Here is a 72,089-nt window from a genome sequence, read left to right on the forward strand (position 1 = left end):
ACTGATAGAACACTCCAATATAAAATACTCATTTTACTAATAAAAATATGGAGAGCTTAGATTTTCAAAGTATTACATTTCCTCAAAAACTCAATTATTATTATTATTATTATTACATACCATATGAATTTTATGGTTTCTCGTAGCATCACTACACTTCATCTTATAAGGTTCACTGTGTATTTTATGAGCATCTCAGTGATGTGATATTACTTCAGACAAAATCACCTGGTACTGAACAAGCTGCTACAAGAGTGCATTTACACTTTCTCTGTTTGAGAGAGAGAGGATGTCTCAGGAGAATAAGTGAAGTTCACATCAGAGCCATCAATCTTGCAGTAGATTTACACACAGAAATGTGTCACTTAATCCATATCCAGAGTTATAGTTTTATACATATATAATTATATGTCAAACCTATATATATAGTGGTATGCAGCATATTGTCGGAAGCATTCTTTTAATATGGAGAATTTATTAAAAGCAGAAGAACAAACATAGTAACATCTGCAATGCATATATTTGTGCCTATAACAATATAATTCATGCTTTATATAAATTCAAATGGCTCCCATCCCATACACTGGCAGAGTTAACTCATCTCTAGATAGTGATAAGTAACAACAAAGTTATGATAAAAAACAATAATAATGTGGCCAAAGGCTGTTTTATGTTGCTTTAAACACATTTACATAGGTATTTTAGACATGAAATTGACTGATTTAATTACATTTAATTCATTACTCTGTCTGACTCCTCACAGTCAGTCACCCGGGCGGGAATCGAACCCACAACCTCCAGGTCCCTGGAGCTGTGTGACTGCGACACTAACCTGCTGCATCACCGTGCTGCCCTCTGATAAAAAATAAAAGCACTGATATAAAAATATCAGTAAAAATTATTCTCCTCAATTAAAAGCGCGGATCCTCTCCATGGGATCAGTGTCCCACATATGTTCATCCCAGGCCTGGAACCAGCCGGTGAAAGTAGGGGGCTCGCTCCCCTGTTTGATGGTAGTGACCGGGATCCCACATCTCCCAGAGGGGTCTGTGTCCACATACTCTTTTGCTGTGTAAAGAAAACAAGACACCATATTGTTATGATGAACCTTCTTTTCTACATAATCTCAGAGCCTGTAAAATGTTCTACAAATATCATGAGACAGTCTCACTCAGTTCTCTCAATTCTTAGTGCTGTGAAATCACCAAGGCTTAATTATTGGACACTGCAGCCCTGCACCTATCTCACCTATTTTTGGGGCTCTAGTCTTTTTCACCTCATTGGCATCATTGCCGACCCAAATGAAGATCTGAAAAACAGGTGAAGCATCATTATTGTATTGTGCATCATTTTTACAGAAAATTAAAAAATCTTTTTATTGGCGATGGAAGAGTAGCACTCACCTGTTCCCAAGTGTCAAGCAACATGACATCATCAGTGGCCAGATCTGACTGAGTAAAGTCTCCAGGCACCTCCTCAACCTGAGAGAGAGAGAGAGAGAGGTGAGAAAGAAATAAAGGTCAAGAAGAAGAGAGATGGATATCAATCTTGTGATGTTGTAATGACATCATTATTTATCCCTTCCTGGGTAAATAGTCAGTACTTCTAAAACACTGGAATGGACAATTCTCTATTACCACTAGCCGTCCGGTCTTGTTGGAGCAGCCAAAGAGTCGTGGGGGCTTGACTGTTTTCTGCAGAGATTTAGATATTTGATAGTCTATCTTTCCTCCCAGAGCCGCCCAGAACGACGCTACAGAGAGAAATCAGGGTTAATTTCAGATAATATATTACTAAATTTAACAGCTGGATTCTTTTGCTTTGACAACAACTCTAGCACGTGTTTCCTCCAAGACACATACTGTCCACCACTGTTTCTTTTTGCTTTAGCTGGCACCGTGCCATATGAGGAGAGAGAGGCAAGGTTTATTGGCAAATTAAGATAAACAAGGCAGTAATACACACACACACACATACGCACACACACGCAAACACATAATATGCTATGTTAATTGCTATTACCTGGTTCTTTGCCTTCGTCCACGTTGGTGGACTTCCCTCCTAGGACAGAGACCACATGTTTGGCACTGTCCACTTCATCTGAGCTCGCCCCAACACCCTTCCACACAAACAGAGAGTCAGGGGTCTTCAGCACGAAAACATCGTTAGTGTTCAGACTGGAAGCACTGGGATTTACCTACACACACACACACAGAGAGAGAGAGAGAGAGAGAGAGAGAGAGAGAGAGAGAGAGAGAGAGAGAGAGAGAACATAACGAGGGCTTAAAAGGAGACATTATGAAAGACCTTGTTTACACTTAAACCTCAGAATTGGAGGGAAATTGATAAACTGGTCGACTTCCCCTTTTTGTAAGTGTATTGATTCTTGTGTCTGGTATTATCTGGTATCAGATCAAATTGAAATCCAGTCTTATTGTCCATATCTACTGTTCAGTTACTGGTCAGTCGTTATTCATATGACCTCTGTCCTCACCTCCACCGCTCTGGTGGACTTGGCAGAGCTGGTGCGAATGTGAAACAAGCGAATGCTCCCAGACTGGCTCTGTCCATCTTTGCGAGACGTGCCTCCACTGTGGATGATCATGGGCTTGCCCTTAAAAATACTCATCAGGTGGGGGGGCTCCTGACCCTGGGTCACTCGAACCTGAACAGAGACAGATTTAGACACAAACACCAGACAGAGTTTATTTAAAAATATAAAATAGAGACAATTCAACGTGGAGATCTGCCAGTTGATTCCAGCATTGAGCAGCAGATACATTCTACTTAGTTGGAGGTCTAGGGATGACTAGTTGCCCACCCACTTTATATATTTAATATCTCATTGTATACGATTTTAATGTTTCTGATTCAAATACTCATAGTTTTGTTATTATTGTTGATGGCATGAAACAGAAACATTTCTCTGATAAATACTGCCTCCTGGAGTTTGGAGCTGTGTGTTATGGGCATTATGTGCTACCACGCACATAACAACTTATAATTATATATTTTTTCACAAATAAGAAGAGCATTGCTCTTGATAATGTGGTCTATCAAAGGTAAACACCATATATTAACAATGTATGGCATCTGTTTATCTTATAACTATGATATAGCTAATATCTGTTAAGTATTTTCACAGAGACTGTTGTATTGTTTTTAACATCCAATCATATTTGGGGTCCACCAGACCCACAAACACTGGGTGAAAAACAAAACCATGAACACCACACAAGGGTTAATAGTCTCTAAAGCCAAACTTCTGCCAATCTATTATAAAAGAATCAATAGCCCCTCAGAGAAAAGTGCACAATTTCCATCCTCCTTTCATTCATGACACGTGGCAAACATCTTTTTTTTCTAACATTTATCAAGAAATTATATGCAGATTACAGTCAATAGAAAACAAAAATATTACACACATTCATTCATTATCTGTAACCGCTTATCCAGTTCAGGGTTGCGGTGGGTCCAGAGCCTACCTGGAAACGTTGGGCGCAAGGCGGGAATACACCCTGGAGGGGGCGCCAGTCCTTCACAGTGCAACACACACACACACACACACAACCCTACATTGTGAGTCGCCAATCCACCTACCAATGTGTGTTTTTGGACTGTGGGAGGAAACCGGAGCTCCCGGAGGAAACCCACGCGGACACGGGAAGAATACACCAACTCCTCACAGACAGTCACCCGGAGCCGGAATCGAACCCACAACCTCCAGGTCCCTGGAGCTGTGTAACTGCAACACTACCTGCTATGCCACCGTGCCGCCCAAAATTACACACAATATTCCCTAAATATTCTGCAGGTATTTAAACTACAGTTTTGAAAAGAGGTCCGACCTGGACGGGAGCTCCTCCCATGGAGTCATCCAGATGTGTGGAAAGGAACGCAGAAGCAGTCAGTTCATCCTCGGTACACTTTAATCCCTGCCTGAAAACACACACACACACAAAAAAGCAGGATTTACACATAAACATTTGAATAAATTTATAAGTATTCCGGGCGGCACTGTGTCGCAGCAGGTAGTGTCGCAGTTACACAGCTCCAGGGACCAAGTCAGCACTCCAGGACTGTCTATGAGGAGTTTGGTGTGTTCTCCCCGTGACTGCGTGGGTTTCCTCCGTGTGCTCCAGTTTCCTCTCACCGTGCAAAAACACACGTTGGTACATGGCCTGGTGACTCAAAAGTGTCCATAGGTGTGAGTGTGTGTGTGTGCGAGTGTGTCTGTGTGTGTGTGTGTGTGTACTGACCAGGTGTAGATGATGTGCTGCTCTTTGCTGCCCTGTTTGTAGCTGTAGAGAATGATGTAACAGTCTCCTCCATAAAACTGACCGTAAGTGCTGGGTTCAACCGGGACACGCTCTCCTTTCCCCACTCTCCAGATCTGATGAAAAAAAAATGGTGTTTGAGGTAAGAAAATATTAGTCACCATGAGAACCGTTTTTCAGACAGTTGTTATAACTTTTTGAAATTATTCTGTGACTGTAATTATTTAATAATTTGTACTTTTAATATTTAAAGCAGTTCTTATGAGATGAAGAGTCATATCGCTGTACTTACCAGTTAATGTTCCATAAAGTGGGTCCCCCACAAGGGGGCGGCATTGTTTAACATAAGTTTATTACAGAATTTCTGACACATAGCAGCTGTTTCACAGCTTAAAGAAGAATTATTAGTGATGTTAGTGAACTGCCTTGACCACGAGTATCACTAAAAGCAGAAATTCTTTACTCAGAATAAACTGGCTGACAATTTACCTGGACTTTTCCAGAGCCGTCATCCACCATGTTGTGCTGGGCAGCCATGGCCTTGTTGGAGTGGAGAGTGGAGGCGTCAAAGGGGACCTGCTTCACCTGAGCGATACGCCCAATGGTGTAGGCTTTAGTTGGACCTGTGGTCTGGTACTTATCTTTCCAATCGCTGAAGAACTGCTTAAAGAGTGTGGTTTCGCCCCCTGCTGGCAGCACCTGGATCTAAAGACACAAAGTGGACACACTGTAAATATCTACACATTAGCTTCTTTTTTCATTTAACCTGATGGATTAAAAAGCAGGCTAATCACCATTGGATTTGCAAAGAGAATCAGAATTAGAGACATATTATTAGGTACATTTTCTTTATTTACAAAGACTTTGTTCTGGCAAGTGGTCATAGAAAAAAAAAAAAAAATACTATAAATAACTATTAACATACATTTTAAGTAAAATTTTTGCATATAGTAATTAAGCAATGCAAAATCATTGTGTGTATTCTGTTTTAGATGTATTTAAGGCCGTGTACCTGTGTTTTGTTGGAGTAATTTTTCTCTTTGATGAAATTCTGTGCTGCCGTCATGGCTGCTTTACTCTCACTTGGATTCGCATTGGGGCCTGGGAAACAGAACCAGAAGACATTCTGAATAACCCCTTAATATAAGTTTGTTGACACTGCACAGCTTATGCAGTTCTCCAGTATTGCTAGAGAGTTGCTAGATGGTCACTATAGTGTTCCAGGTGTTTGCTAGGGGGTTTATTCATTCATCTGTAACCGTTTATCCAGTTCAGGGTCGCGGTGGGTCCAGAGCCTACCTGGAATACAACCTGGAGGGGGCTCGAGTCCTTGACAGGGCAAAACACACACTCACACATTCACTCACACACGGATACTTTTTTTGAGTCGCCAATCCACCTACCAACGTGTGTTTTTGGACTGTGGGAGGAAACCGGAGCACCCGGAAGAAACCCACGTGGACAGGGGAGAACACAACAGACAGTCACCCGGAGCGGGAATCGAACCCACTACCTGCTGCGCCACCGTGCAGCCCTTGCTAGGGTGTTAGTTGGTTAGTTGGTTGTCCAAGTGGTTTCTAATAATACTACACTACTTTATTATAAAAAGATTTATAGCAGTACACTAATTCTGTGGTTACATAAAAATGATCATTTAATAGAATAAATATAAACTGTGTTATAAACAATAATCATTGTAATAATATAATTAGAAGTTGTGTCTTTAAAACCTTAACAGAACCAAAAGACAAAATAAAATTTTGACTCAAGATGAAGATGCCCTTAATCATCCTCAACCAATTATAAGAATCTAAAGCAGCAGGTTGCCTTCTGTTATTTACTCCACCCACAGAGAGGCACCAGGTGTCTCCACCATAAATATCTCGAAAGCCTCAGAGCCACACCTTTCCACACAAAGACGTTGTTATCCACGCCATTGTCCAGGATGTAGCAGTCATCAGGAGAGAGCATGGCCTGTTTAAACGGACTCGTCTCAGCCACCGCAGACGTCTTCATGGAGCCAGTGGCATCAGAGATCTAAATCAAGGACCCAAAAAATAACAATCAATCCATAAATGATGTAAGCAGCTAGTAATCTATTATTAATCTATTCTGTTTGAGTAAAATGAGTGCCATGTTAAATGCTTATATCTGTATTAATTTGATAAGCAATCACAAATAGACTAGTTTCTGGCACAGTTTAATGCCTTAAAACAATAGTTAGAATAGAAGCCGTGTGCTTCACATCTTTAAATAAAATACTGCTATATTTAAATATAATATTTAATGGAGCCTTCATCCATTTCCTCCAGTGATTGTTCATCATGTTGTGAAATATCTGTGATACTGACACCTAGCAGTCTGGATGCATCAGGCATCCTGTAATAAACCTATTAATGTGTTTATGGAGCATTAACAGGTTCCTTCTGGGCCTACAAATCTAATTCATTATTAAATTTGGAGCTGCCTTTGACAGACACATGATAAAAAAATAATGAAGAATCTAATTCAAAAATATTGTCTGCTAATTTTGTGGTGGTAAAAACAATGGACTCAATCTTCAACTGAAGTATGCGCAGGATTGCATTACCAGGTAGAGAGCCCCCTTCTTCTTGTTGCCTGTCTCCACCTGATCATCGTCTGGAGTGGCTGGAGCGATGCTTGGTACTGGGCCCAGAACCTGAAAATGATTGTTTTAGATCGTGTTAAAAGTTCATTCACACACAAGAGCTTCAACTTCGGTCCCAAAAATGTGTACATAAGGCACGCAAGACCTTGCTAGAGAACAATAAAAAAATTAAAATGTTCTGATCCACTTTAATCTGGATAAATTGAGTTATCAGAGAGTTCACTCAAGTGGAAAAGTTACAGTAGTGTGTGGACAGCACAGTAATAACTAAACTATTAAAAGGATTCTTTCTCACTTCAATAAGCTCCTGAGGGTCCAACCCCTCTTCCACCATGGACAGATTGGCTCGACCATTCCTCTCGTTGTCTTGAATATCTATGGCAACCTGAGAGGCCTTTAACTTCTCAAAGCGGTTACACTTGTCCTGCAAAAGAGAAGAGCCACGAATAATATATTATTAAATGTAATAATAATAATCATTATTTACAGAGCACCTGACAATGTTTTCTGTGTTTTATTTTTATGGAATTTGGCAGGTGCACATATCCACAGAAACTTACAATGTTTACTCAATTAACAGATTTGAGCAAATGCAGAGTTAGGAGTCTTGCTCAAGGACTGGTATAACGTGATCTTCCAACCAGAGCAGGGAACTGAACCCTGGCCTTTTTGTAGGTAGTGGTGTTATCCACTAAAGAATATGTTACAGGCGACATCTGAAGTTCAGAACCTACAGAGCTACGTATGGTCAGTAGATAAAGGGTAGGCCTGAAATACGTGTATGTAATCATGACTTATGATTTGTAAGTTAAATCCCTGCTGCAAATACTTAATTACTAGGAAACCGTACCTTTCCCAAATCAATGAAGAAGCAGTCTCCCTTGTTGAAGCCGCCCCATTTAAAATCCACCTCGGTGGCTCTGATGGTTCTCCGCCCTTTAACATGCAGCAAACGCTTCACATTCGCATCATCAATAATTACAAGAAATGTTACAAACACAGAATGAAACACTGTATTATTTCTTATTTTGTTAAAATATCTCCTAAAAATTAACAACTTGCACTTAATAGACGTTTCAATTGGAAATTAAATAAAATAAAGATTGTTTGTGTTCGGCTCGAAAACTGCTTCAACAACGGCTAATTCCAGGTAGCTGTGAATTTGGAAACAAACCTGTGGCCATGAAAGGGTTGTTTGTGTTTGTGTGTGTGTGTGTGTGTGTGTGTTTGTGGTGAGCATCGCATGACTGAAGTAATGAAGGCCTTGTTACTCTTTTTCTGCACAGAAGAAAACACAACACTCCTGAAACACACTAGAGAACTAAAAGCAAACAAACTGAACTAAATATACTTTAGAATCAGAATTAGAATCAGAATGTTCCCCAGATGGACAATGAAGCATTCATTCATTTATTCATCTTCTTCATTCTGTTCAGGGTCACAGAGGGTCTGCATGAAGTACAATTCATATTATTACTGATCAAATATCCAGCACTATCAGATGTAGAACTGAAGACTGGTGTGGAGCTGTGGAACGGGAACCAAACCTTAGTTCACACAAAGTTCTGGAGTCGTCCTTCTGGTTAGAGCTGACACTCCCTTAATAACCAACAAACATTTTACACATTTGACACAAACAGCTCTTAGCCTTAGTTCAACATTTGGCACTATTAACTTTGCAATGACTGAAACTATGTTTTGGCATTTATCTTCAAATTTTAGAGCATTATTATTCTTCTTCTCCTTATTATTATTATTATTATTATTATTTACTGTTATTTATTTGCTCATTAATCTCCCAAGTAGAAATTGAAACATAACAAAATCAAACCCAAAATTGTACACATCCCATACATTTCACACATTTGATTGAATAAGAGAGACTTGCAAAGTGTGCTGTTTTCATGAATGAGCCCACTGGAGTCAAACGTGTAACTTATATCACTTTAGAAAACAAACTAAAGCTAAAAACACAAGATTTTACTTTGGAGTTCATTGCCTTGTTTAAAAAGTAATACTTATATAATCTCACAGTTAAGCATTGCACCTGTCCTCAGTTCATTCATTCATTCATTATCTGTAAGTGCTCATCCAGTTCAGGGTCGCAGTGGGTCTAGAGCCTACCTGAAATCATTGTGCACAAGGCGGGAACACACCCTGGAGGGGGCGCCAGTCCTTCACAGGGCAACACACACACTCACACCTAAGGACACTTTCTTTTTAAGTAGCCAATCCACCTACGTGTGTTTTTGGACTGTGGAAAGAAAACCGGAGAACCCGGAGGAAACCCACGCAGACACGGGGAGAACACACCACACTCCTCAGTCAGTCACCCGGAGCGGGAATCGAACCCACAACCTCCAGGTCCCTGAAGCTGTGTGACTGCAACACTGCCTGCTGCGCCACCCCTTATGTAAAACATAGCAATTGGAAATTATTCTTGTCCAATCATGTAACCATAATGTCCAGTCATGCAGCTTTCCATTTTATTTAAATTAATTTTTTTTAAACAGGAACATAAGCTTGACAGTACAAATGATAGATTTCTGGTCTTAAACCTAGACACGACACTTTATCTGGAAGCTGCAAATGCTCTGGTGACTCATCTAATGTGTCTATGGCTGAAGGTCACTTTGTTTACTCAATGTCTCTGGGCTCCTTCAGTCTCTGCAGCTTTGATTCAAAAAGGAGAGGTGTAAAGTTTAGAGTCACTACTTGGTCAGGCGAAATGACCAAAGGAAAAGGCAGGAGAAGAAAAGGAAAAAGAAATAAGCTTAAAAGAGTCTGACGTCAGTAAATGGATGGCTTTCATTACGACTGTCCTGGACCAAAGCCTGGTCTCCATTAAAGGTCCTCTATCCAGCCAAAGAGGACCTACTTCCCTACGAGGGGGGGGGAGAGAGACAGAGGGGGAGGAGGGGGGGAAAAAAGCTTTTTCCTGGCACCTTGAGAAAGAGAGAAAGAGAGAGAGAGAATATGAGAACATCCTTTAAAACAGGAACTTTAACAACGTCTAACCCCTTGGGATGAGTTGGAGTGGTGTTTGTGATCCAGAGCTAATCATTCCGAGATCATTACCGGAACTCACTAATGTTTATGTTATCAAATTCTCAAAGCAATGCTTCTGAAACCATTATTGCAGCGAAATAGGGAACAAGGTCCGCTCGAATACCTTTAACTAGTCTCATTTAGCTACCCTCCATGAAATTAAAGTATGTAAAGAGAAGACATGGTTTGTGAGTAGTGTGTGAGTGAGTAAATAGAGAAGACATGATTGATGTACATGATGTGAACAGTCATAATTCTTACCGCTGGACTGCTCATCTCCATAGCGTTTGTGTGACGGAGCGTACAGAAACATCAGAGCGAACACGTACAGATTCCACATGCCATAAATCCCAGTGAAAAAGGCACTGTTCACCTGCACGGTGTGATCGCCCCAGTGCCAATGACTCTTGTTCACCTGCACACACACACACAGTTGTACAGGTGTGTGATACAACTACATCATATTATATAGTCACTGCTGGAACAGTATTTTTACACAAACTGAAGGATGAACCTGTGAGAAGAGCCCAAAATATCTTAGAACTTAATGTTTTTATATTTCTTCCACTTGTACAGTTACTAATTTTGATCTAAAAGCTTTTTGTCCAAGTAGTCATTCTTGATGTGAACTGAAAAGTGCTTACACATGAAACAAATCTGTATACAATGATTTAAATAATTTAAAAGATCGCTACCAGAAATTGCACCTTTTTTATAACTTGAGCAAGCTAACTATTCTATAATAAATCAAATGAACAGTATTCCATATGCAGACCTGGCTGATGATGAAGAAGATGACGGTCATGGCAGCACAGGCCAGAGTGACCAGCATCAGGAACTTGAAACGGAAGATAAGCCCCTAAATGGAGAATTAGAGAAAATGATGAGACAAACAACGTCCAACTCTCAAACTATAAACATTAGGCAAATACTGATTTTGGCCCTTTGAACAGATTTGGTTCCTCTGACTGTAAACAACTGACGTTTTGAAATAATAAAGATTAACGTTGATTAGTCTGGTGCATGTCAAGCAGTGGGGGCTATTAGCATACAAGTTGCTTCTGTGTGGGTCATTAAAAGAGAAGAAACAGCCACAAATCCTGTATATGCGGTTAGTATCAGATTATTTAAAATAAAAATGAATCAAATCAAACACTGAGCACTGTGGACATTACACCTCTAAGCCAAATCCACACAAACTTAAAGCATTATTATCTTTATTCTAGGAGCTGCTTGCCTCGTAATGCAGGCACCGAGCTTTAGTCATCGCAGGTAACGATGACCTCTTTCCGCTGATGTTCCTGAACACCTGGAACACCATGAAGCACAGGAACAGGAAGTAGAGGCAAGCACAGATTCCAGCCACAATAATGAACGCCATCTGAACAGCTTCAGTCAAAGAAGCCCAACAAAACATTAACAACCATCTCCTATTATTGTGTAGATTGATAATGATGTTAGTTTAGGATAAAACAAACATTATCTCCAAGACTACTACCCCTCCACCAAGAAAGGATACAGCCAGCTTTGACCAAATATCTGAGGCCCAGATGCTGTAGAAGGGATTGGTTAACTGCACTCCTCTGGAAGAGAGACAGAATAAAACATCTAAACTAGTGATGCACAGAAATGAAAACTGTTGAAGAAGCCAAACCCAAAATTCAATGACAGATCAGCCACAATGACAGATAGCTTCATCACAGAACTGTCAGTTCCACCTTAAATGGTGCAGCAGTCAGATACTGGTCATGCACTATTTAAGGTGGAAGTTTCAAAGCTGAGTTCAGTTTTGGGGAGTCTCTGCTCCACTGAGAATGGAATGACAAGGAAGGAAACAAACATCTATAAGCACTACTTGGATATTTTCCCCAGATCATTCAGCCCTAATCTAAATGTGATTTTTGTGATCAGTGTGATCAGTACTGTGATTGTGATTTAAATTGTATTTATTTCTGAATTGTTTTTATATCCAGAAAGGCAAAGAAGATCCGGCTTTTATTTTGAAAGCTGAAACTAGTGTCAGATTTATTTATTTATAAGACATTTAATAATGTTTCATGTAAACAGAAGTGTCTGGTTGCCTCATAAACAAAATGCTTCCAAATGCAACTTGTTTAGAAATTGCTCTTAATTCAGGCTAAAATGAAAATATCAGCTTTTGTGATTTTAAAATGTTCAATCTACAATCTGGAAATAAACCTGAGGTAAATTAACCTTTCAGCCCTAACTTAGTATTTATTCCTTGTTTGTTTTGTTCAGTGTTCATCTCTTATGACTGAAACTGAAAAAGCTATGTTCACCATTTTAAACAGTAAGCCTCGGTGCATCCCTGCACTCTGAACGCTCGGATTAAAGGCTGGACGTCTGTGTGGCAGGACGGAGAACAGCAGGTGTTTTCTCTCACCTCTCACACATATCGAAGATAAAGAGACAGAAGGAGCCAAAGACGATGGGTCCGACCTGCTTCCAGTACATAGAGAACCTGTTCCTCTCCGTCTGATCCTGGCATAAAAACACAACACAGACAGAAGCAGATAAGCTGATTAAACACAGAGGCTCTGAGCAGTTTTTTTCAGGGCGGAGGAGCGCGTACACCTTTGAAATGTACCGTCTCTTAAACACTGCAGCAGACTGACAACAGTATTCTTAATGGCAGTGGCCTCTTTCAGAATGGTAATGCGCCGTGCCACACCACAAACACTGTGCAGCAATCGTTTAGGGAGCACAACACACATTTACTATAAAACAACAGTTATCAAGTGACAAGCATCTACTAAAAAAGCTGAATAATCACTCATTCTTACAGTACAACTTTGCAAAAGTTGCCAAATAATATACATTTACTAGATTTAAAATGCCATCATTCACCAAAAATCACGCATGAACCTCATTCTATTTAAGTAAATGTTAACTAATCATAAGGTTAATTATAAAATAAGGGTAATTTACTTAGAAAGTTATGCCTCCAAAAAGCATGGACTATTTTCATTTACCATTAGATGTTCTCCACAGAAGATGATCCAGAAAGAAAGTAGCATGGCGTAGAAGATTCCCTGACGAATATCTCCGAACAGCAGCATCCAGGTCCACTCAAACCCCACAGAGAACCACTCCACCGGGATGTTGATGAAGGTCATGGAGATTCCCAGAGCAAAGATAACCCTGTTACAGGTCAAAACCCCACAATATACTGCTTTAGTACTTACAAACAAAACCTAGTTTTGTTTTTTTAAATTTAAAAAGTGCATTTAAAGAACTTCAGTGGTGTATGCTACAGTTTATTAATAAAATAAATAAAAATAAACAAATATAAAACCTGATAAAAATACTTAAATTCAAATTCTCACAGCAATGCTCTTGAAAGAGTTTATAAAGCTGTAAAACAACACTACAATAATCAACAACAGATGATTATTTCAGAAGATATTTTGGATGAGCTGATGCCCACGAACGGCTTTTAGTGTAGAACAGGACTTAACACTTTTTGACCATTGCAGAGCTTGGCCCCACACATACATTCCTAGCATTCCAGCAGTGTTCTGTCTTCCCCACTCTTGCCCTCTCTCCTGCCTTTCTCTCTTGCTTTAGATTTGTCATCATCCCCTCCAGCACTCTTTGATCTTGTTTCAACACGTGTACATGATGGTAAAGTAGGACTGGTTCTTTCATTTGCTGAACTGAATGTGTGCGTGCCTAATCATTGCCAAATTCATTAATAACATGTCCAAATGTTTACAGACACCCCCCCCCCTTACAAAGTGTCAATTTTCAAATCGACTCTAGTGCATGTGTTCATGTACTAAACTGAAATCAAGAAGGAAGATATATAAAACACTGTAGGGTTGTGGCTGGTGTAATTCGGCTCTGGTTGTTTTCTAAAGGCCTGGCCTACGTAGGCACCACTGAAGCGAGGCAATCTTTTGGCACCTTTCCCACAATAAAGTTAACCAGCAGGGGGCTGACACTACTCCTGCTCGAGCTTCTCCTGGAGATGTAAAAAGTGTCGTGATTTCCATCTCCAACCCCCTGAGGAACAGCAAGCAAGTAATTTCGGCAAAGCTTTTACGGCATGAAAAAATAATCGCTTTCCCTGAGAACAGCATTCTCTAAAACTGGCTGAGAGCTTCCAGCCACCAGGGAACTGAGGAATTGAGTTTGGATGCTGTGGAAGTGATGCTGTTGAAGCAGAGAGAGGAAGAACGAGAGCAGAAAGGGACAGTTTCTATATAGGATATATATATATATATAGGGCGGCACGGTGGCACAGCAGGTAGTGTCGCAGTCACATAGCTCCAGGGACCTGGAGGTTGTGGGTTCGATTCCCGCTCCGGGTGACTGTCTGTGAGGAGTTGGTGTGTTCTCCCCGTGTCGGCGTGGGTTTCCTCCCACAGTCCAAAAACACACGTTGGTAGGTGGATTGGCGACTCAAAAGTGTCCGTAGGTGTGTGTGTGTGAGTGAATGTATGAGTGCGTGGGTATTGCTGTGAAGGACTGGCACCCACTCCAGGGTGTATTCCCGCCTTGCGGCCAATGATTCTAGGTAGGCTCTGGACCCACCGCGACCCTGAATTGGATAAGCGGTTACAGATAATGAATGAATTATATATTTGTTTTTTGTTTTTTTTTTTGTCTTTTTAAAATGGTCCTGATGCTGGTCCTCTCCTTACAAAGACATTCAGAAGCTTCACTTCAGATAAGTATTAAACCCAGTAGATCCTAAGAGCATTCAGGTCCATGAAGTAAATGTGAAATGTGCTTTTAATATAATTGCACATCAGTACAACAAATATTTAGATTCCATGTTTAATCCACTTAAAGAATGTTCACCCACACACACTTGGACCAGTGGCCAGACATCACAGCAACAAAGGAGAAAAAGTGCTGTTCCTCTATTTCTACAGACCACTTTTTTTGGTGCAGGGGTCGAACTGGAGACCTTCAGTCCCCAGTCCCAGTTTAACTGTTAGAACATGGCTGCCCCTTAACCATTTCAGACAGAAATACAGCAGCTTAACACGCTTGGAGGAGAATACTGTGTTAGGCAGATAGGCCAAAGCTACAGCATATATCATTCCTGTCAGAACTGTTAGAACACGGCTGCAGGGTGGCACGGTGGCGCAGCAGGTAGTGTCGCAGTCACTGTCGCAGACGTTGTGGGTTCGAGTCCCGCTCCGGGTGACTGTCTGTGAGGAATTGGTGTGTTCTCCCTGTGTCCGCGTGGGTTTCCTCCGGGTGCTCCGGTTTCCTCCCACAGTCCAAAAACACACGTTGGTAGGTGGATTGGTGACTCAAAAGTGTCTGAGTGTGAGTGAGTGAGCGTTGCCCTGTGAAGGACTGGCGCCCCCTCCGGGGTATATTCCCGCCTTGCACCCAATGATTCCAGGTAGGCTCTGGACCCACCGCGACCCTGAACTGGATAAGCGGTTACAGATAATGAGAGCATGGCTGCCCCTTAACCACTTCAGACAGAAATACAGCAGCTCAACACGCTTGGAGGAGAATACTGTGTTAGGCAGATAGGCCAAAGCTACAGCGTATATCATTCCTGTCAGAACAAGGTCTCCAAATAAAAAGCAGAGCACTGCTTCACTATTGTTTTTCTCCACAAAGATCCAGGAAAACTGACAATAGAAAAAGGAACAAACTGCATTTGAAGAACTATAATAAAACACATGCTGAAGTGCTGTATGGTGCATGTCTAGTGAGATATCCCTGAAGAAAACCCATACTTTTCCAGCAGAACTGGAGGTCTGGACATCATGGTGATCCTCCTCCAATACCAGATCATGATGATGAGGATGCAGGGGGTGAGGAAGGTCTTCATGGAAAACCAAACCTTTGTGAAGCCACCGTTCTGATGGATGCCCTGGAAAAGAGGAAGGAAAACAGACTTAATTTAAGATGCTACATCAGGGAGAGTCCAACGAATATTCAGCTGGAGAGTGGGATAATCTTACTCATCCAGTTAATGCTTACAAAAGCACATATATGTGCTGAGAGTTAAGAGTAACAGGTTAAAGGGGAATAAGCTCACATGTCCACAGTCTGGTCAACTTGACCTTACCAAGCATTGGAATTAGACACAAAAGTAAATATTTAATTTTTGTGTTTTTTGGATAAATAGAAAGTGTATGTCAGCATGCCCACCATGAAATGGACAGAACAGATGCTGTACTCACCACCAGGTGAATATCCTTGATTTCTCCAATTCCCACGTTCACTTTCTTGCGCTCAATCACAGGCATGCGGATGTTGAGAAGGTAATACTTGTGGAACACGCAGCCAATCTCCATGAAGGGCAAGACGTCACATTCGTAATATCTGCCCTCATTCTCAGTGGACTTAAAAAAATAAATACACACCAAAAATGTTGGGAAACTGTGCAGAATAGTTTAAAAATATGCAAATAATTTAAATCCTATATTTAATTTAAAATATTACAAAGACTGAAAACCTTTCATTTATATATATATATATATATTTCTCATATTTATTAATGATGCCTGCAATGCATTCTGTTAAAAGTTTGGGAACTGAGAAGACCAAATGCTGTAGCTGTGAATATGAAACATTCTGGCTTGATACAAGATATCAGCTGTTACAACAGCTCAGGTTCTCCATTTCTCATTTTGTAATGCGGCAAATGTTTTCAAATGGGTCTAGGCTAGTTTATCACCTTCCTTATACAGTGTTTGCAGAATTATTAGGCAAATGAGTATTTTAATCACATCATCCTTTTTTTACATGTCGTCCTACTCCAAGCTGTATAGGCTTGAAAGCCAATTACCAATTAAGTAAATCAGATGATGTGCATCGCTGCAATGAGAAGGGGCGTGGTCTAATGACATCAACACCCTATATAAGGTGTGCTTAATTATTAGGCAACTTCCTTTCCTTTCCTTTGGCAAAATGGGTCAGAAGAGAGATTTGACGGACTCTGAAAAGTAAAGAAAAATTGTGAGATGTCTTGCAGAGGGATGCAGCAGTCTTGAAATTGCCAAACTTTTGAAGCGTGATCACCAAACAATCAAACGTTTCATGGCAAATAGCCAACAGGGTCGCAAGAAGCGGGTTGAAAAAAAAAGGCGCAAAATAACTGCCCATGAATTGAGGAAAATCAAGCATGAAGCTGCCAAGATGCCATTTGCCACCAGTTTTGCCATATTTCCAGCAAGGTGGAGGTGGGGTACTGGTATGGGCTGGTATCATCAAAGACGGATTTATGGGACATTTTTGGGTTGAGGATGGAGTGAAGCGCAACTCCCAGACCTACTGCCAGTTTCTGAAAGACACCTTCTTCAAGCAGTGGTACAGGAAGAATCGGTATCATTCAAGAAAAACATGATATTCATGTAGGACAATGCTCCATCACATGCATCCAAATACTCTACAGCATGGCTGGCCAGTAAAGGTCTAAAAGAAGAAAAAATAATGACATGGCCCCCTTGTTTACCTGATCTGAACCCCATAGAGTACCTGTGGTCCCTCATAAAATGTGAGATCTACAGGGAGGGAAAACAGTACACCTCTCTGAACAGTGTCTGGGAGGCTGTGGTGACTGCTACACGCAATGTTGATCGTAAACAGATCAAGCAACTGACAGAATCTATGGATGGAAGGCTTTTGAGTGTCATCGTAAAGAAAGGTGGCTATATTGGTCACAGATTTGTTTTTGAATGTCAGAAATGTTTATTTCTAAATTTTGTGTTGTTATGTTGGTTTACCTGGTGAAAATAAACAAGTGAGATGGGTATAAATTTTGTTTTTATTAAAGTTGCCTAATAATTCTGCACAGTAATAGTTACCTGCACAAACAGATATCCTCCTAAGATAGCCAAATCTAAAAAAAAACCCACTCCAACTTCCAAAAATATATAGCTTTGATATTTATGAGTCTTTTGGGTTGATTGAGAACAAAGTTGTTGTTCAATAATAAAAAGAATCCTCTCAAATACAACATGCCTAATAATTCTGCACACACTATACTATGAAGTTTGCTGTTGTAATCCATGCAGACAGTGGTTGTGGGAAGTGTTTCTGAGGCTACGCAGTGATTTCCACTACAGTTTCATGTCTGAGTTTAATGAAGTGCCACCTGAGGGCCAGAGAGCAACAAACCAGATCCATAAGACGTTTCGCACCACACCAAATATAAAAAGTGCTTGGTGTACTGGGTATAACATGTCTATTAATCCACTGTGTAAGTCTTTCCTTTAGCCACATGTGCGTTTTGTGTGTAGCATTAATTACAGAATTAAATTCTAGTGAGCTGAGAGATTTCAGAGAATCATGTCCTTAAAATATTTTAATCTAATCCCTAGTATGAATAGAAAAGAGAGGGCAAAAAAAAAAGTACACAGTGTAGTAGTATGGTGTGTGTGAGAAAGTATGAGAGAATGTGTGCTTAGACCCTTAGTTTGGGACTAATGTAGTTACCTTGGTGGTGGAGAGGTTGCAGCTGAGTTTTCGCTGTTCCACAGAGTGCGTCATCTCCGTCCACTCACTCAGACTGTTGTCTCTGTACGCCAGCCCAACATCTATAGTGACTATTGCTCCGTCGTCTACCCACAAAAACAGCAAGAACAGCCTGGTGTTAGTCACTACTCTTTAATCAGAGACAGATATTACAAGAACTGTATAGCCTATACATAATTATACTCACTACACATCAGCTATTATGTAGAGAGAGGAGATGTGACTGCACACAAGCACTGCGATCCACAGGGACAGTGCCCCCATTGACCCAAGCAACACCATCTCCAGCAGCCACCCAAGTTTATTTTCTTTTTAAGAGGTCTACCATTCAAGCACTGCATAGCAATAGATTATTTACTGATGTTCAGATGCTATGGCTGTTGCCAAATATGAGCCGCACCACAGTACTGGGCTCTGGAGCAGTACTACTACTACTTTGGAGGATTAAATCACCACTCTAACCAATCCCTAATGTCAGAACCTGACCTCAAGGAGAGTAACAGAAGCTAACGTTCCAACTGTAAAAATGGAGGTTCCGATGAAAGCCACTGGAGCTGTTTCTTTAACATTTCAGTAATAAAATCAAACGCTGATGACTGATGTACAGCTGAGGCCTTCAGAGAAAAGGCCACAGAGGAACCAGTGAAAGAACTCATTCAGGATGGATCAAGTTCAGCGGGTTATCACTCTTCAACTGCGTTCTCTGTGTATGAGCAAATGAATTCATCTGGAGGTCACTTCATCAACCAACACCTCACAACATAGACTTTATATTACACACACAAGATATTCCATCCATCTAACCATCTCCTCAACACCACCCACTGGCTACATCTCCCTAATCACCATATTACCAAACTAAAACGGTGATGCCATAATTTTCTTCTGGAAAAGTGAAGTTTCATCACTCCTTTTCAAACTGAACATCACTGGAGCTCAACACACTTGGAGGAGAACATTAATCGCCCAATTCTCATACTGAATATTGAGGAGACGGAGGACCCTCCAACTCACCTTAAGAGAGCTAGGACAATTAAATGCTTTGAGACAAACTTCTTCGCAGTTCAACAATAACAAAAGTTGCATAGTGCAGTTTCTGCAGTGCTGAGCCCGGGTTAGTAGAAACAGAAGGTAAAAATACTACCTAGTGCCACTTTAACAGAGGAATGGCGGCTACCAGAGTTCTGAGAGTATGGTACAGACTGTGGAGATGCAGAGAAGATGCTGAGAAAAAAACTGAAGCTCTGACACCCAGGAGTTGGGTTTAGATCACATTGCAGGTTCTCTGTGCTCCTTCTCCTTCTGAAGAGGCTCTTGTTCTGTTATGAAACAAGCAGAAGAGCTCAGAGCTCAGGCACTAATACTACAGCTCACCCTGGAGTGAAGAGGAAAAATGGGCGAGCAAGAGCGAGAGACAGTCTCAGAACGAAGGGATGCTATCTACACAATCCTTTTACTCCCTTACTCTGTTTCCTCTTCCCTACATACCCCACAAACATCTTCAGTAACTGCCCCACACTCTCTCCCTTACCCTCTATCCATTTCTCTTTCCCTACCTCTTTTTTGTCTGTCTCTCTGTCTGAAACTTTCCCTGCCTGTCTGACTTTTCTCACCTCCCAGCCAATTCTCCCACACAGTAGCCCGTCTCTCTCACCTCAGTTTCTTACTCTCTGTCTCTCTCCCTTTCCAGCCTCTCGCTCTCTCTCTGTGAATGTCAGCTTAATGCAGATAAACATTCCCCTGAACCCAGCAGCCGTCACCGCGGAGACTAAGCCCGTTCAGCAGCACTGTGCTATTGCTGGAGGAGCACCAGACTGTGTGTGTGTGTGTGTGTGTGTGTGTGTTTGGGGGTGGCAAATACTGGAGGCATTTGAGCATTTGAATTTTGGGGGCATCCTCAGCAGGACTTGCTCTGGAGGACTGCAACTTGCTCCAAGTTTTAGAATTATCCAAACCACAAAACATAACGGGGTGGCAAAACATTTTCATCAATAATTATGGGGCTATTTTAGGCATTTTGGTAGAATTCATTAAAATGTCCCATTCAAGACACCAAAGTTAGTAATGCAGTCAAAAAACTGGCTCAATCATTGAAAACCTATTACCAGGGGACTGCTGGATAACAAAATAGATGATGTCTCTGTAATCTCAGACTGGGGCACCTAAAGAAAACAACTGGGTAGGATGGCTTCCTCTCTGCCCAATCGCTGCCCAATGTGCTGGTTAGTAAGGGCATCTGTTGATGAACTTGTAGCGGAAATAGTTATGCACACGTTACGGTGGCATTAGCACTACATAGTGGAGTCAACGATAATTAATTATTATTTCATTAATATAATGAAATGGATTACAGCGATATTAATATATGAGGGAACTTCTCTATGAATTACCCTAAATTCTAGAAATGCTATAGTTTATCCCAGCAAGTATTTCAGTACCAACCCTGAGCCGTGAACGGAATGAGACCATGTGACCTTACGTATCCGTGGAGGGCTGGAGATAGTTGGGATCATGTCGCTGACGCGCTGTGTTTTCCGGCGTGGCTTCTTGGAGAATTGCAGACGCGGACCGTGTAGTTTGCAGCCGCGGGCGTTCCTTTTCTCTCGAGACTTTCAGACACAGCGACATTTCAGTCGGCTGGTGGCGTTTTGAATGTCTCGGTGGGGATTCTCCGTCATCGCTGATCTGCCGCCTTGTGAGAGAGAGAGACACGCCCATGCAGGTCTTTTCTGAGGGTGCGTGCAGCCGTCTTCGTCGTTGCTGGTCCGGAGGCGTTGTCGTCCTTTTGAGGGTCAGAGGTCTAAGGTTTCCTTCATGCTCTGGGTGTAGTGTTGAAATTTTGCTAGGGTTAAACTATAGCTTTTCTTAAACTATGGTTTCTATCTGGACCATGCTTTAAGGGCCCAAGACTGTTTAAGAAAGCCATGAGTCTGATGCCTGCAGAGTCATTTCAAAAATCCAGGTCATTTTACTCTTTAGTAAAAAAAGAGGAAACGCCCCAAGTGTCTGGAGCCTTGAAGTGAAGAGTCGAGCAGAGAAGAAGGGAAGAAGAAGAAGCGTGTGTCGTTTAGCTCCACGGGTTTTTAACCAGAGTTTAGAAGACCCGCCTTTACTACCGATTGGATAAGATTAGAGCCTCTCTTGCTCCTAATTGGCTGCTTCCTGTACCTTGGTAGTGACGTCACATACAATTTATGACCCATGACAAGACAAAAGGCTTGAAGACCATCTCCTTTGAATGAATCTCCAAGATTTTGAATCATACTTTTGCAATATAAAAATTAAGACTCTGACTCTCCACTCTGGCGATAAAAAGAAGTGGACAGGACCTGCATTCCACAGAGTGTGTGTGTGTACTGAAAGACTATGCACCCCCCCCCCCCCACACACACACAAACTCACGCACACACCTATATCTGATAGCAAAGGCTAAGCAGAACACTTTCCAGTGACCCCCAGGATGACAGTGAGGGGTCATCTTCAAACTTACACACCAGATGACTACTCCCCCTTCTTCTTCTGGACAGTAAAGTGGAAACCCCAATTTTATGACCCCATTAAGCCTAAAAGATCAATCAGAGCCTTGGAGACCAGGATTAAAGAACCCCAGCGTTTATTATCATCAGCGTCGGGATGGCGCCCCTTATCTTATCGCAAAAATCAACAGATGACTCAGGACTGCCCGATGGCAACCTCTCGCAACCCTAGTTCAAACCAGACAAACAGCATGGACCAACAGTGCTCCCAACTGGACATTTGCGAAATCATTTTTCGCCCTCTTTCCCTCTAAACACATCATATCGGACGCATATGCCTCGTTGTTACTAAACATGTATTATGCAATGTGTTATTAATGTTATCCTCTGTTATTCTCAGGTAACTGTCTTCTAACTAATCGAGTGATGTGAATTACTGTTTTAATAACGAGGAAAGATTCCTGTCTCAATTTAGAAAGATGAATTAATGTCTAACATCTAGAATAGTTGGTAATATACATACATACATACATACATACATACATACACATATATATATATATATATTTGATAAAAAATACTCCAGTATACTCTTTATGCTATATTCAAGTATGTATGAAGTATTTTTTTTTTTTCATTGAGGTTATGTATTCGCCAAAAAATGTGTGATCTCTCTCTTCCCTGAAACTAGAGACGGTCACGTGTACTCCCCAAACCCAGGAACCAATCGGAGGACGGAGACCTCCCAAATGGGCGTGACCGCGCCACCTATAAAAAAAGGTAGTCGCGTTCCCTTATAGGCTCTCTCTTGTCTCTCTTGGCATACCTTTTCGCATACTCTTCTTGATTTCTTCTCGTACGGCTCCGTACTTTTCTTACGCTCTCCCTTACGCTCTTTGTCTTCTCCCTACGCTCACAAGCCGACTCTTACAAAAGACTCTTAAAGGAAACAGATCTTCATGCGAACTATCAGGGGACGCCTTGTGTCAGTTAGCATTGCAATACAGAAACTAAAAGACTAAACGGTCGATTAATTGTCAGTAATCTTTTCTTTTCTCATTTGTGTTTGTTGTTTGTAGCCCAATCCAAGTTTAATTTTACAACTGATCAAAGCAGGTGAAACTTATTTTGGCCAGAATAAGGGCCACCGCTAAAATCGAGTGAAAATCGTAGAATAAGTATTAGCTAATTAATTCGTAAAGTAGCTTCTGAAGATTGGATGAAAACCGCGAACATTTATTCTGACGCCTTCCTTCTGGAGGAGACTACCACTCCGGTAAAACCAGCCAGGCCAGCAGTTCTCTGTGAAGGGAATCCCCGACTGACGTCACGCCGTCTAAAGGACGCCGAAAGTGGCTGACTCATCCTGGAGGGACTTTCCCCCACTAACCAGCCCAATTTCAGCCGTGACAAGTCAAACACCGGAAGAACAGAGCGAAAATCTGCTGGACCCATCCGCTCAGTGATCATAACGGAAAAAAGTAAGCAAATTATTCATCTTCAGAGCTGATGTCAAACTAAGTCTCTTGATAAATTTACACACTAATTAAATCATTTAGCAACACATTATTCCCAAGTCATATAGCCTAGCCAAGTATTAAATTCGAACTGGTTTCACCTGCGTTGATTCCATGAGATTTCGATGATTGTGATATGTTTATCAACCTATTATCATTCCTTTTAATAGTGTTTCCATTATTTGAATATTGGTATTGGTATTGGTATTGAGTATTGGTATTATTAATATTTTTGTCATTCAATTCAGTAATAATAATTATGATTATAAGTGATAATCACCATTAAACATAACCAACTCAAATACTGTTACTACGCTACAATGGAATTTATTTCAAACAGTTGTGCCCATATACAGCTTGTTTTCCATGTAAGATCTTTGGGATGTTTGAGTCTTTAAGATGTTAACAATCTTTAAAAAGGTGTAAGAGGACATGGAATAAAGTGGGGTCTGTGTGTCTCTTTGCATTTTGCAAAGATTCTTTTCTTGACCCTGGGGGTCCTGGGGTCATAAAAAAGGTCCTGGGGTCCTTGGAGAGGTTTACGAGCCTGCTCTCTGTTATCTGAAATTCCATCTGGCTTCTCTGGAGATGTCTCTGAGACGAGCTAAAGTTTGGGTATTTAAAATAAAACTCTCAGAAAGTTAAATTTCATATTAGGAATTAATACACATTCATCATATCATACGACAAAGTGAAAGATCCGGGCAGTTTACATTCTCCTCAGTTCAGTGGTGTTGTATCAGCATCTGTCTGAAAAGAAGCATGTGTCTCTAGGTCTTTTCTGTGTGTGTGTGTGTGTGTGTGGTGAGTGAGACTGGATGGTAAAAGATGGAATTGGAAATCAATAATAATTGGAGAGAACTGTTAACAAAATCTGGCAATAAACCAAAAAGTATAAACAGAATTTTTAAATATCATCTTAGCATTATGCATTATCAGCATCAGAACCATATGGCTGCAATTTTCGCATTCCATTTTGTGAACTGTGAATTTGGAGCCATTTAGCACGTTTCCACCGACATAAACTGGTTCACGAACCAGAAAATTTGTTCCCAGATGGAACCAAAGAACAGTAGGTTCTTCAGCAGGAACCCTGGCTGAATAATAGGAAATAAGACAGAGACACGCTCTGTTTGTGTGTGTTTCTGGGGCTGTGTTTGGCACGACACCATGCACGTTGGCCAGAGCCACGACTCAGCATTTGTTAGTTTACAAGCTCAACAGGATGGCTCAGAACTCTACAACATTAACACACATATTATATCTCAGAGAGAGGAGAACTGCTGGATTTTTCTCATTACATGTGTGCGTGTGTGTGTGTGTTTTGCCTAAAATATTGTAATGGGGAGGTTTTGGGAGACATTTTGAAATGCCAGAAACACCTCTGTGACAATGGCTATATGGCTAATGGCTAGCCTAGTTTCTCTTTGTTTTTACATCAATACTACCAGCATATTACACTAAAATATCAGCCTTTTGATTATAATCAGACAAACAGAAAAATCAGCAAACAATGACTCAACATAAATCAAGTCTGTGCCACACGTGGAAGTAAAAAGCATTTTCCCTTCACCTTTAAAGCCACCATTTTAGAGATGAGCTTTTTTTCCAGAAATGAAAAATCAGCCGAGCACATCAACACTCCAAAACAGAACAGGATTTGGAGTTTGGAAAGACTTTGTCACGCTTAGATCTTGTACTCTGTAATTTAACCCAAAAGTCAAAATCAGACAAGAGAAGACAAGATCAGACACGGCAACAGAGCTGCTCACTGCCACAGCACGACCAGGTACAGAGAGGGAAATGTTTTAAAGCAGGAGAGCCAATACGATAGACTTAATTAACTAAATGAGAACCACAAGTTGTACGCAAATGTTCAAATGTTGTGATCAAAAGGCATGACCGAATTTAACATATTGGACAAGAAATGAAACACATTTTTCAAACTGTTCACATTTTATTTTAAAATGTCTTCTCCATTCAGCAGAAAAACTGAATTTGTGCACTATGAATGTGCATTCTCTATAGCGGACGTTTACACGCTTCTGATCAGAAAACCAACAAAAGCTGGCTTTCACATAAAATATTTTTGCATTTTGCACATAACTGGATTGGCAACTCCAGAACTGGATTCAATCCATCTCGAAAAACTTAATACAACCAAAACCAGGTCTATTTTCTAAACAAAAAAAAGCAGCCCGTTCCAACAAAGGTTTGATAACAAGATGTAGACAAACATCCCAGCTCTGCAGTCTGCTCTCAGCTCCGGCAAATGTGAAAATCAAATTAATCTTTTATTTCTTGTCAACCTGGAGCCCAATTAACCCAAATACAGGAGGAAGGGTGTCAACACAGGCGGAGGATTCTGGCAGAAGATCAGAGGTCTTCATCCCCAATGACTGATTCTCTCTCTCACACACACACGCGTCTGGAGGAGAGGGACTTCAGGGAAAAGAATGACGCAGCATCCAATCGCAAGCAAACTCGTACACATTCCTAACTACAGCCAACTACTCAGAGCTTGTAAAGCTTGAGCTGAATATCTCTGGTAACAAAGCCATGTGCAAATGTTTGTGCACCCCTGTATCAAAATGTCAAATGAGAGGAGTTTTTTTCTTTTTCTTCATTTTATTAAGATTCAAATAATTCCAGTGACTTTAAATACCAGGGCTATAACAACGCATTGTGACATGATGCAATGCAATGCAAAATATAACAAGAACACGTGCATTGTGTTTATTACTGTCCTTTAATTCAGTTGCACTGTTTAAATGCCAGATTTCAATCGTAATGAAAAGCTCAGACCCAATGCCAGAGAGGAAGGAAGGCCTCAAAGGCCAAAATGTCTTTACTGAGTGCTTTTTTAACATTGCTTTCCCCATTCAAGATGCATGGTTTTTTAATCTCAAAGGATGAGGCCATTTGTTTTTTTGGTTGTCGATAACAATGAATTTCAGCGTTTAGTCCATCATTCCCGCATGTTAGCCACTGTCCATCCATCCCTCCATTATCTGCCGCTTATCCGGGTCCGGGAGGAAGCAGTCGGAGCAAAGAAACCCAGACCTCCCTCTCCCCAGCCACCGTCTCCAGCTCTTCCGGGGGTATACCGAGGCGTTCCCAGGCCAGTCGAGACATGTAGTCTCTCCAGCGTGTTCTTGGTCTGCCCCAGGGCCTCCTCCGCGTTGGACATGCTCGGAACACTTCACCAGGAAGGCGTCCAGGAGGCATCCGGACCAGATGCCCGAACCACCTTAACTGGCTCCTCTCAACGTGGAGGAGCAGCGGCTCCACTCCAAGTCTCTCCCGGATGTCCGAGCTCCTAACCCTGTCTCTAAGGGAGAGTCCAGACACCCTGCAGAGAAAACTCATTTCAGCCGCTTGTACCCGCAATCTCTTTCTTTCGGTCACTACCCAAAGCTCGTGACCATAGGTGAGGGTTGGGACGTAGATTGAACGGTAAATCGAGAGCTTTGCTTTTCTGCTCAGCTCTCTCTTCACCACAACGAACCGGTACAGAGCCCGAATTACTGCTGACGCTGCACCGATCCGCCTGTCAATCTCACGCTCCATCTTTCCCTCACTCGTGAACAAGACCCCGAGGTATTTAAACTCCTCCACTTGAGGCAGGATCTCACTTCCAACCTGGAGTGAGCACTCCACCACCACCCACTGTCTAGCCACTGTTAGCCACTGTCTTTGAAACAAAAGGAAACATGACACAAACTCTGAAGGAGGATGACAGCACTTGTTTATTTCGGATGTGGTAGATCTGTTACAACAAGCACAATTTAAACTTATGTTCCTAGTGTTTTAATAAATTTGTCTACAATTTAATTTAAATGTGTTATTAATTTTGCATTGTTTTATTATCCAGATTCAAAGAGAAATCAGGATATTTTAGATATGGTAGAGAAGCTAGTATATTCATTTGTTTATAACTGCTGAAATGTTTTGTTTGAAAATGATAATGGAATTCCAAATCTGTGTCATTAGCACTGATTTGATTTATACTGTGTTTTATCTCTTGCTTTGTGTAAATCATAATGGATCCTGGCACATTGGCAAACTAGGAGGAGTAGAGAAAGAAATTACACTGTATATTGCTTTATAGAGATTGTATGATACCCAGCAGCCTTGCATTTGTTGTGTGTTACTGCTGTTTCTGAAAAGTAAAAAAAATTATGAACTTAAATTTATAAAAAATAAAATTACATGGATGTGTATTGTTTATCATCGCCATTTTAATAGCTTTTCTTGATTTCAACTTTGTGAGAAAAGTAAATGGTGAATCCAGAGCAGTCTGTATCACTACACCCCTAAAACATAGGCTGCATAGACAACTTGTTGAAACTGTTCTCTGTAGAAGATTTGTTCAATTATTTCCTACTTAGAAAATCACCAAAACCTCTTTTATCCAGAGGTGGTCAAACTTTAGCATAAAGCTTTAACGACAACGTCGCAAACAACATTTTCCACTCCTGCCTTTCTCAGAGCTTGAGCTCCTGACACCACTCACTGACCCAAAGTGTTCCAGCCCACAATGACTCTTCATTAGTGCAGTGTCGTGTCGTGTCTGTTACCCGTCCTTTCAGACTGCAGCTCTGAGCCGAGGACCTGGACAGAGGTCAGTCAGGAGCTAGGGTTTCTTGGTTAGCTGACTAACTTTAAGCTTAGTGTGATCTAAACTTGGCTTTTCAGTCTGAGCCAGATACATCACCATGGACACATCAAACCCTGCTGCTGGTTTAGTTTGGGACCTGTGATTACAGACAAACATTTGGTTTGTGTCTAATATCTAGGGCTGTCTGTGTTTTTAAATATTCTACAGAGCCTGAAGTTTGCTGGCACTGGCTCATCTAACATTTCTTGCCCCTAACCAAAATTCCTGGAGCTCAATGAGACAGAATACAATCTGATCTACTGCAAAGTGGCTAGAGATCTCTGGGCCTGAGCCACTGCAATACCATTTTACAGCATCCTGCCCGAACATCTTCAGCATTCCTTATACACCAATAGTAAGCAAAGCAAAGAAACAAAGCAATTCAACCAGACCGAACAAATGGAGTCCCTATTGACATGATCCGGTTGTGAGTCTCTGCTTTGGAGATACACCCGCCAAAAAAAAACTGAGGCGTTGTGTCTAGACCCTTGCTGAGTGCCCTCAAGCCGAAAAGGCAGATCCATCATTGTTAGTCCTCTCTCAGTGTGAGAGAAACACAATCTGTTTGGCCAAGGGAAAAGAAACATTCCTCTGGGTACTCAGGCATTTCTTCAATAATCCTTCAAGACAGAGGATCAGACATGTTCTGTTGTCCATTTCAAAGGTAATAATCATTGTTAACCTCAGATAAAGAAATGCACATTCATTCATCTTAGAGATAAAAAAGATGACTTTATACATCAGTATAGTTTTAAATCTTAGGAGTTTTTAAGAAGAGAATATTAGAGTTGTGTCTGCTGATGGTGCCCCTGACTGGTGATGGCCCTATCACTGGGAGAATCAGAATCACATTATTGGTCACTGTGCTTGCACACAGAGGAATTTGTCCTCCGCATTTAACCCAATCCGTACAGTGAAATACACATATTAGTAAACACACACTAGGGGGCGGTTAGCCCTACCCACAGCACCCAGGGGGCAGTTGGGTGTAAGGTGCCTTGCTCAAGGGCACTTCCGTCACGCCCTGCTGGCTCTGTGGATCGACCTGGCAACCTTCCGTTTACAGCCCTGGACACAGACAAAGCTGAATACACTCACCGATCTGGTTGTGCATTTTGAAGGCGATGTCAAACTGCAGGACAACCAGTATGAACTGGAACCAGGAGCTCATCTCTTGGTTGGACATGGGAATGTGAACAGCAAAAACAATGTTATTGGCCTCAATCCTCTTTATCATGGCCTCCTCAAAGTCTCTGATTTTTTCACAATGGTTCGGACCCCAGGGCATAAACCACTTCTTCCCCTCGTGGTGACCTTTCATGTTGTCCACACACTTTGTGGCCATGTAGTGGACGGCTGTGGTGGGGCTTGGAGCTGGAGACACAATGAAACAAAAACGAACATCAAAATTACAAATACTACAAATGCAAGCTCCAATCTGATCATGTAGAAAAGGTCCTGAAGCTAATGGCAGCTATAAAGCAAACGCCAACAAAGCCAGGGAAATCAATGCAAATAAATGTAGCTATTTCTACAAATGTATTTTGTAGGTATACATAAATATATTTGCCATTTAAAAATAAATAATACAATAACACATCTCTAAAACTAAAATTTACAGGAAGAGGGGAAAAAATACATTTAAAATTTCAATGGAAGTAAATATACAAAGATTTTATACCAAGTAATTTGGAGCATTTCTATTGGTCCATTTATTATTAAATTTACACAATGTGAAATTTGTTTAAAACTAAAAATTGTGTCTCAATTAAAAATAAATAAATAAATACATCACCTAATATTCTCAAATTCACACCTGTGAGACTTTTCTTTCTCAGAAAGCACAATGTCATTAACTTTAGAGCAACATTAAATATTACATATTCCCTTATCTTATGTTAGACCTGAATCTATACCATTGACTAAATTCAGACCACCTGAGCTAACGGTACATTTTACAGAGAGATTGCTCTCAATCCTGGGAGACGTTATGTCCCATCAGAAGATAGGGAGTCATTAGCAGCATAAAGCAAGGCTGAGGTGTGAAAAGCTGGTTAATAGAACTCTACCTTGTTCACCAGTGACACCTGAAGTCTATAAAGCAGCAGGAAGCTGGGGACATAGGAAGCGTTTATGTGCCAGAGGCTCAAATGTGATAATCAAAGCCGCCCAGAGGAAACGTTCCATTCAAAATTCAGGAGGTCTTATTACAGGACGTCAATATCCTTCTCGACCCACAGGGGACTCAAAGCCCCACTTACATAAGGGGAACACTGAGTACAGTGGGTTTAAGGAGGATGCCACCAACCCGTGTCTTTATAATTTAAATGGTCAAGATGTACACAGTCAGGTAGAGAGTGGGTTTGGTTTGGTGTGAAATGCTCTGTGCTGCAAAACAGAGAGAATCAGGATTGTTGACAGTGGTGGTGAATGGACGCTAAAAGCTCTTCTCAGCTATTATTTTGTGAAAGATACTATTGATGTTTTACCTAATATAGAATATTTTTAGCCTAAACATTTGCACGTTTTATTTACTTCTGGTGTCTAATTATATGTTTAAACCTTTATGCTTCCTCCATTTTTCCCTTTAGGCAAAAATCCAAAATGGCATCAAAAAGCTGCATATTTTAAGTAGTGCTTCCCTTATTTTTGAAAATAGCCCAAGACCGTTTCCAACAAACATCTGAAACCTACTAAGACAAATTAAATCAGCAATACTGGACCCCTCGGAGCTGGTGTATTCACTGACCCTCAATCCTGGGAGCAAACACTCTCCAGAGTCTCCACCCTGAAGTGTCCGAAATAATAGAAGGCTTTCGGCCCACTGACCTCATGCCGTGTCCAAGTTGTCCAATAACAGAGGGAGCGGCGAGCTTTTCTACTCAATTACCCAGACTGCCCCTGGCCACCGACCAAACACAAAGGAATCCCGCTTCATTAAATCAATCTCAGGCAAACAAGCCAATTTATCAGCCACCATCCAGCTTTCTGTGGGGACTGGGGGCTACTTTCTTCCTTCACAAAAGGACTCAGGACTTAACCGCCTCTGATTTTTATATTCTAACTTTGCAGAAATCAATCCTGGAAATATAAACAACGTAATTTAGTGTAGATATAAAATGAAGCACTCTGGTGCTAAAAGGAAACAGGGATCTGGATGTCTACAATAAATATATAGCATTTTATTCCTTGTCCACAATCACCAGTGACTTAACTCCTGATTTCTGTGGTCAATACTAGTCTCAATATTATCATTAAAAAAAAAAAAAACATAACATGCCGTGTTTGTAGACACTCCCTGTGAAGTCACTTCAGACGCCTGGTTCCCATCACCATCAGTGTGAGCAATTCTGACTTTCTGAATTTCTCAAGAACAAAGCATTCAACATCTAAACACTCTCTTTATCTTTGCTTAAAATGTGAAATATTCTCCCCTTTTTCACAAAAGAACACAGTTCTGGGTCTTAACGAAACCTCTGGGATATACTTTGGTCAAAACCCAACAGCAACGTTCTACCCTTGTCTAAACAGCCTCTTCAGAACGGCTGCTTTCAGTGCCTGTTCCTTTAAAATGATAATGAGCCGCTTTTCACCCCGACCCAAGCGCACAGCAGTGAGATTTTTAGCCATTTTTGCTTGATTCTCTTTCTTCTCTCTTCACACTCGTTGTGTCTGTTTTGCTGTGTTTAACCTTGTTTTTGCACTCTCACAAACATGTGTACAGCGCTGTGATTGTACAGACTCAGACGAGGGGGCAGGGCAATTCTTAAGTCTCTGAAATTGATGTCAGAAGTGAAGGAGAATCTGAACCTGCCCATGTTTTCTGACATAGCCTGGAGGGGCACAGGAGGGAAAAAGCAGGAGAAGAATGGGAGGGGGGGGGCACTTTTGTCTACCAGAGGTGTGATCAGACTGAAGCTGCTGAAATCCATTTAACCATTTAGTTCCTAAAACCTAAACAACCTAACAGGATAAAACAGGTAACAGAGACAGCACTGCACACAAAATCAGAGCCAGTCTGTTAAAGCTTTAAAGAATCTGTATCCTGCTATTTTCTGGTCCTTTTTCCTCCTAAGGTCCACTTACAACATTTGAAACGCTGCTGAATTAATTAAATGTAGTAATTATTCGGTACTACTTTAAAAAGCTTATGATCTACATTTTGTTATCATCTGCATTTTATCCTGTTCCTTGAGGTCCATTATTTATTGTGGTGGGTACTTAAACACTGCAGGCTGATATACAAATTTGCTGGTTTTGTGACATCACAAAATCACTACATTCTAAACTGGGTTTTTTCCCATCTTAGATCATTTGTTTAAAGGAAAACAACGAGGTAATTTCAATTTTACGATATATATCCTATAAAATTAAGTTAACAAAGAGGTTTGTAACTTTGTCTAGGCTGAGCTTGGCTTCTCGTTGGAATGTTTCGCGCCACCTTAAATGGCGTTAGAAACACTGATTTAAGGTGGACCGGAAAATTCCAAAAAGGAGGCAACTTCAGCCTCGTCTAACTTTTGTTCTGTATAATTCTTCGAGCTATGTGAACTCCAAGTCGTGTTTAAACGCGAACATCGTTGTAAATAAAGACCAAGACACATTAGAAAGCAGGAATGAAGGCGTTTACAGCGAACAAAAGGTCCCAAAAATAGCCCAACAACACAACTACTCACCAATCAGCCCTCCGACCATAAAGGATAACGCCTGGAACAAAAGCAAAATAACTCCAACTATCACCAACTTTTTGGTGCTCATGTTCTCTATGATCGCCCCGGCCATGTTCCCTCGAGTAAAGCCGCCGTTTCTAGTCGGGAACAGGAGAGGAAAAGTTAAAGGACAGAGGAGGGGAAAGACAAGTGGCTGCACTCAGGTAGAGGAGAGGAGTGAAGCAGCCAAAGCTTTTTCCTTTCATTAAATCTGAGCCTAAAGGGGGAGGGACTGTGTTATATCATTTCTGCTGGTCTTTCAGAGCTACAATAATGTAAATTAACAATTCTATAAGGTTTAGAACTGCTCAGAATTCAGAGACCTTCAACCATTTATTTAATTTTGAGTGAAAGTTAAGTAAAAGGGCAATTCTGCCGTGGATGCCGAGGAGAGAGAGCACTTTTAGGCAGATTCCCACATTTGGGGAATTTGCAAAGGTCTAATCACTGACTCACAAACTTCATAATAGTGTTGCCCCTGCAACCACTAATGTTCTTTACAGCAGACTCACTTTCAATGTTTCCAAGAAACCAACAGTGTCATTTTTACATCTCCACACTTCAGTGTTACAAGTTGATTACCTTTTATGTAAGATAATCCCAGCATATTCAGTCATGTTTAGGTGGGTGTTCCATTAAAAAGGATTTCTTTTAAAAGCAGTTTAACCAGATTGCTTAAGCTCAAAATCACGCTTGTTCAATAGAACCAGAAATTCCTATTCGACAGTTCTCAAATCTGGGCTTAATTTATTTCTCTAAGAGAACCCTGCTTAGTTGTGTACACACCCTGTTCTGGTCTTCAGATTGACTAACGTTATTCAAAAAGACACACACCTTCTTTATTCAGTTTCTTCTTTTGTGTCAGTTTCCTTTTCTCAGAGCAGACATCTCTTTTCTCAAGCTCCACATCCTTTCAGCCCCACAATGATGAGCTGTTCTTCTCACAATGGCAGGACAGAACAAACAGCCCATAGCTGGGGATGTGTGCAGATCTGAAGTCAAAGTGAAGACTGATGTCCTCCCCTGTCTCAAAGCCTCAAGTACTGTTTATCTGATGGGGACAGCTTTAGTAAAGACACAAGGTCCTGCACAGATGTTAGGAGTCTTATTTTCCAAAAAACGCTTTATTAAGATTCATCTGGATTATGGATTAATATATAATCTACTCAGACATATTTGCAGAATCATTTCTAAATTGTACATCCTCTGTAAGCTAAATCAGTTTAAGCTGGTCTCTGACTACTGCACATTATACTGTTAATTTAAACATCAATGTGATGCGATGACAATACTTTGTAAGCTCTGTAAATGATTTTTCTATCCAGAATACGCAGCATAACCGTAAGAAGGGCCAGTGTCAGTTATGGACTCTCAGGTACTGAGGCTAAAATGATGCCGTACTATTAATTTTTCACAGTGCTTTAAGCTGCAGCAGAGAACACCCTGTGTAAGTGGTTAGTCATCTGGCATCTGCCCAGATTGGGGACAGCTTTCACTTCAGATTTTTCATTTTAGAAGAGTGTGAATTCAAATGATCTTTACTGGGGCAGATTTAGATACATTTAGAAACATCCAGAACTGTCCAAAAAAGACACAACCTTAATTAATTTGTTTAAAGGTGCCATCAATCATTTTCACCATAAAAAAACAATTTTATTTATGAATGTTATTTATTTTATTTTATTTTATATTATTGTCTCATAAAGTGCAACTCAATTAAATAAAAAAAAATCTAACTGCTTTGTTGTCTATGAATGAAAAAGTTTATGCTCCTTAAAGTGAGTTTTCCAAGTGGAGATGGCCATGTTTCTGTTTTATTTCAGAAACCTACATCCATGCCACTAGGTGTCCGTATAAATACATTCATGACATAAGGGAAAAAACACTGCAGAAAATGGTTTATCGTTGCTTACATTTTCTCAAAAAATTGCCATGAGGTAAATTATGCAACAAGAAACATAAATAAACATATATAAGAGACTATAGCAATACTACATTTATCTATAAATCTGTCTCTCTTTACATTTGTGGACCCATTAATATGTGTCTGACGAGATATAGATGTGAAACAACACACTAGCATAACAGGTAGAGAAAAATCAAAGGAGATTCAGTGCAAAGAAATAGGAATTAAATATTTGATTAAAGGATACAGACAACAGAGATGTTCATAAAGATAAAAATGAGTGCATATTAATATATATATATAAAGGGTCTGTAATGTGAAATTCTTTGTCTGAACCTCTGTAATCCAAACACCCAACCAGAGAGATTTCAGCTTTTTTTCAGTTCAAACACTGATCTATTTTAAGACTGTGATGATTTCACTGGTGTCATTATCACCTCTTCACTCTCTAATGGGGTGCCATGTTGGTTTAGATATGAGCAGAAGTGCACTTCACTGAATTTATGTCTGCACACAGCTGAGGTCTTTTATTCTGTGCAATGTATTTGGAAATGTACATGTATTAAGTAGTTGTATGACATTCCAGTCTGTTGTCAACTTTTGTCAAAACCGTGGGAGAACACCAGAGCACCCAGAGGAAACCCACGCAGACACAGGGAGAACACACCACACTCCTCACAGACAGCGCGGTTTAATCTGATACTTTCTATCTGGAATGGTTTGTCATATCTGAAGAATTAGGAGGTGGTTTTAGTGGATAAGGATAAACTGTTATATGTTTTAAAGCAGAATATATTTCAGGATACTTGTATAATTGTTGTATAAAAAAAAGCTAATTATAAGTTTGGTCCCATATACTAGGTCTATACTGCCACCTTCTGGATAAGTAAGGAACAAAACCTGGACTTGAAATAAATATCATGTAAACTGAGGTGTTTTACTGATAGAACACTCCAATATAAAATACTCATTTTACTAATAAAAATATGGAGAACTTAGATTTTTAAAGTATTACCTTTCCTCAAAAACTCTATTATTATTATTATTATTATTACATACCATATGAATTTTATGGTTTCTCGTAGCATCACTACACTTCATCTTATAAGGTTCACTGTGTATTTTATGAGCATCTCAGTGATGTGATATTACTTCAGACAAAATCACCTGGTACTGAACAAGCTGCTACAAGAGTGCATTTACACTTTCTCTGTTTGAGAGAGAGAGGATGTCTCAGGAGAATAAGTGAAGTTCACATCAGAGCCATCAATCTTGCAGTAGATTTACACACAGAAATGTGTCACTTAATCCATATCCAGAGTTATAGTTTTATACATATATAATTATATGTCAAACCTATATATATAGTGTTATGCAGCATATTGTCGGAAGCATTCTTTTAATATGGAGAATTTATTAAAAGCAGAAGAACAAACATAGTAACATCTGCAATGCATATATTTGTGCCTAACAATATAATTCATGCTTTATATAAATTCAAATGGCTCCCATCCCATACACTGGCAGAGTTAACTCATCTCTAGATAGTGATAAGTAACAACAAAGTTATGATAAAAAACAATAATAATTTGGGCAGAGGCTGTTTTATGTTGCTTTAAAGACATTTACATAGGTATTTTAGACATGAAATTGACTGATTTAATTACATTTAATTCATTACTGTGTCTGTTAATGGTTTTGGTTTTGGTGATGTGACCTGACAACAAATAAAAGCAATAAAAGCACTGATATAAAAATATCAGAAAAATTTATTCTCCTCAATAACATGCTGCTTATTTTTAATGCTATTTAAATGAAACTTTAAAAAACATAACTCTCATACAATAAGAAACTGAGCCTGATGAAAAAAAATATAAAAATCTTTTTGTACATTTCTGACCACATCTGTTTTATATATTTTTAAACAAAAGTGTCCTGTTTTATCTTTTTCACAATCAAGTATTTTCCAAACTTCAACAGGCCGTTTTAATTGTTTTGGCCAATGGTATAAAGGTTAGAGGAGTGGGTCTGTTTGAACCCCTGGAAGGGAAAGAAAACTGGGGTTGTGTGGAGTGAAGGGACAGTGCTGTTTCCTCCATCTATATTCACATTATCACATGATTTACATTATCACAGACTCATGGCACAGTTTTGTGTGTTTTGAATGCGGCAGGCTTGTTAAGTGCATATAAACTTTACCGAACTCATGAAACTTTTTAAGTGCTTCTTAAGAGGGTTTAGTTAATTGAGCGCGGATCCGCTCCATGGGATCAGTGTCCCACATATGTTCATCCCAGGCCTGGAACCAGCCGGTGAAAGTAGGGGGCTCGCTCCCCTGTTTGATGGTAGTGACCGGGATCCCACGTCTCCCAGAGGGGTCTGTGTCTACATATTCTTTTGCTGTGTAAAGAAAACAGACACCGTATTGTTATGATGAACCTTCTTCTTCTTCTACATAATGTCAGAGCCTGTAAATGTTCTAAAAATATCATGAGACCGTCTCACTCAGTTCTCTCAATTCTTAGCTCTGTGAAATCACCAAGGCTTTATTACTGGAAAACCTCACCAAGTTTTGGGGCTCCAGTCTTTTCAACCTCATTGGCATCATTGCCGACCCAAATGAAGATCTGAAAAACAGGTGAAGCATCATTATTGCATTGTGCATCATTTTTACAGAAAAATAAAAAATCTTTTTTATTGGGGATGGAAGAGTAGCACTCACCTGTTCCCAAGTGTCAAGCAACATGACATCATCAGTGGCCAGATCTGACTGAGTAAAGTCTCCAGGCACCTCCTCAACCTGAGAGAGAGAGAGAGAGAGAGAGAGAGAGAGAGAGGAAGAGAGATGGAGATCAATAGTATCATTATCCCTTCCTGGGTAAATAGTCAGTACTTCTATAACACTGGACAAGAAACATTCTCTATTACCACTAGCCGTCCGGTCTTGTTGGAGCAGCCAAAGAGTCGTGGGGGCTTGACTGTTTTCTGCAGAGATTTAGATATTTGATAGTCCTTCTTTCCTCCCAGAGCCGTCCAGAACGACGCTACAGAGAGAAATCAGGGTTAATTTCAGATAATATATTACTAAATTTAACAGCTGGATTCTTTTGCTTTGACAACAACTCTAGCACGTGTTTCCTCCAAGACACATACTGTCCACCACTGTTTCTTTTTGCTTTAGCTGGCACTGTCTCTCAGAGAGAGAGAGGCAAGGTTTATTGGCAAAATAAGATAAACAAGGCAGTAATACACACACACACACATACGCACACACACGCAAACACATAATATGCTATGTTAATTGCTATTACCTGGTTCTTTGCCTTCGTCCACGTTGGTGGACTTCCCTCCTAGGACAGAGACCACATGTTTGGCACTGTCCACTTCATCTGAGCTCGCCCCAACACCCTTCCACACAAACAGACTATCAGGGGTCTTCAGCACGAAAACATCGTTAGTGTTCAGATTGGAGGCCCTGGGATTTACCTACACATACACAAACACACAAACACACAGAAAGAGAGAGAGAGAGAGAGAGAGAGAGAGAGAGAGAGAGAGAGAAAAAGAGATAACCAGGGCTTAAAAGGAGACATTATGAAAGACCTTGTTTACACTTAAACCTCAGAATTGGAGGGAAATTGATAAACTGGTCGACTTCCCCTTTTTGTAAGTGTATTGATTCTTGTGTCTGGTATTATCTGGTATCAGATCAAATTGAAATCCAGTCTTATTGTCCATATCTACTGTTCAGTTACTGGTCAGTCGTTATTCATATGACCTCTGTCCTCACCTCCACCGCTCTGGTGGACTTGGCAGAGCTGGTGCGAATGTGAAACAAGCGAATGCTCCCAGACTGGCTCTGTCCATCTTTGCGAGACGTGCCTCCACTGTGGATGATCATGGGCTTGCCCTTAAAAATACTCATCAGGTGGGGGGGCTCCTGACCCTGGGTCACTCGAACCTGAACAGAGACAGATTTAGACACAAACACCAGACAGAGTTTATTTAAAAATATAAAATAGAGACAATTCAACGTGGAGATCTGCCAGTTGATTCCAGCATTGAGCAGCAGATACATTCTACTTAGTTGGAGGTCTAGGGATGACTAGTTGCCCAGTCTCAAATCTTTATATATTTAATATCTCATTGTATACGATTTTATTTTTTCTGATTCAAACACTCAAATAGTTTTGTTATTATTGGCATGAAACAGAAACATTTCTCTGATAAATACTGCCTCCTGGAGTTTGGAGCTGTGTGTTATGGGCATTATGTGCTACCACGCACATAACAACTTATAATTATATATTTTTTCACAAATAAGAAGAGCATTGCTCTTGATAATGTGGTCTATCAAAGGTAAACACCATATATTAACAATGTATGGCATCTGTTTATCTTATAACTATGATATAGCTAATATCTGTTAAGTATTTTCACAGAGACTGTTGTATTGTTTTTAACATCCAATCATATTTGGGGTCCACCAGACCCACAAACACTGGGTGAAAAACAAAACCATGAACACCACACAAGGGTTAATAGTCTCTAAAGCCAAACTTCTGCCAATCTATTATAAAAGAGTCAATAGCCCCTCAGGGAAAAGTGCACAATTTACATCCTCCTTTCATTCATGACACGTGGCAAACAACTTTTTTTTCTAACATTTATCAAGAAATTGTATGCAGATTACAGTCAATAGAAAACAAAAAAATTACACACAATATTCCCTAAATATTCTGCAGGTATTTAAACTACAGTTTTAAAAAGATGTCCGACCTGGACGGGAGCTCCACCCATGGAGTCATCCAGATGTGTGGAAAGGAACGCAGAAGCAGTCAGTTCATCCTGGGTGCACTTTAATCCCTGCCTGAAAACACACACACACACACAAAAACAAAAAGCAGGATTTACACATAAATATTTGAATAAATTTATAAGTATTCCGGGCAGCACTGTGTCGCAGCAGGTAGTGTCGCATTTACACAGCTCCAGGGACCAAGTCCCACTCTGTGTCTGTGAGGAGTTTGGTGTGCTCTCTCTGTGACTGCGTGGGTTTCCTCCGTGTGCTCTAGTTTCCTCACGGTGCAAAAACACACGTTGGTACATGGCCTGGTGACTCAAAAGTGTCCATAGGTGTGAGTGTGTGTGCTAGTGTGTCGGTGTGTGTGTGTGTTTGTGTGTGTGTGTGTGTGTGTGTGTGTGTACTGACCAGGTGTAGATGAGGTGCTGCTCTCTGCTGCCCTGTTTGTAGCTGTAGAGAATGATGTAACAGTCTCCTCCATAAAACTGACCGTAAGTGCTGGGTTCAACCGGGACACGCTCTCCTTTCTCCACTCTCCAGATCTGATTAAAAAAAATGGTGTTTCAACATCATTTTTGGAGGTAAGAAAATATTAGTCACCATGAGAACCGTTTTTCTGACAGTTGTTATAACTTTTTGAAATTATTATGTGACTGTAATTATTTAATAATTTGTACTTTTTATATTTAAAGCAGTTCTTATGAGATGAAGAGTCATATCGCTGTACGGACCAGTTAATGTTCCATAAGCTTATTACAGAATTTCTGACACATAGCAGCTGTTTCACAGCTTAAAGAAGAATTATTAGTGATGTTAGTGAACTGCCTTGAGCTGGAGCAGAAACTAAAAGCAGAAATTCTTTACTCAGAATTAACTGGCTGACAATTTACCTGGACTTTTCCAGAGCCGTCGTCCACCATGTTGTGCTGGGCAGCCATGGCCTTGTTGGAGTGGAGAGTGGAGGCATCAAAGGGGACCTGCTTCACCTGAGCGATACGCCCAATGGTGTAGGCTTTAGTTGGACCTGTGGTCTGGTACTTATCTTTCCAATCGCTGAAGAACTGCTTAAAGAGTGTGGTTTCGCCCCCTGCTGGCAGCACCTGGATCTAAAGACACAAAGAGGACATACTGTAAATATCTAAACATTAGCTTCATTTATCATTTAACCTGATGAATTTAAAGCAGGCTAATCACCATTTGCTTTGCAAAGAGAATCAGAATTAGAGTCATATTATTAGGTACATTTTCTTTATTTACAAAGACTTTGTTCGAGCAAGTGCTCATGGAAATAAAAAGATTACTATAAATAACTATTAACATACATTTATAAATACATTTTTTGCATATAGTAATTCATCAATGCAAAATCATTGTGTGTATTCTGTTTTAGATGTATTTAAGGCCGTGTACCTGTGTTTTGTTGGAGTAATTTTTATCTTTGATGAAATTCTGTGCTGCCGTCATGGCTGCTTTACGCTCACTTGGATTCGCATTGGGGCCTGGGAAACAGAACCAGAAGACGTTCTAAATAACCCCTTAATATAAGTTTGTTGACACTGCACAGCTTATGCAGTTCCCCAGTAATGTTAGAGAGTGGCTAGATGGTCACTATAGTGTTCCAGGTGTTTATTCATTCATATGTAAACGTTTATTCAAGTCAGGGTCGCGGTGGGTCCAGAGCCTACCTGGAATCCTACCTGGGATACACCCTGGAAGGGGCTCCAGTCCTTCACAGGGCAATACACACACTCACACATTCAGTCACACACACTCACACCTACGGATACTTTTTTTGAGTCGCCAATCCACCTACCAATGTGTTTTTGGACCGTGGGAGGAAACCGGAGCACCCGGAAGAAACCCATGCCGACACGGGGAGAACACACCAACTACTCACAGACAGTCACCCGGAGCGGGAGTCAAACCCACAACATGCTGCGCCACCATGCCCCCCTTGCTAGAGTGTTAGTTGGTTGTCCAAGTGATTTCTCATAATACTACACTACTTTATTATAAAAACGATTTATAGCAGTACACTAATTATGTGGTTACATAAAAATGATCATTTAATAGAATAAATATAAACTGTGTTATAAACAATAATTATTGTAATAATATAATTATAAGTTGTGTCTTTAAATCCTTAACAGAACCAAAAGAAAAAATAAAATTTTGACTCAAGATGAAGATGCCCTTAATCATCCTCAACCAATTATAAGAATCTAAAGCAGCAGGTTGCCTTCTGTTATTTACTCCACCCACAGAGAGGCACCAGGTGTCTCCACCATAAATATCTCGAAAGCCTCAGAGCCACACCTTTCCACACAAAGACGTTGTTATCCACGCCATTGTCCAGGATGTAGCAGTCATCAGGAGAGAGCATGGCCTGTTTAAACGGACTCGACTGAGCCACTACGGACGTCTTCATGGAGCCAGTGGCATCAGAGATCTAAAACAAGGACCCAAAAAACAACAATCTATCCATAAATGATGTAAGCAGCTAGTAATCTTTTACTAATCTATACTGTTTGAGTAAAATGAGTGCCATGTTAAATGCCTATATCTGCATTAATTTGATAAGCAATCACAAATAGACTAGTTTCTGGCACAGTTTAATGCCTTAAAATAACAGTTAGAACAGAAGCTGTGTGCTTCACATCTTTAAATATAATACTGCTATATTTAAATATAATATTTAATGGAGCCTTCATCCATTTCCTCCAGTGATTGTTCATCATGTTGTGAAATATCTGTGATACTGACACCTAGCAGTCTGGATGCATCAGGCATCCTGTAATAAACCTATTAATGTGTTTATGGAGCATTAATAGGTTCCTTCTGGGCCTACAAATCTAATTCATTATTAAATTTGGAGCTGCCTTTGACAGACACATGATAAAAAAATAATGAAGAATCTAATTCAAAAATATTGTCTGCTAATTTTGTGGTGATAAAAACAATGGACTTAATTTTCAATGTTAACTGAAGTATGCGCAGGATTGCATTACCAGGTAGAGAGCCCCCTTCTTCTTGTTGCCTGTCTCCACCTGATCATCGTCTGGAGTGGCTGGAGCGATGCTTGGTACTGGGCCCAGAACCTGAAAATGATTGTTTTAGATCGTGTTAAAAGTACATTCACACACAAGAGCTTCAACTCCGGTCCCAAAAATGTGTACATAAGGCACGTAAGACGCTAGAGAATTTATCAGTTATCAGAGAGTTCACTCAAGTGGAAAAGTTACAGTAGTGTGTGGACAGCACAGTAATAATTAAACTATTAAGAGGATTCTTTCTCACTTCAATAAGCTCCTGAGGCTCCAACCCCTCTTCCACCATGGACAGTTTGGCTCGGCCATTCCTCTCGTTGTCTCGAATATCTATGGCAACCTGAGAGGCCTTCAACTTCTCAAAGCGGTTACACTCACTACCACTCCACTGGTAGATATCCTGCAAAAGAGAAGAGCCACAAATAATATATTATTAAATGTAATAACAACAACAACAACAATAATAATAATAATTATTATTATTATTATTTACAGAGCACCTGACAATGTTTTCTGTGTTTTATTTTTATGGAATTTGGCATGTGCACATATCCACAAAAACCCTATTATGGTTCAAATCTTACTTAACGGAACATTATCAATTCGTAAAAGTAAACAATCTAAATTCAAATTATTCTAAAGTAAGATTTGGAATTCGACAAGGCTCTATTTTAGGACCATTATTATTTACATTATACATGTTACCGCTAGGCACAGTTATAAGAAACCATGACACATAACTTTCACTGTTATGCAGACGACACGCAATTTTATATTTCAGCCAAGCCCGATGACAAACACAGATTAAAGAAAATAGAGTACTGTGTAAAAGACGTGAAAGGCTGGATGTTGCGTAACTTCCTCCTTCTAAACAGCAACAAAACAGAGGTCCTGCTTTTGGGTCCAAAAGTGGCAAGAAATAAATTATCAGATTTAATTTTAAATCTCGCTGACTCTCCAATTAAACCTGGTTCAGCAGCAAAAAATCTTGGTGTCATAATTGACCCGGATTTATCATTTGATCAACACATAGGCAGTATCACTAGGACATCTTCGCAATATTGCTAAGATTAGAAATGCCTTATCCCTTCAGGACGCAGAAACATTAGTACATGCCTTTATTACTTCAAGGCTTGACTACTGTAACGCACTACTGTCAGGATGCACCAGCAGCAATTTAAGAAAACTTCAACTAGTTCAAAATGCTGCAGCTAGGGTCCTCACTAAAACTAGAAAATTTGAACATATCAGCCCAGTTTTATCATCACTTCATCGGCTGCCTGTTAAATTCCGCATTGATCACAAAATTTTGTTATTAACATATAAAGCTCTTCTTGGGCTTGTCCCTGAATACCTTCAAGGTACAATTTCCTATTATGAGCCTCCACGTTCACTCAGATCACAGAATACTGGATTTGTAATTGTTCCCAGAATTCAGAAGGCCTCAGCTGGGGGAAGAGCCTTTTCTTATAAAGCCCCCAGACTCTGGAATGATCTTCTAGAAAATGTTCGGGACTCAGACACAGTCGCAATCTTCAAATCTAGGCTAAAAACTCATTTGTTTAGTCTATCATTTGGTAGCTAATGCTCCCCCATAGATAAAGGCGGCAGATCCGGGGGGTCCATGGACACAGGGAATTATAGTAAACTGAGACGCTGGTGCTGTCGTCCCGCCGCTTCTCGCGATCACCCAGGTTTGTTGACGGTGGCGCGGAGGGATGCCAGTGTTTCAGGATGCTCCCGTGTCTGTGTGTCCTCCTGGTTCTCTCCTTTTAGTTAAAGCTGTCGTAGTCAGATCTGCCGGAGTCATTAGCCACACTCTGGAAACTACTAACTATTATCACCAGATTGACCAGAGGAGGATGGATCACCCCTTGTGAGCCTTGGTTTCTCCCAAGGTTTCTTCCTCAGCTGGGGGAGTTTTTCCTTGCCACTGTCGCCCCTGGCTTGCTCACTTGAGGGTTTTACATTTTGTTTTTTACATTTCATGTCAAATCTTTGTCTTACTGGAATTCTGTGAAGCTGCTTTGTGACAACATCAGTTGTGAAAAGCGCTATATAAATAAATTTGATTTGATTCGATTTGACTTACAATGTTTACTCAATTAACAGATTTGAGCAAATGCAGAGTTAGGAGTCTTGCTCAAGGACTGGTATAACGTGATCTTCCAACCAGAGCAGGGAACTGAACCCTGGCCTTTTTGTAGGTAGTGGTGTTATCCACTAAAGAATATGTTACAGGCGACATCTGAAGTTCAGAACCTACAGAGCTACGTATGGTCAGTAGATAAAGGGTAGGCCTGAAATACATGTAATCATGACTTGTGCTTTGTAAGTTAAATCCCTGCTGCAAATATTTAATTTCTAGCCCCAGGGAACCGTACCTTTCCCAAATCAATGATGAAGCAGTCTCCCTTGTTGAAGCTGCCCCATTTAAAATCCACCTCAGTGGCTCTGATGGCTCTCCGCCCTTTAACATGCAGCAAACGCTTCACATTCGCATCATTAGTCACAACGTGGTGAAACCCAGAGGCAACTCCACCTTTCTGCAGAGAGAGAGAGAGAGAGAGAGAGAGAGTGATAATAATGACAAGAAATGTTACAAACATAGAATGAAACACTATATTATTTCTTATTTTGTTAAAATATGTCCTAAAATTAACAACTTGCACTTAATAGAGGTTTCAATTTGAAATTAAATAAAAGAAAGATGTTTGTGTTCGGCTCGAAAACTGCTTCAGCAACGGCTAATTCCAGGTAGCTGTGAATTTGGAAACAAACCTGTGGCCATGAAAGGGTTGTTTGTGTTTGTGTGTGTGTGTGTGTGTGTGTGTGTGTGTGTGTGTTTGTAGTGAGCATCGCATGACTGAAGTAATGAAGGCCTTGTTACTCTTTTTCTGCACAGAAGAAAACACAACACTCCTGAAACACACTAGAGAACTAAAAGCAAACAAACTGAACTAAATATACTTTAGAATCAGAATTAGAATCAGAATGTTCCCCAGATGGACAATGAAGCATTCATTCATTTATTCATCTTCTTCATTCTGTTCAGGGTCACAGAGGGTCTGCATGAAGTGTACAATTCATATTATTACTGATCAAATATCCAGCACTATCAGATGTAGAGCTGAAGACTGTTGTGGAGCTGTGGAACGGGAACCTAACCTCACACAAAGTTACTGGAGTCGTCCTTCTGGTTAGAGCTGACACTCCCTTAATAACCAACGAACATTTTACACATTTGACACAAACAGCTCTTAGCCTTAGTTTCAGTCATTGCAAAGTTAATAGTGGCAAATGCTGAACTATGTTTTGGCATTTATCTTCAAATTTTAGAGCATTATTATTATTATTATTATTATTATTATTATTATTATTATTTACTGTTATTTATTTGCTCATTAATCTCCCAAGTAAAAATTGAAACATAACAAAATCAAACCCAAAATTGTACACATCACATACATTTCACACATTTGATTTAATAAGAGAGAATTGCAAAGTGTGCTGATTGAAGGAGTAAAATGGGTAACTTATATCATTTTAGAAAACAAACTAAAACTAAAAACATAAGATTTTATTTTGGAGTTCATTGCCTTGTTTAAAAATTAATACCTATATAATCTCACAGTTAAGCTTTGCACCTGTCCTCAGTAAAACTGCTAAATATAAAAGTTACCTGAGGGACGAAAGTTGAATTTTTTTTATATTAAATACAGTATGAATTGCAGTGAAAATGACATTTGATACCCACATTATACTTAATTCCTGATTTGAAGTATCCAAGAAAAGTGAGGGACTCGTTTTTCTGGACTTCGCGAAACTGAACCGGACTCCCTCCGAGGAAGTCGTCCAGCTGGGTCGAAAAGATGGCAGCAGCTCCACTTTCATCCTGAGAACACTCGTCTCCTAAAGAGAGAAAGAAAAACAAGAGTAAGTTACTACATCTATTATCCCAAATTTAAGAGCAGACTCAGTTACAGCTGAGACTCTTGTATTTTGGAAAAAACAAACATCTGTTAATGCAATGTAACCACTTTAATGCCTCACTGTCAGAACTACAGAACCTTATCATTCATGGGTCATTTAGAGTAGATGCTGTATAATATATATTAGATATATAATAGAAATAATAATTCATGTTAGTTACTTAATAATTCATAGTGGATAGTGAACAACTAACTCAAAATACATTAAAAATGTAAAATGTTTAATATTTATATTTGTTCAGCTGACATAAAAAAAAACTAAGTTGCAAAGGGAGGCTTTTGAAAAAATGGCATTTTCAAAATGCTTGGAGCTGATTTTTTGTAGTTTTTCATAGATGTTTCTCAGTTTACAGCACTGGTCTACAGCTTACTGGCAACAGAGCAACAGAGTAAAAAAGAAACCATAAGAAGGCATAAAGAGGCTGCCAGCACTCTCTCCCCAAGAGACCTCCATCTGGATCTGTTTATAGTGCTTCACAAAGCATACTGGAAACCCTGAGAAACAACGCAGGGCAACGCAGAGGCTTTCCACTCTAGGAACTCACATAACCCTATTTTTTTCTGGATGTATCTCCAGTACACTGAGTTGCTGGACAAGCAGCAGCGGGATGGCTCAACATGTAGTGTATATAGTTATTTATACTTCTACACAGGGCCGTCACTAGAGGTTAATTATAAGGAGGAGCTAAGCTTTAACCAGGGGCGTCTGGGGTAATTGCTTCATAGCAGAAAATTTATTTGACGAGGTACGGATTAAGTAAAGCCACAAGGAGCTAAGATAACATTAGTTCTATCTAAAGCAGAGCTGTAGTCACCATTGTTTCAGCTCTGAACCGCCCCTCTGAGTGCCGCCGAAAAACAAACCGCTGTATGAGGGACTGTGACTCCATTGGCTGTAGCACAGTGCGATGGACAGATAACTCTGGCTGCTGATTGGCTAAATAACAGGTGACGACCAATGAAAATCGTGTTCTTTGATTAGGAGCTGTGGAGAATCTGACCCTCGCTCCGGCTGAGAGAGAGAGAGAGAGCTGCGTTTGTAACATGAAAGTGTTACCTCAAAAATATGTAATAAAACGCGTCCCGTATCGGTTCAAAATAGAACACATGTTAGTGTCCAAATATGGGACAATTCCGTATTTTATGGGACGGTTGCTAATACTACATGTGCGTATTCTGTCAAGAAAGCAATACAGACCGACTATCTGGAGACAGTTAACCGTTGTTGAAAATTAAAGAATTGGGGGTGCTAAAGTGCTTTTTAGGGGGGGGGGCAAAGCCCCCCTAAAACAGGTCTAATGACGTCCATGCTTCTACATGTCTACAAGTTTTGTAATGTTTCAGTATCAGATGTTAAGACCAATGGTTGTTCAAAAATCTAACCAGCTGATTGGCTGGCAAAATGATTATTAGGCAAATCTCTTATTGTTGCAGTGGAACCATCAGACAAAATCTGATGTTTGCATGGATTGCACCCTTGTCCATGGAGCTCTGACGCTTTTTTCTTCTTCTAGGAGATTGTGCCTTTACTTTTTATGAACATGGTAAGATCAAAGCAGTACGCAATTAACTGCAGCTTCACAGACTCCTGGAATGTAAATGTACAAAACATGCCATCCAACTCTAAACCACATAAATACAGCTCTTGACTCAGTTCTGGTTCTGCTCTGTGGGACGGATGGTAATGACTAAGCTGCAGATCGAAGACATCTGGACGAGGTCTGGCTGTGGTCACTATGAAAGATAAGTTATGTTCATCAAAATACAGTTCTTGCTCATCTTGTGGGATATGGCACTAGATAAAAATTGAAGGAAATGGTCCCCTTCGAGTTCATAGAGCAGTGCTTTAAGGGTGTGTCTCTGAGGAAATCTGGGCCAAAATATAAAGCATGAGAAAATCGGTTAGATTTGCCATGTGCGATTACCAAAAAAAAAATTTTTAATAGTTCTTGGCTATTCTAGGAAGCTTTAATGGGTACAGAAACATTATATAATAAATGTCCTTCATATTTTAAAATCATCAGGTGATGGCGAGTTTGATCTCTAGTGATGTTTAAGAGGTCAGGTATTATAAATAAACATAGCACAAAAAATAAGGAAATTTGTGTTTGATAGATGATTTGTTTGTGGTTTGGAAAGCCTTTTAATTTCCCTTTTAAACGGTGCCATATTTGTAAGGAACATGCATTTGTGGGAGGAGAAATAGAACTGAGTATGTGGGTTGCGCCCATGAAAAATTTGCCAAATCCTCTCTGCCAGTGTTAAACAGCTTATTCTGCCATTGACTCGTTTGGTGTTTGGTGACTGGATGATTGAAGTTTGAAGAAACATGACATGTTGGCAATTTAACAATTTATTAATTTAACAAACTCAGTAGCTACTGAGGAGCCCCAGTAGCGTGTGGAAGAACCATACACAGCCACAACAGCCTGACACCTCCTCGTCATGCTGGTCACCAGCCTGATCACACATTGTTGTGGGATGGCTTCTCATTCATCAACCAGCATGGTCAGCCAACGTGGTTGTGTTGGTAACTCTGGCACGAACAGCATGCCCAAGCTGATCCCACAAGTGTTCAATGGGGTTGAGGTCAGTAGGTGGCAGACCATTTCATCTTCTCCACTCCCAAATTCTGGAGATAGTCTCTGATAAACCTCGCTCTGTGGGGCGAGTGTTGTCATCTCGGAGGATAGAGTTCAGCCCCAGACTGTGAAGATATGTGATTGCCACTGGTTGCAGAATTTCATCTCAGTATCACATTGCATTTAGATTGCTTCCAATGATGACAAGCCTTGTTTTTCCAGAGAGGGAGATCCGCCCCACACCATCACACAAAAGAAGATGTTTACCATTAGCAGAGAGGATTTGGCAAATGTTTCATGGACGCAAACCCACACGCTCAACTCTACTGCTTATCCCACAAACGCATGTTCCTTTGTGCTATGTTTATGTATTAATAAGCAGTAGGTTTTTTGAAGTTTTAATAAATGTATGAGCATAGGTTTTTGCATATTTTATTAAACAAATATTTAAGCCAGATAATCTATAACTGAAACATACAACACATAACTGATCTACTGAGTAGATGGATCTGTAGAGACACAGGTTTAACAGAAATACTCAGGAATTCTCAAACACACCAACTGTCTAAAGAAGAAAAATGATAAGACAGGAACCTAAGAAAGGTGCTTGTTGTGTGTTTTTTTCTGTGCAAATACAGCCACATCCTTCCTCATCACACTGAATTGATATAAAACAGATATTTCTTCATCTGTTCTTGGGCAAAAGGGGAACTACAAACACAACACCTCCACTGCTGTGAATTTAAAAACACCTATTCATTGTCATTGCTTTAAAAGTGTTTGGAGCTGCACAAAAAAACTCAGTTCTAACTGTAAACTACCCAGAAAGATAATACAAAATATTTCAGAAATAAAGACAGCAGAGTAAGCATGCCCTTGTGCAAAATATTGCTCTTTTAAAACCGAAAGACAGGGCCAAAAACCACACAAATATAGTCAAGATGCACTCTGATGAAATTCAGTCATAATTCAAAGTAGTTACTGAATAATATATTGTAGTTTTCTAAAATTCATGAGAGCTGTGGCTTAAAGTTTAGAGAAGAAGACTGAGGGAGACTAAAGGGCTGCCAATTCAATCATCTTGATCTACAGGAAAAATGGAAGGGGGTGACAGACCTTCACTTTCTCCTCCTTAAACATCCACAACTTGTCTTTGAGCATGGCTCCAACTCTCAACACTGCCCCAGGCACTGGAATGGCTGCCTGCTGCTCTGTTAGTGTGTGTGTGTGTGTTTGTGTGTGTATATATACCAGGGATATATCAAATTTTGAAGACTTGTCTTCCTTGTGTGGACCACCAGCCTGTCCCCAGTGTTTAAAGGTGAAACCATGTTTTAAAGTTGGGTTAGGTTTTAGGGCTTGGGTTTAGGGATTAGGTTTAGAATTTGGGCTAGGTTTTAGGTTCAGGTATAAGCTAGTATCACTTATGGAAGTTATGGAAGTAAAGTCTCCACAAAATGAATGGATGTCTCTATCATGTCCCCATAATTCACATGCACAAGATTGTGCATGCATGTGTGTGTGTGTGTGTGTGTGTGTGTGTGTGTTTCCAATAGTATGTGTGGGTTAAATGCAGAGGGACGATTTTATTGTGGAATTAAATTTTTCATTTAATCATTCATTGTAACTACTAAATAATGCCAATTTCTTACTGAATTGTTTGCAATATTTAGTAATTATAATAAAAATAGTGAATTTATTAAAGTTAATTCTAAGTAATTAATTATATCTGAATAACAAAGAATATCTGTAACTTAATTCTGGTTCTACCCAAAAAACAAAAAAAGATATAGGAACATGTCCCTCACCCAGCCACATGTGAATGCAGTAGGAGGGAGCTGGAGAGGTGTAGAGCAGCAGGTAAGCGTCTCCGGTGTAGAAGTTTCCGTAGAGGTTTTTAGGAACAGGTTTGAGATCCATGTTCTCAATTCGCCAGATCATGAGTCCCGGCGCCTTCCCTGCAGTAGTAAACTCCTTATGGACCACCATGATGACTGCAACACACACAGGGAAGAGGACTAAGATTTAGTGCACAAGTAGGGACCCTGGTTTTGATATACAGTGCCAAGATGCAGTTACAACAAATCCCCAGCTTTTGATTTGTATCATGACTGGAGAAAATTATCAAACCTAAGACTGATTCTCTCTTGAAAGACTCAAGTTACAAAATATTAAATATCATTTCCTGTTCTCCACACAACTTATGAGCATATGGATTGTATATGGACATGTTAGAGTTTGGAAGTTCTCCAGCAGGGGGTGCTAATAGCACTCAAGTAATCATCGTGAGCATCATTTGAAGAAAACAAACATGTATAAACATATATATGTGACATATTATTTAACGAGATTTCTATTACTTATATTACTTAGTATATTATGCATATAGCCAGTACGATATGATTTTTAATCACATTTTTAATATTTTAATATAAAATATTTACAGCATCTGTCACTTACGGATGTTCTTTAGCTGTCAGTTCATTGAATTGAATTTAAAAGTTTGTTTAAAAATATTAATATTGACAAAAAGGCCTATGTTTGACTGTGATGCCATGTTTCTTCTTTGTTTTGCCAGTTTTTCTGTGGCCATCATATTGATATCTGAATTATATCATATTGACCGAATTCAAGAAATATATCATGATATAAATTCTGGCCATATCATACAGCCCTTATTTGAATATATATTTAACTCTGTATATTGCATAAGGTTTTCCTCACAGGGTTAGTTTCCCACAGCCAAGACTAATCCTACACTATAAAGAATTTTCAATAGAGACTCATAAATTGCAAATTAGCTTCTGACCGGTCTTACTCGGTGCACAGGAGCTCATATGTACCTCTAGGCCAGCATTAAATATGATCTCTATGCAGCTATCATAAACCAAATGGACTCCTAGAGTATTTAACAATAATGTATCCAATAAAGTCTATGTCATAAACATCAGACATATCACACTTCAAGGACTACAGCAATAACAACATATTTATTAGTGTTGTATTCAAACCATTAGTGAAAATTAACTTGCAGACATAACAGATGATTAAAGGCAGAGAGAACAAGAGAAGAAATCTCCAAGGACATGGAGTTAAAAATATTTTTATTTCTAAATAATCTATAGGCATCTCTATTGCGACAAGACTGACTCATGATGTTTCACCAGAGCTCGGTGAGGCAGACCTTCATACAAACACCTCCAGCCACCACTTGGCCCTGAGCATGATGACCTTGCACTCATGTGCAGCTACTCCAGAGAGTGCCACTTCATGCTTGTTTATAGATTACTTGTCTGTGCCCACAATAGGAGCACCTTAAATTATGCAAATTCTCACAAGACACTCACAAGACGTGTCTACAACCTGCTGGAAATAAAACATACAAGTGTTCACTACAGATTTAGGTATGTTGCATGACCATCAGCTTCCTGTTCATTTACCACTTCTTGGTTTCACTGCCATATAAAGATCTTAAAGTTCCCCTGTCTCTTCATGTCTGTGAGTTACAGATTATTATTTAAGCAGATTTTGAAGTAAACTGCACTGAATTACAGGCCTTTGATCACAGATGAAATTAGTGAGTTGCTATGGGCTTTAGAAGGAAGTTCGAGTTTTAGACATAAGTTTAATTGGGCCCTTATTTTGTGGCTATGCGAGAGCACTAAAGTCACCTGGTGCAAGAAGAAAGGAGCCAAAAGTGTAAAATGTGTAACATATAAAATACAACAGTGCAAAATAATTTTGAACTAGTTTTGCTGATCATCAATGCAGCCCAACCCAACTTAACCACTTTCTCTGACTGCACTATTCTGCACTATTCTGCACTTGACTGATGCCTGTCCATTGTCATGAAAACAATACTTCAGCCACACCTTAATGTGCCTTATGTCTTATGTCTTACATCTACACTTGAGTGCAATTAATAGTTAACAGTAAACCTATATCTGATTACAATAATGTCTGAATCCCTACTGCCTAAGTTAGTGCTCTATGTAAATAAAGAAAAACTGGCTCACACTCAAAACCTGCATTATATTCTACATTTATATTCAGCCCTAGGGTACTGCTTACTATATAGCATTTAGTGCACATATTATTATTATAATTATTATTAAAAACTCTTCGTGTCATGACTTATGTAGTGCACTATACAAGAAATAGGAAGTCATTTGGGATACAGCCCACTTCTCAAACATCAGGCAGTACGTTACTGTGCACTCTTCAGACGTCTGGTTCCATTCTCCATCACTGTAAATTATTTTTTTCTTGTAAGTTTCTCTAAAACGGAGCATTTCAAACACACCTCTCCCAGTGATTATGTTAACATCTTATTAACTTAATAACTAACAAAATTTTACATAGTAATAAGTGTTCCCCTTTAAATAAATGCGATGCGTTGAACGTGCACAAGATTGAAATATATAATGTTTAATATAAATGAGCAAAAGCATATTATTAACACAAATTTATTACTGTTGGCCGTAATTGTGTTAATTTAGCACAAATGTGGCCATAATCAACTCAAAAAAGAAACGTACCTTAACGGTTTTACTGTCTGTATTGAAAAATAGCAAATCCTAGCGTTGGAGGCTCGATACCTTCTGTCAAAACACGTTAAACTTGTAGTCAATCACTTTCGCTACTTTATGCTTTCCAAAAAATGCTTTTAAAGCAAGAGAAAAATTGGAAAAAAGGTTTGCGTTTTGCAACTATCCGTTCCACCTTAAATGGGGGGGTCGTCACATTCTTTCCGTTACAATCTCAGGCACCAGAAAATAACTACTACTCAATTAAGGTGGAAAGAAAAAGTCTAACAAAAAAGTTTTAATAATATTTATATTAAAATGTAGTGAACATAAAAGCATTTTTACATCTATATGATAACAAATTGTGACAAATTTTGTAACAAGTCATGACACTTTAAAAATGTATTTACTTTTAACCTCATAGACTTTAACATCAGTACATTGAATTATACCTGGAACCAGACTGGAGCAATAAACCCCTTTCATTTCTTTGTGCACAGACACATTAAATACACTAATGCAAAACAACACAAAAGCAAAACCAAAGCCAAAGCAAAGTCCTTTTATTCTGGACTAATCAGAGTTATGCATATATGAATAAATGAAAAATCTTTACCGTAATGCTGTGGAGTGTTTAGAGCAGTTTTTCAAGCCAAGCTGCTTCAGCAATGTGTGGAGTTTCTCCTGCACAAACATTAGAGATGGAGGGGGCTGGGTCTGAGTGATTTAACAGAGCAGTGTCATTGAAGGTGGGGGTGTGGAAAATATCTCATTCATGGAGAAGAAAAAAAAAACAACTTTTAAATATTTTGTGTTCAAAAACCTTTCTCCTCTGTGTAAAATATGTTAAACATCTTACAAGGAAATTCATTATAACAAAGCCTTTTTTCTGCAGAGTCTTGCCTATTTTTTGCTAACATTACCATATTGTTTTACTGTCTCATGATAATGGCAGACATTTATAACTTATTAAATCGTTCCCACACATTAATAAGTTGTTCCCGTGCCTTTATTTATTTTGAAGGGATGTAGAACTGGGATCCCACAGAAGTGTGATTTTCACTTACACAACCAGCCAGCGGTGCTCAAACATTTGCACAATATGTCACAGTGCGGTACACTGCATACATTCCTAGTATGACTGGTTTGGCAGATAGGGGTAATACTAACTACAGTATTATCAAATGAATACCACTAATATCCATTTATTTTAATAAAATTGCATGAGAGGAGCTTTTGGAAATGGACATCCATCCAAGGCTCATTCCATCATCATTTGACATTGGAAATGATCCAAAGCCATTAATGCATCAAGTGATGTCAATGCAATATTGCACTACTTATGTTCAGTGTGGGAAAATATAGCTCCAGAATATGGACTCTGTCCTGGAGGCTGACGTGTAGTAAGTCACATGTAACAAATATTAGGTCTGCACAAATTTATTTTAATTAACAATAATTGGCAGGTATGCACACTGAGAATTAATCTAGCTTCAATATGCGTGGCACTCAGAAGATGTCACCCCACCTTTTTAACACACCTATAGGCAAACAAGCTGCACTTTCTTTCACAAAAAAGACTAAAAATAGTTTACCAAGAAACAGGAACCTACAGGAACACTTGTCTCTGATGCTGTAGAGGTGATATTGTACAATTTTTAACCAAGTTTTAGTCCTTCTTCCAACACACATTGAAGCTCCAGTATGTTCTCTAAGTGCAGCTAATGCAACACAGCTTAGTTTATGAGACTAGATGCACTCATGCAAGTGAATGTGTAATCTTTACACTAACTTTGGTGAAAAGAGCTTCACACAGACTGGAATCAGAAAGAGAGATGGGGAGGACCATGGAAATAAATGCTAGCAGTAAGCAGAGAATATGAACTGGACTAGAATTCATGCTGACATTAAATATCTTAATAGACTTCCTTGTTAATGTCTAACACATAATTACCATGCACCCATTTACAAAACAATCTTTAAAACAAGTTTCAGGCTGGAGTTGAGCAGCAAGACACACCCAAAAATCAGCCCAAGGCTGAACCCAGGAATGAGGTGCTGGGCTTTAAAAAGAAAATATCCTCTATTTGCTTTATTTCTTGTATTATTATTATTATTACTGTGAATTCATATTTTTCTGGCTCTGTGCACCAAAACAAAAAAAAGCACCATATGGTTATGAAACCAGCACTCACAGACAGGGAAAATGATCAACACAATGGTGGAGGCCGCATGATGCTCTGCTGGGGAACCTTGGGTCCTGCCGTTCATGTGGATGTCACTTTGACACCCAGCACCACCTCAATACAAGGGGATTCTTTACTACCATTGGCCTCCTTCAGCAAAGAAATCCTCCCGGACACACTGCAAACACTGTTCAGGAGCAGTTTTTAGAACATGACAAAGAGCTCCGGCTCTTCATTCACCACATTGCAGTCTGACAGAGTGTCTGTGGGAGGTGCTGGGAAAAACAAGTCTGATCCATTGAGCCCCATTCTTGAGACTTACAGGGCTTAAAAGATCTGCTGCTAACATCTTGATGCCAGATGTCACAGGACAATTTCAGAGGTTGTGTGTAGTCCAGGCCTTGATGATTCAGAGCTGTATTAGTGGCACAAGCAGCGGTGGACCTATACATACATAGGTTGTTGGTTTAGCTTTGGATAAGTTTAGATAAGAGCAAATATCCTCATTCTCTTGAATTTTGTGTTTGCAGCTAACATCCTCATATTTCTGTATTTATAAAATATTTAGAATTAATTTTTCATGACTTTTTCTCAGCCTCTCTGAGAGGTTGTCAAGTGTACACTATTTTTATCAGTTTTGCTGTTGGTAATTAACAAGATGGAGTGGTTTATTATCAGCTGTTCATCCATTGTTCTGTCTTTCCCACAGAGTCACTGATCACCCATAAAACACACTGCATTCCAGTTCCTTAATTTTTTTCACCATGCTTTTATACTATTATTTTTAATTCATGCGCAGTACAGGACAGATGGAGCAAGAACAAATGGATGTAAGCTTGTGTACTGATAGACTGAAACAAGAAGTGGTTAATAATCAGGAAGCTGGCAGTCACATTAAACACGTCAACTTGTGTCTGTAGCATGTTGTAATCTTTAAAAAAAAACAAGTAAAAAAGTGTACATTTACTGAAATAAGTAAAATGGATAAGCTGCGGATAAGGATTTCATCTGACTGCGAAAGATACAACAATTTAATTAAAGAGTCCATACTCTCAATTCCTTGTACGACTTCCGAGACCCAGTGATGCTTGTTTGTTTCTTTATTTATAGTAGCCATAATTAATGTCACAGCTACTTCTCAGCATTTGCATGTCTTAGAATTTAACAGGGTTCTGGTACTGTTCCTTTAATCATACTATATGTAAATAAGCTCTGTTCTGATTGGTTGTCCTGTAATTTTCAAAAGGCAGCTAGGAGAAACACAAAAATCCACACTCCTTATAACTTTAGGCTGCATATGCAAATAGGTGTACATTTGTTTTGTTTTGGTTTCTTGTGACATCACAAAAACAACAAGGCATATTTTGGAGTATAGTTTCCATAAATGGGCTTCACAGACATATTTAATAGCAGCAAACATGTTTATTTCAAAATAAAGTGATTAAACACAGACTGTGTCATGATACGTGGCCTTTAAAGAAGGAGGCAAATGGCAATTAGTTTTCATCCTTCGTTATTAAAATCATAGGTATTTAGTGACTTCTCCTCCTTCCTCTTTTGTTGTTTGGCTCCAGAACCATGTGTTTATGATAATCCTCTAGTCTTTAACTCTCTTATAAGGGGGCATCAGATGACAGCTCTTAGAGGACTGGAAGCCATTATGTTGCTGAAGGATTTAATTTTGTTTAGAACAACTCTGAATTCAATTTAATTCCCAAGGAACTCTGCAAATGGGAATGCAGTATTTTTTTAAACTGTAATAATAATGTTTGAATAAAGCCTTGAAAATATCACATAAATATAATATGATAGTAGAACATAGTTCATGATAGTGTATTTAGTTACTCTCAGGTAAAGCTGTAACACCAGAATAAAAGGCCATTTATAAATTTAACAAGGAAATGGGTTTTAAAAACCACAGGCCACCAGTCTCCTACATAAACGCACTGTTCACATACTCAAAGGGAAGTGTTTTTTTTTTTTTTTTTTTTATACACAGTGGAAGATATTTTCAGACATATCCACACCCATGTCAAACCTTCCACATAAGGAAATGTGATCACTTTTACATTGAATGCATTCCTAAACTTCACCAGCACTGTGTTTATAACCAGACCTTGGGAGGTATTTTCAAAAGAACTTTAGGTTCAGTAAGTACAGCATGTCCAATCTTGGTCAATCGAGAAATATCTGTATACAACACTTGCAAATATTTCAAAATATACACCTACACAGTGTCTCCGATACTGGCCCTAGATTTGAATGAACAGGGATTTTTTTTCCACTGAAATAATTCACTTCCCTTAGAGCTGCCAGGAAACTTTTACCTGAGATGTTAGTACATTGCTGTGAGGATCTGACTGCATTCAGTGAGGTCTCCAGTGAGGTCAAGTGTAAAAAACAATCAGTTCTGAATCCCAAATACTACTCCAAATCATTCCAAAAGGCACAGGATGGTGAAACTGGGCCACAGTAATAACACCATGACTTAATCACGAAGGAGAAGAGCCAGAGGAAAGAAAGACTTGATTGTGTGGTAAAGGCCACATGCGCATCTCTACGTCAGAGAAGTCAAACATGACAAGCCTTTGATACCACACGCTGAAGGTCTAAGATAGGCAGGACATTAAAGCCACTTTGATGGAAACGGTTGTCATGATGACCATGAGACGCCTCTACTGTAAAGGCCTGGGGTGTGGATGATGGAGATAAGGACATCAGGACTTACAGAGGTGTAAATCTCTGACCTCTCGACAAATTAATAAGCTACACAACACGTCACTAGTAACAATTCCACTGTAAAGGTGATTTGTCATTTTGTTTTATTCAGTAAGATAGCAGTTTTGCATTAGAGTGTTTAAAATCATTTTGGATAGAAGGTGTTCATGTGTGTCGGTTAGGGAGCTTAAAAATATCTACAAAAGAGAGGCACTAAATGTTTGAAAAGTGCTGCGTTAGGAATTTATTTAATTGGTTGGGTTTTGCAATGATTTATAAACAAAACGAATGCATAGAAATGTGACTTGAGTGATGTTGGTTTCACTCACTGGAAGTTAAAATGTGATTGGTTGGTTCTACTATTGGTTTCTCTTACTAGGAACACTAGGTGAGTTTGATTCTATGGCGGCAGAGTGTATTTCACTTTTCACTCAAGAAGCAACATTACAGTTCAGTGAAGTGTCACAATGAAATAAAACAAAATAAAATCTGCATTGATTTTGAAGCTGTAATTTTAAGAGTGAAATACTACCTGTGTTGGGGGTTAATGTAACACATCAGGCCTTCAGTTCAGCTCCTGAATACCTGACAAGGAGGAGAGCTTGCTTTGGCTGTATCTGTTTAGCGACCACAGAGTACATTCTGTGGTATGACATTTTAAAAATGTAACCCTTTTGTTGCTATAGTGATGAACAAAACAGAAATCAGACGTTGAGACTCTGGCTGTGGTTGGAGGAGGATGAAAGGGAGGTTGGAGAGTCAGCAGACAGATTTAAACATAAAATTCAAACCCTCCGAGATTTGAAATGCAAAGCTGTATGGCACCACAACACCTCGGGCACAAACAAAATATAACAGAAGCTTTGTTAGTAAGTATTTTCCCTAAAACAGAAGGCAGATAGAACACAGCTCTGTGCCAGCGTGCCAACAAAGCCACTTCTGGCACAGAAACTTTACAGACAGAATACCCACATCGTTAGTATCTAAACCACAAACTGATCAGACACGCGACAGAAACTGCCACAGAGAAGAAAATGGGTCAGACACAAACACTGCAGCTCAACGAGGATAATTATCTCAAGCTAAAGCACACACTCAGTTGGTTCTTGAGAAGGTTTACTTACACAATGTATTACAAAATTTTATTCCAGCAGCAACGATGGGATATTTTATCAGCAGCGTATAAGCAAAGTAGCTTTAAATACTGAGACAAATCTGCACATGCTGCTATACTTAGAAGCTTTTAAAGTTACATTTTAAGCTAAAACCTTCTCCAAACTCACGTAAAACATGAGCTCAGACAGAGACATTTATTCATTCATTAATCTACTGTAACCTCGCTTCACAATGTTCAGGTTTTCAGTGGGCTCAGTGTGTGAGGAGCATCCGAAGGAAACCCACACAGACACAGGAAGAACACACCACTCCTCAGACAGTGACCCGAGGAGTGGGTCCAACCAAGTGACACCCCTGTAGCAACACTGCATCGCCCTCAGACAGCAGCAGTGTGTTTATAGCCATTTCACCACTTCATGTCAGTTAGAGGCATGTAAAAGCCCCTCATGTGAGAGCGGATGATTCTTAATGAACAAATAATTGATGAATTATAAGCAAGAAAATGTTTGCGTTATCTCATCAGTTTTTGAAAGATGGGTGAATGTAGCGTTAGTTTGCCACTCTGAGTCAAGACTGTCTTTACGCATTTCCACTTTACTGAAAACCAGCAGCTAAATATTCCTTTGCATGAAAGAAGAAGTGTTCAGCATCTGTCGTGGTCACAGTTTCTATATGTGTTCTTCGTTAATCATTATTGTGATGCTGGATTTTGTAATAATGAATTACACAAGAGCATCTGACCAAATTTTGCTGTGTGAATATTGACCAATCACGCACTGCAGTTAGCATCCTGACAAATGTTGTTATGTGTCCTGACCAATCACGGAAGAGCTCTATGTATAATAAACCAATGTTTCCCAACCTTTCTCTGCCGTGCCCCCCTTTTGTAGATGAGAATATTTTTGCACCCCTCTTTCACATGTACACATCATTTACTTCCAAGCTCCACTGGAATTTATTTATACCTTTGTACAAAATTGCACATTTGTGCTTTAAAAATGACAGATTTAATCCTCACATCTTTTCAGTGAGTAGCATCAACATACTTTGATATATGCCTCATCACATTTTCTTGTTTTCCCTTTGGAAGTTGTGGCTTGAGAAAACTCATCATCTGTTGCACATTTTGCTCTCATAAACACAGTATCATACCTGACCAATCACAGAATTTCTGTGACAATCCTGACCAATCATGTAATTTCTATGACGATCCTGACCAATCACAGTGTTTCTGTGAAAATCTGACCAATCACAAGCTGGGTTTGGAAAAGTTCACTCAAATATTTCCTTGTTGAATCTACTGCCAGTTTGCTCGAGAATGATCTGACCAGGGCCTGAAAGACTTTTCTGGTTCTAAATTAAACACTGCAATGTCATACAACTATGGCAGACATTTTCCTTTTGAATAAACAAATCTTATTTCACAAACCACACTGAATTATGGGACATATTGTGCTATGTAATGCATTATCATCTGCATTTTGGACTTTTTAAAGTGGACTGTACAGTATACCATGTTACATAGTGCAGTTTCTGCAGTACTGAGCCCAGAGCAGAAACGACAAAGGGCCTATTCCCTGTGTTACAGCTCATTAAAACTTTTGATTTTGAAAGATTTTGAAACTGTAATTTTATGGTAAATCTACTTAGTGTTGCTTTAAGAGCATCATTCTGATCAAAAAATATTTATGACCACACAATACAAAGTGAGCAAACCTTTGCAAACAGCTGTGTAAGAGGAGTGTGCTCCATTTGCATCACCGGTGCTGTGCAGAGAAAACTGATGACAGTGAACTGCCACAGAAAATCACATGATCATATTATTTACTAACCACACAGCAGACCTACAAGTCCGTCAGCTGTGGAACTGAAGAGCAAACACCACTAAGCTCACCCTGTTTACTCTTCAATATATTAGAGGCATAGGACAAGGCTGCCTGTTTAAACAAAGCACACACAACTACACTGACACTCACACAAACATGCATGCACACACTCTCCCACACACAGATGGACATAAGCTCATAAAAACACACCAAAAAAAAAAAAGAAATGTACTGATATATGACACACACATAAGCAAACACACACACACACACACACACACACACTCACACACAAAGAGAGATATACTGACGTTCAGCACACACAGACAGAGTATTAGCTTCTCAGACAACTGTAATCAGTAGATTGACCAGAGGAGGATAGGTCCACCCCCCTTGTGAGCTTTGGTTCCTGCAAGGTTTCGTCCTCAGCTCGGGGGGAGTTTTTTCCTGGCCACTGTCGCCCCTGGCTTGCTCTCTTTATTACTTTTTATGTCTAAACTTTATCTTTACTGGAATTCTATGAAGCTGCTTTGTGGCAACATCAGTGGTAAAAAGTGTTGTACAAATAAATTTAGTACAAATAAAGCAGGGCGGCACGGTGGCGCAGCAGGTAGTGTCGCAGTCACACAGCTCCAGGGGCCTGGAGGTTGTGGGTTCGATTCCCGCTCCGGGTGACTGTCTGTGAGGAGTTGGTGTGTTCTCCCCGTGTCCGCGTGGGTTTCCTCCGGGTGCTCCGGTTTCCTCCCACAGTCCAAAAACACACGTTGCAGGTGGATTGGCGACTCAAAAGTGTCCGTAGGTGTGAGTGTGTGAGTGAGTGAATGTGTGTGTATCTGTGTTGCCCTGTGAAGGACTGGCGTCCCCTCCAGGGTGTATTCCCGCCTTGCGCCCAATGATTCCAGGTAGGCTCTGGACCCCCCGCGACCCTAAATTGGATAAGCGGTTACAGATAATGAATGAATGAATGAATGAACAAATAAAGCAGGGGTCTGTTTTAGTTGGACTCATGCAACAAAAAACGCTGAAAGCTGGCATTACGTAGTAGAGGATGCAGAACAAAACCCCACAAAGCCTATAATTTGCTTTCCACTGTAGACACACCTGGTTATAGTTCTCAGACTGAAGGGATTAGGGTTCAGGTTCACTATCAGCCACCTTAAAGTCATAGTTTAAAAAATTAATAATAATTGTTCCATGTTTTTTTTCCTCTCTCTTACTACAAATATCAGTGAAGATACATTCTCTGTCTGAGACTAATTTTTATTATTTATTTAAATCCACTGGTTGCCTCTTGGCATTGGGTGTGAGCTTGTAGCTGCTGAATTCATTCATTTTAAATGGTGTCCAAAAACATTTGCACATGCACTATAAATACACAAATCCTGCGCTCTCATCTTTACATTCCTCTAGAGTTTAAAAATGATTTACAGCATCAGCATCTTTAAAAATCAGGACATATTTATTAAAAAATATTTCATTTTAACTGAAAATTTACATAAAAATCAAAGTAATGCCACAAAATATAAGACTCACAATGTAGAAAAGTAAATAAAAATATCTTCAAGTCACTAACCAGGGCTGTTTTCAATAAGGGAATGTACTACATGTTCATAATGAGCAGTGAGACTGATTGTCCCGTGCATCCTGTGGACTGTGAGACATCTGAAGGTGTCTTCAACACAAACCACAGTTGTTTTCCAGTTCAGACACATCTCATTTTACAATTATCCATCTTCATTGAAGTCCTTCTGAAGAGAAAATAAACAATAAAAGAGGTTTAAAAGTTTTCTCTGTGATTATCTTAGTTTAAGTTCATAGTAATAACATACAGAACTTTTACAAAACCATGCACTAAAGTAGAAATACTTCTTCTTTTTATACTTCTTTAGCCAACACCTGGCACTAGGCATAGGGAAACTAGGGTCATGTGCATCTGCTCCAGAGCATCCCATTTCATTTCAAACTGTGTTTGTGCCTTTGTCCACAATGGGTGTAGTTAAAATTCACTAATTATAAAGAGTGTCTACCTGGTGAGAACTCACCTGTAAGTGTGAACTATAAAGTGAATGCTGCTCCTGAAGAGCCAATGTCTGATTCACGAACTTCAGCATCCCGGAGAGTGTGTCCATATCAGGTTCCTCTGCCTCTCCTCTGTCCAGCATGTAGGTGAGGGGGTTAAAAGTGGTGTCTGAGGTGGCTGTGAGGTCAGGGTTATTACCTGGAGAGCTAGGACACCTCAGAGCCTCCTGGACGCTTGCCTTCACACTCTCAGAGAGCTCCAGAGAGGAGTCTGAGGGGAAGTTGTTCCAAGAGGTGGAGGAACAGAGGCTGGAGCGAGAGAGAGAGTCTTTATGAGAGGTAGACAATGGATGGAGGTCTTTAACTGAGGCAGAGTGAGAAGGGAAGTTGCAGGACTCGTTGTGAAGTGTAGCGCTTTGGAGCTCAGCAGCTCTCTCCAGGCTGGAAATCTTGGCTTGAAGGCGTGTGATTTCGGATTCCTGAGAGAGACAGAGAAAGATACAATATCTCAATTAAGGCTGCAGTTATAAAAATAGGGCAGCATGGTGGAGCAGCAGGTAGTGTCACAGTGACAGCTCCAGGGACGTGGAGGTTGTGAGTTCCCAGGTGACTGTCTGTGAGGAGTTTGGTGTGTTCTCCCTGTGTCTGTGTGGGTTTCCTCCGGGTGCTCCGGTTTCCTCCCACAGTCCAAAAGCAGACATTGGTAGGTGGGCTGGCGACTCAAAAATGTCCGTAGATGTGAGTGTGTGAGTGAATGTGTGTCACCCTGTGAAGTACTAGCACCCCTCAATTAGTTGGTCTGCTATATATTCCATAGTAACACAAATATTTAGTCTGTTTGCCATTCTGGGCATATGTAGCTCTTTTGAGGCCTCAGAAGGTATGAACAGGCAGGTTGCGACTAGTAAACAAGTCAGTATTGTGGGATATCTGTGATATTTGTGGGGGCAAGAGGGGGCATCCCCCTCTAAAAATCCAAGTCTACTCAATTTAAATATGGACTGTTTATATTTTTACCATTTATTTGATTCTCTCATTATGAAGCAGAGTGTTTATTTCTACTGCTCACTGGTCTTGGCTCCCACATTAACACTATAAGGATTTTGACTTCGGACCTGTTCTGCTAGGCATCTCTGGCACCTCAACCCTGTGCACCTGAGCACAATCTTCTCTACAGCAGACAATAGGACTTCCAGCATTTTCACAAACTTTTTTGCTTTGTAATCAAAATTCCTGCAGAAAGATGTAGGAGGTGCATACGTGTCAGTGGGTGAGGGCCATTTTATTTATTCTTTGAAAAAGGGCACTGTTTGTTAAATCTCATTGAAAAACTGCAATAAAATGTTAGTTTTTAAGTATCGTGGGCTTTTTAAATATATTCTCAAACCAACTCATCAATGAATAAAAAAATATATAAAAATAATCGCGTTGAGGAGTTGGTGTGTTCTCCCCGTGTCCGCGTGGGTTTCCTCCGGGTGCTCCGGTTTCCTCCCACAGTCCAAAAACACACGTTGCAGGTGGATTGGCGACTCGAAAGTGTCCATAGGTGTGAGTGAATGTGTGTGTGTGTCTGTGTTGCCCTGTGAAGGACTGGCGTCCCCTCCAGGGTGTATTCCTGCCTTGCGCCCGATGATTCCAGGTAGGCTCTGGACCCCCCGCGACCCTATATTGGATAAGCGGTTACAGATAATGGATGGATGGATGGATAAAAATAATCGACAGGTTAATGGATTATAAAAATAAACATTAGCTGCAGCCCTAAACCCAACAATCTGCATAAAACCAGTTAACCATCATTATAAATATTGACGGAGCCATCAATCACTGTGCATTACAGTGATTTCCCCACAGCTCTGGGCGGTTAATCACAAAGCAGCACTGAGTAAAATCAGCCATTACCAGTCACTGAACAAATGTTTACTTATTTAATCGGATCTCTCACATTGATGCAAAGCCTGAATTCTGCCAGAAAATAGACATTAAAATGCAAAAATATAAAACTGCTGTTGTGAGGCTCTTTCACAGTGGATTTACTTCATGAGTAGAAAAGCTAGGATTTTGGTGCCAAATTTTACAAAACTTTATAAATAAACAAATGTAGCATTCATAATCAAATTATACATTTCAAAAGTATGGGATAAAATATGCACAACAATGCCCCTGTAGTTTCTAAATTGATGTGTATTTTTAGTCAAGTTGTCTCCATTATAGCACAAGCAACCAGCTTTCATATGTGCCCTCAGTAAACAGCAGTTGCACATAGTGGTGGTTTCCAAGACATGGGTTAGCCATAGCCCCTTAGCCTTGGACTACAGCAGTGCAAAAAGGTGAACCACCACCAAAAGGAGAGAGGGGGGGGGGAGTGCAGTTTAATACAAACAGGATCTTGCAGACTTTCACAACTCATGATGACACAGATGAGGGTTCCCACCACAAAGAGTGTTTTAAATCCTCATATACAAATCTAAAGTGGCAAGGCAAGATCCAATACAGCACGTAGAACAGGTTCTTAATGTAGGGTGTAACTTTGACAGGTGCTCCAGAACAAAGCTCCGTTTGCTCGCCACATGAGAAAATATTTGTTAGCGCATGTCAGGCACACCCAATGATTTACAGTCAAAGAAGTGGGAACTCCCTCGCTTGGCTTGCTGTTAAAACCAAGGGAGAACTCCTTCTCTTGACCTTGAAAAAACAAAGGTCACTCCAGTAGGGCACGGTGTCATTAAAACCACTGTCCATTACGGCTGAGGTTAATTTCTCCATGCACTACATGGGGTAGTAAAGGTTCAGCAATGATGATATATCATTAACATTGATTCATTCATTTATACATTCCAAATTCACATTACACTGTGTCTCAGACAACAGTATTTTCTATTCATTCATTCATTTATTCTGTAACTACCTTACCCAGGACAAGTTTGCAACAGGGCTAAAGCCCACCAGGAGTCAACAGGCACAAGACAGGGACATCACAGGGCATCACACACTCATCCAGTCATTCACACATTCAACTGTGAATATTCATTCATTGTCATTTATTTTTCCCCCTTGTCTGATTTTCTTTGTCCTGTCTCTCTCATGCCTCGAGATGTCCTGTTCTTCCTGGTGTTGCCTTGATCCAGCGCTCAACTCTGTGTATCCTGTACAAGACCTTGGCCTTGTCTCATCCTCAGCATCTTGCTTGGCCGTTCAAGGATGCTGTTTTATCCCAAATTAATCCTGCATCTGCTTTTACCCTCCCACAGAATCACTGACCACCTCCTCCTTCTTCATACTCATATCACTTATATTGTACCTTCACTTCACTATAACTCACTATCTCTATGAGTTCACTTGTACTTCTGTTACGTTATAATAAAGTTTGACTGATAGTCTGAAACTTTTTATCCAATTCAGGGTCGCGGTGCCTGCTCAGAATCACTGAGCGCAATGTGAGAACACGTCCTGGAGGGGGCACCGGTCCTTGCATGGCGACACACACTCACACATTCACTCACATCTAAGGACACTTTTGAGCAGCGACACTACCTGTTGGGCCACCGTGCTGCCCCCACCTGTGAACAATTTCACATAATCAATTCACCTACCAACCCACACAGAGACAGGGAGAACAGACCACACTCTTCACACAGATGATCAGAACCTGGACCCTGGAGCTGTACAGCAGCAACACTAAACAAATAACAGTCACAGTTCTTCATTATTCGCTGGTAATACCTTGATGATCAGGGTTTCGTTTGCCGTTTGCAGGAGCTGTTCTGTGGAGTACAGCTGAGCTCGAAGGTCAGCAGCTTCTGCTTTGGCTATGTCCAGCTGTTCTCTGGCCTGAAGTAGCCGCTGGTTCAGCTGCTCCTGGGAACTCCTCAGACTGCTGGAGATCTGATCTGAAACCTTCAGCAGCTGCCCTCGTGTCTGCTGCAGAGATGAGAGCTGAGGAAACAGAGAGGGGACCAAGGTAAAGGATATTGCAAAAGTAGGCTCAAAATTAGCAAAACTCTGTCTGAACTTTTATTTTATGTTTTTTTTTTTTTTTTTAAACAAGTGCCACCCATCCCTAAGGGGAACTGATTCTTGGCATTCGATGAACATTTGCCAAAGGCATTTGGCAGCACAAAGTGCATTAATTTCATTCCATGCAAGCGCACCACAGTGTGAATAATGAATGAAGCATAGAATATTCATGAGGAAATAACCAGCTGGAAGCTTCTGGGAATGGACTGAGAAGCAGAAAAACAAAGACACCAACAATGGTAATATATAGCTGAGGTTGAAGCAAGAGTTTGGCCTAAACTCAAATTTGGTCTAAACTCAAAGTATTCTTCTCCCCTTTGTCCAAATATAGCCAAGCAGCCACAATTAAAGCCCAAAGGTTCTTTTAATTTAAAGCAGTGGCTAACGCAGGCAAGATGTACCGGAAGTTTATAGCTTATGTACCGCACAGATAAACTAAATTTATTCTCTTCTGTGTACAGTTATTTTCAGACTTGATGGTTCAAAGTGGTCTGAACGAACTTAAAGCTTGTGGTTTGCACAGTGTTTATTTGGGGGTGCATAATCTTCCTTTAATATCTACATACCAGGCGCTAAAATTTTCACACACCTCCTATAGATTGTGACACTGATATTAGACTGTGCACACAATCCACAGCTCCCTCTAAGAACTCTGTGATCCTAAACCTAATGTTTACATGACCGCTATTAAACCGTCATAGAAATGTTCTTACTTGTACAGTAAAGTATTCCCTTAAGAGAAGCAGCTGTTACTGAAGCAGAGAGGATCACACTCCCAATTAATACACTACATTTCAGTGTAAACATGTTGGAGGAGAATAAGTCCACATACTTCTGTCAAACAGTTTAGACTCAAAGATCCAGAGCAAAACTGAAGAGGCAAACTTCAGACACCAAATTTTTTTTTGTCTTTGCTGATTGACGTATGTGAATAAACCCTGAATGATGCATTGAGGATGTTGTGGTGCTCTGGCCCCCGCAGCTGCAGCAGGTACCTCTTTATTGTGCTCTTCTCTTTGCTGCTCAAGCTCAAGCTGGAGTGCAGTAACTGTGCTCTGGAGTTTAACCTCACTCTGTAAATGCCGTTTTTCTGCTGAACTCAGCTCAACTTGAAGCTTCTGCACCTCAGCATCCTGCATCACACACACACATACACATATATACACACATATATATAGAAAATCATGAATCAGTAATAAAGAAGGCAAGACATTAAATAATCAATTAAAATGATAAATAATATATAACACAGTGGTTCCCAAACATTTTCCCTTGTTTTTTGCTTGTAAACTCCACAGGAATTTATTTTGAATAATATCTCTCTGAACAAAACAATATAAAGTGCCAAATCTCTCTTTGAGTATAAATATTAAGAGTGACACACAAAGACCCCCCCTCCACACACACACTTTGGGAACCACTGGTATAATGCATTGCTCCATAAACACACACTGGTTCTTGCCATATCATTTTTTTTTACATAAATAGCATATCATTTTTATCCAGAGTGGGTTACTGATGTAGGCAAATGTAATATTAGGTTTTAGAACATGTGTAAAGCATATTGGGATTTATACCCCTGTAGCACAACATGCTCATTACTGAGACTAGCCTCAAAAGGTACAAAACCCCACCCAGCACTGGGCTGTGAAGGATTTCCATCCAATACACTGGGGAGGAGTTTGAAATCCAGAGCTAGGTATTCCCAAATCAGCATCTGACAATATTTATTTGGCTGAATGCCATCAAATCATCACATCCACTTTTTATTTTAAACATTTAATTCATTGTCTGAATTGGAGTGTCTGCTCTTCACCTTCTGTCTGGCCCGCTGTGTGACATCCTCCAGCTTCATGCTGAGGTCATCACAGCGAGACCGTGCTTCCAGCAGATCCTGTGCCGTCTTCTGCATCTGTTCACGACAAACCAGCAGCTTCTCTCCATAATCTACAGCACTCTAGAGAGAGAGAGTGAGAGAGAGAGAGAGAGGGACAGAGACAGACGGAGAGAGAGAGATGGGTGGAAAAAAAAGAGAAATAGAGAGAGGAGAGAGATGGAGATAAAGGGAAAGAGGGAGGAGAGAGAGAGAGAGAGAGAGAGGGGGGAGGGAAGGAGGCAGGGTGGAAGGAGAGAGGCCAAAGAAGGTGAGAATGTAATCATCAGGGTTTAAATGTGTAATCTGCTGATCATAATTAAAATGATTACAGTTCAGTCAGTGCTAACTCTGGTGGGATTGTGACCCTCTGGAGGGTCTGTAAGAGTACAATTAACATTATTCCCAGCAGTGATGAGTCTTAAAAATTGGGTTTAGTCTGATTCTCAATTGGAGCATCTCAATTTTAGTTAATATTCAATTATTAATAACAATACAATGTGCTTTTACTGTGTGTGTAATTTTCCAGTGACAGCTCTTTGAGGTTATGTGGGTGTTCTGACAGATAAAAATGGCAATAACAAAGTAAACAAATAACAATAATAAAGTAGTATTAAAGTGTATTATTTTAAACTAATGCAGGTCAGTATTTTACAGGTTAGTATTTTATCACTTATCAATTCACCAATGAGTTTTGTAAATAAAAATGAACCTGCAAACAGTCTCTCTTGTAAAAAACATAAGCTCTTGATGGGAATAAAAGAGAAGCAATATTAATGGTCAATTGTATAGAAATCATTACTCTTTACTCTTCAACAAATAAACTAAATTCTTCATTGGATCAACCTTAGATAAACTGACTATTAAAGGAAACCACAGACATGTTTTTTGAATAATGATAGGTAGAATTAAAAAGCTATGGTGTAGTTATGACTTCAGCATGGGCTGTAGAGGTGCCTATTAATTATTAGTCAGAAAACTAACATTAGCTTTGACTCAGTGCACCAGTTGACTCCACCTCAAACTTAACCCTCCAAGCAAAGGAAAAAACAAATACAAACAAAATGACTATATTATACCAGAGCAATGAGAATGATAATGAGCAATGATAACCAGAGCAATGAGATGGAAAATGTAACTTTTTCAATACATCTGAACATTAATTTGGGCATCTGCAGCCTAAGAAAAAGTCAGTTTTCCATGGGCTGCCCAAGTTAGAAAACAAGGAACAGAAGTCATAAGGATTCTGCTCTACTTTGGACGTCAAATGCAGAGACTTTAGTTTTGCCCCACCCCTCCCTCGTCTGAGCTTCTCCAATCACAGCGCTGCACCCACGTGTATGTGACAGCGCAAAGATGAGATAAAACCCAGCAAAACAGACACAACAAGCATTGTGTAAAAATGTAGAAAACAAGAAGAGAGAAGAAAGATAACCAAGCGAAAAGTGCAAAACACCAGAGCTTCTGCTCCTCACTGCTATGCATTCGGGTCAGGGTGACTGTCTGTGAGGAATTTGATGTGTTCTCCCCGTGGCCGCATGGGTTTCCTCCGGGTGCTCCGGTTTCCTCCCACAGTCCAAAAACACACGTTGGTAGGTGAATTGGCAACTCAGAAGTGTCTGTAGGTGTGAGTGAGTGTGACTGTGTCTGTGTTGCCCTGTGAAGGACTGGCGCCCCAGGGTGTATTCCCGCCTTGTGACCAATTATTCCAGGTAGGCTTTTACAATGCTACACTCTCTACAGAGAGTCTGGTGGTTTTTGCCACTTAACGTGACTAAGAACCGCCTACTACTAGTGCAGGAAAATAAATTTGACTGGTACTCAAAATTACAAATCACAAGTCTGTAATTTTGAATGATATGTAGAAGAAGGCAGTCTTTATTATTCACATCATACCAGTAAGAACCATGACAAGAAGAAGAGCACATAAGCGGATGTACAGAAAGCCAATCAGAATGCAACTGGCCGAATTCTGACAGTGCAGCCAAGTTTGTGCACTGAAAGTATCAGACTCTCCATCATCTTGTGGGCGGAGCATCTGTGGCTGAGAATACACCTGGTCCAACCGTATTCAAATAAAGCCAAAACACAAACAAAGGTTCTAAAGCAAAACAAAGTCCTCTGGTCAAAAATACACTGTGTTTTGAGTTGATTTGGTGCAGTGTCCACAACTTCCTGAACAGAACAGCAACATTTATTGAGACCTCCATCTGACTGCAATTACCTGTTTCTCTCTCTCTTCAAGTTTTCTCTCTGCTTTCTCCAGAGCGTCCTGTAACTGTTCAACCTTCCTGTCCATTTCCAGCTTTCGCTCCTTAATGGCCACGTCCAGTTGCCCAAGCTGTTAACCCAGAGACAGAAACATTTCATTTAATTGACCTCTTTGGGTGGCCACTTTTTTGGACCCTTCTATTGGACCTTAACTTCACAGAGGAAATAGTGTAAACATTAGCTCTGTATCTTGATTCCATTTTTTTTAATTAATTTACTTATTGTACAAGTCAGCAAATAAACAGTGTTTCAATAAAACGTGCAGAAGAATGTTCGCTATTTTTTGCTTTCACCAAAATATTTGTACCCAACTGTATGTGTGTGTGTGTGTGTGTATATATATATATATATATATATATATATATGTATAAAGTAGGTCGCATGTGGGTGAGCTGGCAGGTCAGTAGGTAGTATAGAT

The 72,089-nt window shown here is 40.0% G+C and overlaps 3 protein-coding genes across 13 annotated transcripts in view; all 3 read right to left on the reverse strand.

The window, feature by feature from the left end:
* Nucleotides 1-471: 471 nt before the first annotated feature.
* LOC136675400 (protein wntless homolog) lies at nucleotides 472-32,992 on the reverse strand. Of its 4 annotated transcripts, XM_066651922.1 has the most exons (25): nucleotides 32,759-32,992; nucleotides 29,181-29,456; nucleotides 18,391-18,515; nucleotides 16,134-16,295; nucleotides 15,684-15,820; nucleotides 12,948-13,116; nucleotides 12,359-12,456; nucleotides 11,474-11,537; nucleotides 11,192-11,335; nucleotides 10,730-10,813; nucleotides 10,216-10,369; nucleotides 7,757-7,842; nucleotides 7,202-7,330; nucleotides 6,868-6,957; nucleotides 6,182-6,314; nucleotides 5,290-5,378; nucleotides 4,767-4,982; nucleotides 4,260-4,393; nucleotides 3,849-3,939; nucleotides 2,495-2,665; nucleotides 2,023-2,197; nucleotides 1,638-1,753; nucleotides 1,404-1,481; nucleotides 1,249-1,309; nucleotides 472-1,068 (listed from the first exon to the last, which is right to left on the reverse strand). In XM_066651922.1, exons 1-25 carry the CDS (start codon nucleotides 32,862-32,864, stop codon nucleotides 908-910), a joined length of 3,249 nt encoding a protein of 1,082 aa, XP_066508019.1. In that variant the 5' UTR covers nucleotides 32,865-32,992; the 3' UTR covers nucleotides 472-907. The 4 variants fall into 4 exon arrangements, with proteins under 4 accessions (XP_066508019.1, XP_066508020.1, XP_066508021.1 ...); XM_066651923.1 differs by lacking the exons at nucleotides 29,181-29,456; nucleotides 32,759-32,992 and adding an exon at nucleotides 20,909-21,455; XM_066651924.1 differs by lacking the exons at nucleotides 29,181-29,456; nucleotides 32,759-32,992 and adding an exon at nucleotides 18,617-18,638.
* Nucleotides 32,993-36,107: 3,115 nt separating this feature from the next.
* Nucleotides 36,108-54,334, reverse strand: LOC136675380 (scinderin-like). The gene is made up of 17 exons (XM_066651885.1): nucleotides 54,265-54,334; nucleotides 50,931-51,116; nucleotides 46,306-46,460; nucleotides 44,933-45,094; nucleotides 42,799-42,948; nucleotides 42,510-42,599; nucleotides 41,818-41,950; nucleotides 40,912-41,000; nucleotides 40,392-40,607; nucleotides 39,910-40,043; nucleotides 39,477-39,567; nucleotides 38,488-38,658; nucleotides 38,009-38,183; nucleotides 37,626-37,741; nucleotides 37,420-37,497; nucleotides 37,264-37,324; nucleotides 36,108-37,097 (listed from the first exon to the last, which is right to left on the reverse strand). The coding sequence occupies exons 2-17, from the start codon at nucleotides 51,109-51,111 to the stop codon at nucleotides 36,925-36,927; spliced, it is 2,175 nt and encodes a 724-aa protein (XP_066507982.1). The 5' UTR covers nucleotides 51,112-51,116; nucleotides 54,265-54,334; the 3' UTR covers nucleotides 36,108-36,924.
* An 8,614-nt stretch (nucleotides 54,335-62,948) lies between these two features.
* Nucleotides 62,949-72,089, reverse strand: part of LOC136675351 (coiled-coil domain-containing protein 18-like) — a 25,634-nt gene continuing 16,493 nt past the window's right edge. For 7 of the 8 annotated variants that reach the window (XM_066651850.1, XM_066651849.1, XM_066651854.1 and 4 more), the window contains exons 22-27: nucleotides 71,625-71,741; nucleotides 69,344-69,484; nucleotides 68,523-68,660; nucleotides 67,234-67,446; nucleotides 63,537-63,992; nucleotides 62,949-63,242 (exon numbers count right to left, since the gene is read on the reverse strand). In XM_066651850.1, the coding sequence (XP_066507947.1) occupies nucleotides 63,219-63,242; nucleotides 63,537-63,992; nucleotides 67,234-67,446; nucleotides 68,523-68,660; nucleotides 69,344-69,484; nucleotides 71,625-71,741 (1,089 nt within the window). In that variant the 3' untranslated portion in view covers nucleotides 62,949-63,218. The remainder of the gene's footprint in view (nucleotides 63,243-63,536; nucleotides 63,993-67,233; nucleotides 67,447-68,522; nucleotides 68,661-69,343; nucleotides 69,485-71,624; nucleotides 71,742-72,089) is intronic. The other variant, XM_066651851.1, reaches the window with a different exon arrangement.

The sequence above is a fragment of the Hoplias malabaricus genome, chromosome X1 (assembly GCF_029633855.1).
Source record: "Hoplias malabaricus isolate fHopMal1 chromosome X1, fHopMal1.hap1, whole genome shotgun sequence".
Classification (NCBI taxonomy): domain Eukaryota; kingdom Metazoa; phylum Chordata; class Actinopteri; order Characiformes; family Erythrinidae; genus Hoplias; species Hoplias malabaricus.

Coding starts and splice junctions, on each gene's coding strand:
- LOC136675400 (XM_066651922.1), bottom strand. CDS start 32,864: ATGGCCGGGGCGATCATAGAGAACATGAGCACCAAAAAGTTGGTGATA. Junction 16,296..18,390: donor GCAACCTCTCCACCACCAAG/GTAACTACATTA, acceptor TATTTTTTTAAG/TCCACTGAGAATGAGGGCAG. Junction 11,336..11,473: donor ATATTTGGTCAAAGCTGGCT/GTATCCTTTCTT, acceptor GAAGCTGTTCAG/ATGGCGTTCATTATTGTGGC.
- LOC136675380 (XM_066651885.1), bottom strand. CDS start 51,111: ATGGTGGTCCATAAGGAGTTTACTACTGCAGGGAAGGCGCCGGGACTC. Junction 45,095..46,305: donor AATCAGGAATTAAGTATAAT/GTGGGTATCAAA, acceptor CTCTCTCTGCAG/AAAGGTGGAGTTGCCTCTGG. Junction 38,659..39,476: donor TGGGTGGAGCTCCCGTCCAG/GTCGGACATCTT, acceptor GTCTCTGTTCAG/GTTCGAGTGACCCAGGGTCA.